The sequence below is a fragment of the Cottoperca gobio genome, chromosome 11 (assembly GCF_900634415.1).
Source record: "Cottoperca gobio chromosome 11, fCotGob3.1, whole genome shotgun sequence".
In the NCBI taxonomy this organism is placed as follows: Eukaryota; Metazoa; Chordata; class Actinopteri; order Perciformes; family Bovichtidae; genus Cottoperca; species Cottoperca gobio.
The window spans coordinates 14,874,168-14,925,685 of NC_041365.1; the positions used below are offsets into that span (position 1 = coordinate 14,874,168).

Here is a 51,518-nt window from a genome sequence, read left to right on the forward strand (position 1 = left end):
CTTTACATGTATTTAATGAATGTTGTATGGATAATACCAGTATATAATTGTATGATGTTTTCTATAACTTTATTTGGCAATACATATGTACCAGGGTCATAAAAAGTATTATTCATAGTAACAAATGGGAAAATAAAGATTATCTCTAGGAGCCAGTGGCTAAAATGAAGAAATAAATTCTTCGTCTGAATAAAATTCAGGAACTTGGACAGCGTCAGCTCCACAAACAGAGAAGAACATGTACACAATCAGGACCTTAGACAGCAGCACCATAAAAGGCAGGGAAAGATTAGGACAGAGGTAATAACATTAGTTTACTGCGGCTGATATTGCCAACACACTCGCAACACTGCAAATTCAATGTAATGGTCCCAAAGGTAAACTCCAACTCTCAAATCCAGTGATGATGATATGACTTTGGGATTACTGATGACGTCCAAGTGAGCCAGTCTAGAGGAGGGTTCCTTCTTCACATCACGGCCTGTTTGACCAGACGAGTGAACCTCACATTGCAGAATGCGTGCATGTGTAATGGTCGCCTGAGTTTAAACTGCAGAGCGGCTGCTTGTGGCTCCGAACCAGAATTGACGATCCTAACCGGAGTTTCCCGAGCGCCGCCGATCTTTAATGGTCCACATACCCGACATTATCCGAAACACCACCTCTACTCCCGATCCGGTCCCATAGAAGTCTGTTGTTGCCGGGTTGGGGGGGACGAAATTAAAAAAGAAAGAAAAAAGATTTCCAGAAAACCATCACTCCTGAGCCCCTCCCAGTCCAGTGATTTTCGGATTCGAGGCTTGACAAAGGTAATTACCATCATCCAATTATAATTGTATATTACAACACTTATTCTTTTTCTCTCCAATATTTGGTTCAGACGGGGAGGTAGTGGGTTAAATTCTGCAGTTTTTCCTTCGCTATTTTGACTGTTTGATGTGTTGAGCTCTCCTGTACGACAGTAACGGTTCATTTAGGGCGTGTAACCAACAGCAACGCGGCGAAGCTGTGCAGGATGACAGCAATCACACAATAATTAAACAATTAGCGGTTTCCTGACATAAAACCGAGTTAAAACTCCGGCAAAAACGACAAGAGGCACAGTATTGAGACAGGAATCCCAGCACTGCTCAGACGAGACAGTGTTTCATAAGGTATTTAATGCACCGGATGACCTCGTCCCTTCTCCTAATCTTGTGTTAATTCTGTGCATTCACTCACACTTTCTCCTGCTATCTATGAGAGATTAACACCGTAGTGACACTCGGATGCTGATAATCGGATCATAAAGTAGTTTTAAGCCACGATATAGAAATAATTTCATGTCTGGTGCCCAGGCTGTGGTGCATTATCGTGCCCTGTGTGTGGGATATACCCCTCTGAATTGAGGGGTATTTTCTGGTCCATCCCCATGGATATGGTTACGCAATGTTCTTTGGCACTACGGTACACATTAGAGCCGCTGACTAAGTGTTTGTCACAGAGAAGAGTCATTAGATAGTGTTGAATGAGCGCAATGATATATTTCAAATGAATTTACCAAGTAATCTTCGAGGGAAAGATAGTCTAGGTTAAAATGCGATGCCATTTGTTTTGCAACAAATCTCGTCCACCGATTTTCTTGGCTCACTGATAGTGCCTCAACCGTCACAACTGATGTCTGTGAAGGACAGGGAAAGAGAGTATGCATGCTTTATTCCTAGACATAAAAAACGAATTATATTATGCTCAGACTGGCATTTGAGTGTCTGATAAATCCAACCTCAACTTCTCATTCATTCATTTCCTTTCCTCCGTCTTCGATCCGGACATCCCATTCATGCCAGTCGTGACACACCCTTAGCTGCACCAGCAGCTGCTCCTGGCTTTATGGGCTGCGTAAAGAGTGAGGAGGGGTGTTGGGGTGGAGGAGCAGAAAAGGAAACTGCAGGTCTAGAGAGGGGACGAATAATAGTGTTGGAATAAGTCCCTTTGGCTATTTTCACGTTAAAGAAAAAAGATAAATAGACACATGAGAGACCCTGGCCATTAGCATTTTGAACTTAAGGAGACTAAGGCTCTAATGAATGTAACAGTAAGCAGGAATGGTTGAGAGAGCTCATGAAAAAATAATAGGGCAGCATATCAGCAAACCAGTGTATCAGTCTAAGAGGAATCAATTAGAAGGATAATCAAGGAGAGAAAAAAGAAGACAACAAAGGGAAGACAAGGCAGCACAAGACATAAGTGTTTCAGAGGAGAGGCAGGAGAGCAGAGACAGAGAGAAGCCGAAAGACGAGAGAGACAATACTGTAACCAGAGGAGGATGGAGGCATGATGCTACCGCCCTCCTGGCTCGTGTGGGAGAGGAGAGATGAGGGGGGAAAGGCTCTTTAGTCCATCAGTCAGGATGGATGTCAGACTGATGAGATCAGCCTGAAAGATGTAACCTCCACGCCTCTCACCACGGGGAGGCTGCTGGATGTGTCACACGCACTTCAGTAAATGATGAGCCATCTACAGTTCGATTGATTAACTGGTCATAACAGGAAACAGGAGAGCAGTGACCCCATTTAGAGTCAGATTCTTGAAGTGGACATCTCACCCTTAGCCAAAGGACAAAGGTTACATCCTTATCTCTCAGGTGACGTTTTGACCCTGGACACCCAGTGGTGAAACTGTAGTGTTTCAGAATGTTCTCCTTTCAATACAGCACCCCCCTCTGAGGAAGCCTAATATTGATGAATTAAAAAACACAGGCACATTCACCATCATCCCTCCAGTTTTGATCAAATTCAAACCAGTGTGCCATGTCTTAATCCACTGGTTCCCAAAGTTTTTCTGTAGATAAAAACCTTTTCAAGCCCCCAACCTAAATGCACCACGCACTCTCAGACACGTCTTAAATAACTTATTTGAAACATTGTCTGTAATTAATACATCATGCAACTTCAGTGTGGGACATCTTACTGAAAAAAACTAAATTAGAAACGGGTCACTTTTAGAGTGGAAGCTTCAAATGTTCTTCTAAATGTTGTAGTGTGTAACAGAACTTTCTTTTTTTGTGTTTTTTAACCTTTCTCCTTGGGTTGTAAGGGAGGAACGTTTGACATGGATAGGCCCCTACTTGGCTCTCTTTAAATGCATGACCTCTACTCTGACTGCACTTTACTGAATACATTTTTTCACATGTCAGTTTTTGAATGTATGTGCGTGCGTCTTGTCAATGACATGCTGTCTCTTCTTCTCAGATGTACAGTTCACCATCGATGAATCAAACCTGTAATTTACGTCTTTGTAGCACGCCAGCACTCACACATACAATATGCTAATGGCTCAGTAGAAAGCAATGCAACTTCGCAGAGCAGAGAATAGAACATATGCTATGATTACTGTATTCTGCTAAGGGACTGAAAGCCTCTTGAGCACTTTTTCTGCCCACTTTAATGCTAGGGCGTCATTTAGAAGTGACTTTGCATCTGTTGATGTGCACAGTGAGATGGGCTTTTTTCGTTTCTTTAAATAGCACTCTAATCTCTCATTTGAAGAAGCCGGCAGAAATGGCTTTTTATTGTTCTCTCTGTCAGAGTCTAAAGATGCAGTGATTCACTCTATTCCATAATGCTGCAGTGGATACAAACAGGGAAATCATTCAATTGCGACAGAACTCTGAAACCTGTTTTACATTTAATAACGTTTTTGCAGGAAGGCATCTCATGTACGCTGAAAGAGTTAATGGTTGTTGAAATCATTCTTCCTCCACATACTGGCCCTGAAATCACTCCTTTCTGACTTCCACTGTAAAGGAAAAATGCTAAAACGCAGAAGCCAATATGAGACTTCAACAGTTGGATTTAGCCAAATCAAGTGGGTGTCTTTGTCCTGGCCGTCATGTGTATGTTGCTTTGTTTCTTTTTTTCTTTGTTTACCTGTTGAACATAGAAAAAACAATACAATATACAGTATAGTTTGCAAGGGAATATGAGGAATAGATGCCTTAAAGCACTCCAGGGGCTTGAAAAGTGGCATACTCCAGGCTGCATATTACAGTTAATAATTACAGAAATGTAAAATAAATTAAATAATTTTAGACATAGGAAAAAAACAGAGGCATTGTTTAGCAAAGTACCTGACATCAACGCATCCTGTGAAACCTCCATCTGTCACACAAGAAAGAATTGTACCCGTTTTTCTTTTGGCAACAAACTTACACGTTTCTTCCAGGTTGTGTTCCTCCACTGTGGTTTGGTAAGGGAAAAAATGACGAGTGAAACTCATACTAGAATGATTTGAACTTTAGAAGATACAGTACATGTGAGTATTATATGAAGACGTACATGAAAACAAGGCAGAGAAAGTCATATCTACGAGATAGAATAGTGAAAATGTACATAGGAATATCATTCTTGAGGCAGCTTTCTGTAGTTTCCACTCTTTCAGAACTAGGCGTGGCGTGGATCAGAGTGCTTAAAGAGGAGTTGTTAGTAATGCTTTTAATTCAACTTTTTCCAACAGTGACTCTCTGTCTCTCCGTCTAATTATTCCACCATAATAACTCTGTGCTACCACTGCTTAGTCTAATCCAGTGCAGTAGTCGTGAAAGGTCAGAGTCCCCTCATGCCAGCTGGCTGCTGTCCAGCTCACCCTCCCAATGGGATGACCATGTACTCTTGCACCTCTCCTACTCTCTCTCTCTTCCTTCACCGTTTCTCTTTTTTTCCTTCTTGTCTCTCTCTGGTTTGTGGTCATGTGTCGTGAGAGGAGAGCTGCTGTTCAGCTCACCACACAGCGCCATATCTTTGACTCACACATGGCTCTTTCTGCTTTGAAGACGCTTTATCTATAGAACTTGGCTTAATAGTGTATTCTACTTTACAGCAGTTCTATGGATGTTCTTTTCAAACAGTGTTGGCAGTGCTCTCATTTAGGTATTTAAAAAGCCAATTTGTGAAGTGCTATTTAGTGTAGCAGGGTGCTGCAGAGCGGGACTTCTCTTCAACTTGAAGATACAGATTGAAATCTGCAAGCTTCTCCACTGCAGAGGTGTTTTTCAATCAAACACCCAAATTAGCAAGATGTTTTTACCTTAAGTTGACTTAAACGCATGGCAAATAAACATGATGATGATTATGGCAGGTTGTTGTTTTTAGAAAGTTGCTATAAAAAGTTTTTTAAAGATTGGATATGTATTGTGTGGTTTCTTTTTCCCAGAGACCGACCATTCAAGATGAAAGTAATCAGCGCTGCAATGCTTAGCGCCCTGTTCTGCACCGGTAAGCACAAACAGAATGAGTCACTTGGGAGTGGGTTTGGATAAATGAATGGTTAAAACAGACTTCCTGCAAAGCTGATTCTGTTTCAACTGAATGATAAATGTAAATTATGTGAAAACCACACTAAAGAAGGCTGTTTCTTGTGTGTGATCTATTTAATCTATTTTTAGCTGTCATTAATTGAGGCATTTACATTTCAAACACTTTCATACTTTGGGGAAAGTGGTTTTTCAATAAGAACAAAGGAACTCTTCCTTATTTAGAGATCGTACAAATCAGCAGACCATTAAAAAAAAGATGTATTTTAAAAATAAACTTCTCTCTATCTTTTCTTTCACAGCTGTGTCAGCATCTTTGAAAGGTAAGATCAATGCTTGTTTTTGTAGGGCAGGGCAATATATTGATATTATATTGATATCGTGATATGAGACTAGATAGTCTTAGACTTTAGCAGAATGTTCTAGCTGTTCTTTTATTTGTCAAAAACTTATTCTGTAAATATTTTGTAAAAGCACCAACCCTAAAATATCATCTCAATATTTATATTGAGGTATTGGGTAGAAAATAACGCAATGTGTGATTTTCTCCATGTCACCCAGCCCTAATGTATAATGCATGTCGAGTAAGGCTTTCTAAGAATCAATAGATTATATGCATGAGGAAATATATAGTGATGATGTGATCAGGTTCTGGGCAGAGAAAGTAAATAAGAAATATCTATCTATCATATCTAATAAAACATTTGTACCAGTTAAAGAGGAACACAGGACAGCCTTCTTTGGGGAGGACATTCACATCGATGTCCCGCCTGGGAACCTTGGTGAGGTTGTGTTCCAACCCAGGACCAATCACTCCTTCGAGGTGGTTCTGCTGCAAGCAGGGCTGGTGATGAATCCTCGGGGCCGCTTCAACTCTCTGGGCCACTTGGTGCTGGAGGACGTGCAGGAAGAAGACGAGGGGGTGTACATCATCAAGAACACCCACAGCCCCAACACAGCCAAGCACCTCATTCTCATTGTCAGGGGTAAGCTGTCCGTGCAATCCAGAGGTGGGGAGAACTTGTAATTTGTACAAAGTCTTTGATGTCTTTTCTGGAGAAATACAGAAAATAAACATATACAGAACTGTGGAAGGAATTACAAACCTATATTGTCAACAATGTTTGTTTATTTTATGTATCAGACAGTGGCTCTAATCTTAGCTATGGAAAATACAGTAACATGCTATACAGTAAACTACCTTAAATCTGTGTCAACAGCACAATTACTAACCTAAGCCAGCAACTGAATACTTAGCAAGCATGTATCATGAAATATTTAGGACACACTTAGGACTACAAGAATGCTAAATATATATATTTAAAATACATGAATAATACTTATTAATTGGTTTCTCTGTCACAAATATTCTGCTTTGACCTTCATTTCCTCTTTTTGACTTTTCAGACTGTGCTTTGGAGCAAGTGGTGAAGTACGGAGATCCTTACTCCATCCATCTCAACCACGTGGAGGGCCCCATCACCCTGGAGTTCAGGTACAGTATGTGAAAGCAAAATAGAAAAAACAAGATTCAGTAATAGAGTCATGTTTATTACAGATTATTTAGCTGTTTTGAGCTAAATTTAACAGCCAAGCCGCCTTATATACATTAAATATGTTGCTCTGCTGACTCATGACCACACCCCAATCAGTGACGCCGCAACAGGTGTTTTCAATCAGGTAAACACCTGCTGCGATTGTGTTGACCAGGATTTAAACTTGCTCACGTGTAACTGTAGGTAACGTTCATTCTCTTCTCTTGGTTTCTAAGGCCTGCTCTGGTTCAGCCCAATCACACTGAGTTACATCATACAACAGAGCCACCAGCCCTGGTGCTGTACAACCAGATGGCGGTGCTGGCAGAAGAATATGTGGGCCGTCTCAGCGTGTCGGAGAAACAGGTGACGCTGCACTCGGTCAGGATGACGGACGAGGGGAGCTTTACAGTGCTGGACCGTGAGGGCAAAGTCAGGAGGAGGAACTGTCTGAATGTCAGAGGTGAGGAGAGATTTGTGCTTTGTTGCATCCTCTGCTTTAATTGACTGATCTAGCAACTCTGTGTGCATGTTATTCTGTACATACTGGTGTTATGAGCATGTGAGCAGTGTTGATGTTTTTGTCTACATATGTTTGACTTTAAGTGCTAGTTGTTTTCATCTTGGCCGAGGGTCTCTATCTGCGGTATGTAATTGAGTGTATTACCTTTTTAAAAAATCCCTTTTTATCTCAGTGAAGGTATAATTGAAACCTGCCTGAAGGGATATTTGGCAGCTGCAGCAATAAAGTATAGGATGTACAGTAGATAACAATATATCAAGAACACATTTACTTTAATGGAGGTTAAGGAACAAAATATTAGAACTGACGAGATACAATAGCTTGTCTTTAAAGGAACAGCACATCCCAAATCTAAAATACATATTTTTCCTCTTACCTGCCGTGTTATTTATCAATCTAGATTGTTTTGGTGTGAGTTATTGAGCGTTGGCGATATCGGCCGTAGAGATGTCTGCTTTCTCTCGAATATGATGGAACTAGATGGCGCTTTGCTTGTGGTGCTTAAAGCGCCAAAAATTACATTTGAGAAAAATCACAGTAATGTCTCTTTCTAGAAATCACGACCCAGTTACTCAAGATAATCCACAGACCTCGTTGTGAGCAGTTTCATGAAATAACTTTTTTCTTTTGACCAAACTACACCCACAAACCATATGACTGTGCTGAAGGAAGCTAACCGATACTGCCAGTTCCCCTAGCACCACTGAGCTAGTAACATTATAGCTGAGCCGAAGAGGACGCCATTTATGTTTACATCTCGTGCTGTCACAAGCCTCTCTTCCACACGAGTAGATGCACGCTTGCTGACACAGTTGGCAGGTGTAGTTCGATAGAAAGAAAAGAGTTACAATGGTTCACAACAAGGTCTGTGGATTATCTTGAGTAACTGGGTGATGAGAGAGGTTGCTGTTGGGTATCAAATAAAATGTTTTGCTAACATTGAATAGCTAGCATCTATAGCTAATAGCTGTTCACTCTAACATGAAGAATAAGTGCCACACTCAAAAAAGATTTAAAGGAAACCCTATAAATGTTTCAACATTAGCATGTGCACATTCTTAAGCTAGCTATTCTATACTATATAATATTAACATCTGTTTTGTATTTCTCTCCACAGAGCACCAGGACTTCATGCACATCTCCCATGGAGGAAACCTGAAGATGAAACTTCACTTGCACCATTCCAATGTTAACATTGTCTACAGGCCCAAATCCGACAATCAGGACCGGCTCATCCTGGAACAGGGGGTTCTGGTGACGCCGCTGGACCCTGCGCTGGAGGGCAGGCTGACTGTGGAGGGGTCAGTGCTCAACATGAAGAAGGTCACCGTGGCCGACACGGGTATCTTCAAAGTGACAGACCTGGATGGGTTTACCGTGGCTCATGTCTACATAGAGATAGCTGGTGAGAGAAAAGAACGCACATGTATATGATCAACACAATGTAATCTAGCTTTGTTATGAACGAACATGCACTATGTGTTCTATATTTTCTCATACCTTTAACCTAGCAACCATTCAACAACTGCTAGGCTACACAAACTAACCTGCATCAGGTTTCTACTGAACAGAAATAAGTAGGGATTTATTAAGTAAACAGCTTTTAATCAGCTATAGATTGTGTTTATTTAAAAAAAAGTTTACAACATAGGCATGATGTTGTGCTATGGGAGAAATGCAACTATAATAAAGTGTTTATATACAAGAACTCTGGCACATCCTGTTAAGCTTTGAATTCACAGCCTTTCTGAAGCCAATGAGATCACGAGTGTCGGTGAACAAAGATCAAAAACATCTCTTAAAATAGTACTCCACCGATTTTAGCTTTGCACTCATAACATTGTTGGACGATAGACAGTATCAAAATCAATGCAGCAGAACCACAGAGATCGTCTTTTAACTCCACACCCCAGTTTATTTCTTTATGCTACGTCTGTTGTTATAGAGCAAATTATTACATTTTTGCAGTTGAACTTGGTACTAGGCAAGTCAAAAATGTAAAACATGAGGCTGTCTCATGATGGCAATAACACACTGAAGGAGGAGATGTTGACACGTTGTGTCAAAGATCTGTTAAATTCTTTTCTTTTTAACTGCTGTGTAACACAAAAGACAAATACAAGAGTTTAAACCCCTGAAATATGAAATATATTTAAATACCTGACCTTAAAAAATACACACAAGAACTATAGTTATGTTATATAGCTGTAGTTCTGCAAAACCTTTTGCATTTTCCGCATCAGGCTGCCAATACACATGTATCAGGGATTTATAAGACAACATTGACTTAGACAATGGAAACTGTCAAATATGAGATTGCCATGCTTTAGATATCATGTACAGGGGAATTTCTTTTTTTCTTTTACCAGATAACAACCAACATTTTGATGCAAGTTAACATGCTAATTAAAAATCAGATTTAGTTTGAACAAGAAGCAGAGATGAAAGCTTTATAACAAAGACGGTTTGAAGCACCATTTCTGCATGAAGTCACTGAAGGCTTAATATTTTTCTGTGTTTGTTGTTGTCTCCCTCTTAGCCTATAAGCTGCCTCCCCTCACTGTAGCCATCCTCTCCCTGCTGAGCGTGATCGCCTTCATGCTGCTGCTGTGCCTGCTGTCCTGTGTCTATAGAGTGCACAAGAGAAACGAGAAGGACAAGAGGCTGATTCTCCTCGCTCAGCAGGCCGGCAAGGGAGAAGGCGAGGCTTTCAGACAGGTAACATCCACCTAGTGCATTGCCATCATTCTTCATGTTTCTGCGATGTGGCAATATTCTAGGGTCCCTGAGATAGAAATCAGGAAAGGCACTGGTGGAACTGTGGACCTGTAAACTAAATAAGTAGTTGTGGTGAGGTTTGTGTGTGTGTGTTGACTTGGAAAGGATTAGAAGGTAGAGCAGGATGTTCCTGCTGTGGGAGTCAGGATGATCAGCTGGTACAATTCCTCCCCTACAGAGCTGGACCACGTGGGTACACGCAAAACAAAGACATCAACATTGCGGTGGACAACTCGCAGACAAAAAGGCTGCGGTCAAATAGTCTTTTTAGCTTTAGGAGACTTCCTAACAGAGTGAAATGACCCATAAGTATCTACGTGGCAGCCATGACGAGGCTGGTTTAATTCTTTAAATGCTAAGGAAAGGGACTTCAGTGCTTCCTTGCTTATCTTCTTTGGCATAGGGTACACTGGACCACAATTCCTTGTGACAGCAACATTTAAAGCGAAGCACCATTCGGCCGTCAGTAACATCTGTCGTCGCTGTTTAATTGTACACTATGGATAAATAGAAAACATCTTTCTTAGGAGGTGTGGAATCCTTTCTTAAATTGTGCCACTGTACTCAATTTCTATTTTAGGTTAGGAAAAGACATGGGAGGTCTCTTTTCTCCTCACACTTGATGCCTATAAAGTAAAACAATGAACAGAAGGCATTTATGTATGTGATGTTAAAACAAACCACGACAACTCTGGCACTCATTGCTTAGAAATTAACTACATGTTGGAGACTTAAGCCTGAAACATACTCCATCCAAGTGTGGAAGCTTTAAGCTAAAGGAAGCACTTTTCACACATTTTGACATTTTATACTTCATTAAAAATGTAAAATGTGCCAAGTTACAGTCTCCGGCATCGAGGGGTGCTATCACAAACAATACCAACATTTTTGCACTGGATATATTTTTGTAACTAAAATTGCAAATTGTGTCTTTGCACATGAAACTCATGAGTAGTTGACAAATGAAAATGCTTCTTATTAATGTTTTTGTTATACAAATGGCTGAAAGTTTCTATAAAATAGAGCACACTGTGTTGTCACACAGACTCAGTTTAGCACTGTTCATGATAAATTGTTATTTTGAGCGAATATGTTTTTAGAGTGAGTCTTTATTTAAATGATTGCTTTACTACAAAAAGCCTTTAGTGGTGCAGTCGTTCTCTTTCTTAAAATGTACATTTTTAACAAAACTCTTCAATTAAGAATTAATTGCGAGGGCCATCAAAGATTGAGCATAAGAACAAATTAAATTTGCCATTTAAAGTCTTTGCCTCTATTCACCTGCTTAATACTGGCTGATTAACTGAGCGATTGATGATTCAGAGGAGTTGACAGTTGACCACAGCGCTCCACAGTTGGAGATTTGTTAGCCAACTGAATTTATGGATCAATTAAAAACCCATTACAAACAGTTGACTCCGCAATACAAAACAGATAAACATCAGGCTCAGATATTGATTTCTCCACTGAGGGATAGTAGTTCAATACGGTCACCAATTGTTAGAAATATGTCCAGATCAATTGCATAAGAGTTTATTAAAACACTGAATACCTCAGGTGTTGCATTTAAAAACAAATCTGCCTGTCTTATCTCATTAGATCATTTAGATGTAATTGAAAATACAAAGATACGACAGATTTTTAAGGTTATTTTAAACAAACTAAGTCAATAATCAGAGCACTGTTTTGCCAGATGAATGATTGACTAAATTATTGGATAGTTTGAAATAGCTGACAAATAACCCCTCTCTCACCAGCATCCACAGTAACTCTTCTTTGAAGCAGATTATATTTATGATTCAATTGAAAACCTGCTGCAGACTGATGACTCACTCGTTGAAAACAACCCAGAGACTGATTGCATTGCAGAGACTAGATGATACAGAGTGTTTGGATCGGATGTTTTCAAAGTGTGAGGTGAGCTTCCCCAGGCTGTTTCCTGGGAGGTTCAGTGAATGGAAGCGAACAAATATTACATTATTTATCAAATAATATATAATATATATATATGTATGTGTATATATATATACATGTATGTGTATATATATGTGTATATATATATATATATATACATATATATATACATGTATGTGTGTATATATATATATATGTATATATATATATACATATATACATGTATGTGTGTATATATATGCATATATATATACATGTATGTATATATATGTATATGTGTGTATATATATATATATATATATATATACATATACATATACATATATATATATATATATATATATATATATATATATATATATATATATATATATATATATATATATATATATATATGTATATAAATATATATATATATATATATATATATATATATATATATATGTATATGTATATAAATATATGATATATATATGTATATATGTATATATATATATATATATATATATATATATGTATATAAATATATGTATATATGTGTGTATATATATATATATATATATATATATATGTATATGTATATGTATATACATATATATATATGTATATATATATATATATATATATATATATATATATATATATATATATATATGTATATATATATATATATATATGTATATGTATATGTAGTATATATATATGTATATATATATATATGTATATGTAGTATATATATATATATCTGTTCTGTCGTCTCTCTCTTGTATCTCTCTCTTCTCTCTGTCTGTTTTCCTCTATGTCTCTCTATCTTTGTATCCCCCCCCGTATATATATATGTATATACACACATATATATATATATATATGTGTAATATATATATATGTGTATATATATATACATATATATATATATACTACATATACATATATATATATATATATATATATATATATATGTATATATGTGTGTGTGTGTGTGTATATATATATAAAATAATGTTAACTTAGGTTATTAACAGTATCCTACATAAATGTTTTTTCATAATATTTATTTTTACTATATAAACCTGAAGCTTATGTACTGCTGCAGGACACAGTTAGCTGTAAGCTAATGTTGCGCCAAAAATAATAATTTGAATAATTTTTTGCTCTGCTGTCTGTGCTGGATGTGGTGTTGGCAGGTCATCGCACCTCCTCATAGACGCGTGTTCCCGGCTTTGAGAAATGTAAATGTTGTTTGAACCGATCAGGGCCGAGACCTTTAGACTTGAGTTTGTCAATAGCGCACCTGAAATCTGAAATTGAACAAAGAAAAAGCTGGGCAGATGCATCAGGTCAATACTGATCAGTTATTTTAAGGTTTTAAACAAGTGCATATTTGTGTGATGCCTCATTAATATTACTTATGTTTGTCTTTTTTGCCCCCCGTCACTGTATGTGCGTTGCAGTGTATTTGTAATGTCGCACATTGAGGTATTTGCAGAATACAGCTCACACTCTTGTGATGCTGTTTTTTTAATTGTATCTTTCATTCTATATACCTCATCTAGGGTTGTGTATTAATGTATGTTTGTATTTGTTTTTAATATTATATGTTATGATGTTTTTCTGATGTGCATCTTGGTTCAGTTTAAGTGAATACAGCTGTTGAAACGAGGCCGTTATGCTTACAGCTGGATGTCTGTGATTGGTGGCCCAGCTAACGCTGTTGCCTGTGCGTTGCATTTCTCCCTCTTACTTTAAGGAGCCTCAAACGGAGCCCCTTCTTGGTGAGAGAATTGTGTTCTCGCCTCTTTTTTCTGCTCTTCCTTTGGTGTCGATAGAAATGTACTTTCATTTTTTGGCAAACAAGTTCCTTGATCAACTTGCTGTTGTGTGAGATTATTGTTGGTGACAGTTTCAGAAGTGTGTTCAGTATTTTGTAAATGATGGCGCTTTTGAGATAATACAAATCCATTAAAGAAATTGCCGACCAGCACACTAAATAAATCCTGGACACTGAAGAGGAACTGCTATCAGTCTTAATGAACAGGCAGAAGTTGATCGAAGAGTTACTTTGACAAAAGTCAATGAATTACCTTAAGTGGAGCTGGCACCATAACTTGGGACAAGCTGTCTCTGGATCCTTACAGACTTTTCAATATTCAAATAACTGACCTGTGTTCAAGTATCCCTTACCTAGACTGTAAGTACATATTGGTATAGTTTTGTGAATGTGAAGCTCCAAATTCTTTCATGAAGTAGATGCCATGTTAAGCCGTGTCGGAATATAAACCAATAGCTGGCAGGAACTTCAATCCTTCAAAAAGTATATGGTCAAAATGATTGGCAGTCGTGTGTGTTTTGTAGTTAATGCAAGAACACCAGCATTGTCCTTCAAGAAAAAATTAACATTTCTAAATTCCGGAAAATACTTATGCTCTTAATGGGGGTTAAGTAAAGATCAATAATAATAATAATAATAATAATAATAATAATAATAAAGAGCATTGGAGGCCAGTTATACGTCAGTGCCTAATGCTGCAAACTGCTTTGAAAAGCTCGGTCAAGAGTGCGATCTGTCTTCCAGGACTTCAGATACGGTTTTGAACCAGGTTGGGGTGCACACTACAAAAATGTCCATGTAACAAGTAATTCAATCCAATATTTACTCTTAAAATCTTATGTTTCTTAAAACAAGTGAAACCTTGCTTGGCTCCAAGAGAATGGACACCAGAGCTTTTCACTTGTTTATATATAAGATTTTAAACTTAAGTATAGAGACTAAATGACCTGTTGAGATGGTTTAGCTCTCCTCTATATTGGTGTGTGTAACTGCAGCTGAGCAATGATATTAGAGGACGTCACACTAATGTCATGTGTGCCACCCATGCCTCTGCTTTGCCTTTCTTGCTTTCCTTCCTTGTTTCTCTTTCATTTTTTCTTTTTCTCAGCTCAGACGTAGACCTGCAGTTACTCATAAACAATCTAGTCCTAAGTGCCGACATGTAGCGTCACTGCTGTATCTTCACATGCAGTATGTGGTGATTCAGCTAGCGACGCACACACACACATGCACATACTTCAGTGCTGTCTTATTGTGTGGGGTGAATTACAAGGTGAATATCCAATGTGTATGTGTGGGTATCTGTGCTGGTTTTACGTGTGGTGTATGTGTTAAGGGCAGTAGTGATTAACCTGTATGAGTATTAAACCTTCCATGATGTACAGTAGATGTATTCTTCTGGAGAATTGTTACTGCGTAATCAACTACTTGCCCAGTAAGTGTGTTGGTGTGCTGTATGTCTGTGTTTGTCTACTTTCTGTGCATTAGATGTTATGTGTTTATATTCTTGTTTTCAAGACATAGACATGACATTAAGACTCTTCCCCTGTGGCGTGCCATTTTTATATTTATTTCCAAATATCACTACTCACCAAAGACACCATTACTCACATTTATCACTATTCTTCACATTATAAGTTGCCTATTTTATATTTGTTTAGTCTTTTTAACTATTTACTTTACTAGTTCTTATGTTTCCAATCGCTGGACAAAGAGACCACAGCCACATTAGCGGCACGGTGAGTCTGCACACGCTGGACAATGCTGATGTTTAGCAGGTATACTGTTTACCATGTTCACTGTTAGGGGTGTGATTCTTTCGGTATCTCACGATTAAATTTAAAACCGATACTCGATTTTAAAAACAATTCGCGATTCAAAATGTATTCTGTATTCAGTACATAGTGGTGCTAATTTATGTTTTCTAAAGGCAGTGTGGAAAATGATGGCATGAAAACAGCGTGTGTAGGATTATGGCCTTTTTATATTTGAAAATGTAAGCGCAACTGATTGCAATCATGTAAACACACAAAGGCAAACCGAAGACAAAAGGACAAAACATTTATTCATGCTAAACTTTCACAAATAGTGTTTTCAGAAACTTCTCAAAAATAAACTGTACACAAAATAACCCTGTAAAACTGCTATTTGTGGGATTTTTCAACCTATCACACAATCATGCTTAACACAGCATTGACTCGGCTGTAGGACTACAGCAGCTCTATCTTCTTTTGTTGAAAAATATGTTTTTAAAAATTGATTTTTGGACACTATTCATGTTAGTTTGGCATGTTAGTATGTGCAAAGATTTGCACTTTAGCACTAAACACAAAGCACAGCTGAGGCTGGTGGGAATGTCATTAGTTTTGTAATTTGGTTTTAAATAAGAATATTAAACTAGTTAAAATGTTAACCTGATGTTAGAACTAAATGAAAAGTTAAGGAATCATCAAAGGTGTTTGACTGAGGGGAATATGAATGACACTGGTGGCGCTATTCAGGAAAAGTCAGGGGCTCACTAAAGTCAGAGTTCATCCTTAGAGCAAGGCTATTATTATTATTATTATTATTATATTATCATGACATGGCTGAAAATGTACATGTTTTACTATTACATGATAATAGGCCAAAGCTTTTATTGCTATAATCTTTTCAGTACTTACTAGCAGCTGTTATTTGCTCCCTCATTTAACACATTAAGATCCATCTCTAAAGATGTCACTATTTCACTATTACTAGGAGCTAATAAATAGTGACGGGTAGTATTTTAATAAAATCCAATTATATGCCAAGATAAGTAGTACTTTTGATTTGACACTATTTTAAAATGAAGATTCAATTGCATTAGCATCAGTGCTTCTTAAAAAGTTTTAAATGCAGTATGAACAGTAGAAGTTAAATAGCTACTACTATTTTATTTACTTGGCAAAAGCACAGGAGGAACAGTCACTATAAATGTACAAGTAAACAGTATAATAAATGTCAAACCTGCAGGTCACACTCTCCCGTATATCTCTCACTCACTGTGTGTGTACATGTTTTGTTTGGGTGTGTGTTTGTGTTTCCTGTGTGTACGTGAACTTCTAATGTGTGTTTGTGTCGACAGTGGAGGTTGAGATGACGGCAGCTGCCCTTGATCTTGTTCACTCTGACATGTTATGGATGTCCTCATAGATGTGAGAGGATGTCAGCGACCTTTCTGCACCTAACCCAAGGGACCGACCTGAAACTCAAATCAATCCTACCTCATACACCTGTCTCTCTGTCTGTCTGTCTCTCTGTCTGTCTCTCTGTCTCTCTGTCTGTCTGTCTCTCTGTCTGTCTCTCTGTCTCTCTGTCTCTCTGTCTGTCTGTCTGTCTCTCTGTCTGTCTGTCTGTCTGTCTCTCTGTCTGTCTGTCTGTCTGTCTCTCTGTCTGTCTCTCTGTCTTTCTGTCTGTCTGTCTCTCTCTGTCTCTCTCTCTGTCTGTCTGTCTGTCTGTCTCTCTGTCTGTCTCTCTGTCTCTCTGTCTGTCTCTCTCTCTGTCTGTCTGTCTGTCTCTCTGTCTCTCTGTCTTTCTGTCTGTCTGTCTCTCTCTGTCTCTCTCTCTGTCTGTCTCTATTCTGTCTGTTTGTCTGTCTGTCTCTCTCTCTGTCTCTCTGTCTCTCTCTCTGTCTCTCTCTCTGTCTCTCTCTCTGTCTCTCTGTCTCTGTCTCTCTCTCTGTCTCTCTGCCTCTCTGTCTCTCTCTCTGTCTCTCTCTCTGTCTGTCTCTCTGTCCTCTCTCTCTCTGTCTCTCCGTCTCTCTGTCTCTCTCTCTGTCTCTCTCTCTCTTCTCTCTCTCTGTCTGTCTCTCTGTCTCTCTCTCTCTGTCTCTCTGTCTCTCTGTCTCTCTCTGTCTCTCTGCTCTCTGTCTCTCTCTGTCTCTCTGCTCTCTCTCTCTCTGTCTCTCTCTCTGCGGTCCTCTCTCTGTCTCTCTCTCTGTCTCTCTCCTCTTCTGTCTCTCTCTATGTCTCTCTATCTTCTCTCTCTGTATGTCTCTCGTCTCTCTCTCCTCTGTCTCTATCTTCTCGTCTCTCTACTCTCTCTCTCTGTTGTCCTCTCTCTCTCTCTCTGTCTTGTCTCTCTTGTCTCTCTCTCTCGTCTCTCCGTCTCTCTGCTCTCTCTCTGTCTCTCTTCTCTGTCTCTCGTCTCTTGTCTCTATATCTATGTCTCTCTCTCTCTATCTCTGTCTGTCTCTCTGTCTTCTTCTCTGTCTGTCTCTCTGTCTCTTCTCTCTGTCTCTCCGTCTCTCTGTCTCTCTCTCTGTCTCTCTCTCTCTCTCTCTCTCTTCTCTCTCTCTCTCTCTCTGTCTCTCTCCTCTGTCCTCTCTCTCTCTCTCTCTGTCTGTCTCTCTGTCTTCTCCTGTCTCTCTGTCTCTCTCGTCTGTCTCTCTCTCTCTCATTTAAAAAAAAGAATTGCCATAGAATTGGCTTTAGCATTATTTTATGAATCAAACATGTTGCCAAAGAGTCACAAATAAACAATAGAATATAGATCGTGAAGAATAACTTGAAATAAAATTAAAAAAGCTCTCTCTTAATTCCTTTTTCAATTTGCTTTAATTGCACAACAAATCCATACATCTATATTGCCAAAGCAAAAGAAACAAACACTGGGGTTCACATTCAACCTTTGCTGCTTGTCATCCCCCCATCTCCCTCTTTACAAGTCCCTCAATATACATGGATACATATTGCACATATTATACTAAATATATTCATGAGATACATTTTACATATATATGATGTCATACATGAAGTGTTTTTTGCCTCCTATAATCCCCCATCAGAAAAGGCTTTTTGTCCTCAGGGTAGACAGTAAAACCTGATATAGATTATTTAATTCTTTCTGTCTTTCTCCACGTCTCTCTACCTCACTGCTTTTTCATCCTGCTTATTTTTTCCATCTATCTTACTTCCATCCCCCTCTGTTCCCTGTATATCTTCTCCTGTCTTGCTCCCTTTCTTTCTTACTTTTCTGCTTTCTTACTCTTATTATTAATCGCCATGCTTCCAAGGCTACAGCACTTTATCTGTTACCCTCATTCTCTCAAGCCGTCTCCATTCACTCCCATTTGTCCTCGGACTTGCTATTCCTTTTTTTTTTTAACATATCCATCTCGGTCTTCCCTCTCCTCCTCTTCTCCTCTTCTCCTCTCCCACTTTTACTCTTCAAACTGAGCCATCTATCCTCCATTTATCTATCCCCTCATGCCGCCTTTGGTGCAGCTCAATGGAGCTGACATTTTTGAAAGATTACAGCCCCTTTGGCTCTGTTTCATCTCAACCTCAAGCCCCCACCATGATAACAAATACATCAGCTTGTTTCTCAGTCCTGTCACACAAGCTTCCTCTTCAATATTTTATATAGAGCTGTGTGTGTGTGTGTGTGTGTGTGTGTGTGTTTATGTCCTCTCTTGGCTATGTATTTTTGATGACCTTTACAAAGGTTTAGCTGCTGGGGCATTACATTGTTGTGGACACATTTTGAAATGTGTGTGTCTGTCTGTGTGTGGTTCTGCAGGTGGTCCAAGATGCTTACACCAGGTTCACTGAGGAATCTCTGATGCAGTCTGTGTGTGAGAAGCCCTCGGAGAGCACAGAGGTCACCATAAAGGTCAGTGGTGGAACCAAGAAGACTGGTTGACCAACTCCAATTACATTTGAATGCATTATCAGGCTAAGAAAACAAGCAGGGCTTTTAGGTTGCATGACTATTTTGATAACCTACAGCAGGGGTCTTCAACATTTTTCAGGCCAAGGACCTCCAAACTGGTGTAGTATGGAGCAGGGACCCCCTACTGCAGCGGTATTCAAACGAGGGGGGGGGGGGGGGGTGCTGTCGGAGTTGTGTGCGAGGGGGGAGAGGGTGTCCGAGTTGTGTATGACGGGGGGATGTGAATATAAATAAATATATATTTTTGTTTTATAAAAAAAGATTTGCTTTATCTACAAAACAAATTGCGACCCCCCCCCCCCCCCCCCCCCCCTGCAGTACCTCCGTGGACCTCCTGGGGGTCGCGGACCCCCTGTTGATTAACATCATGTTTTTTAGATTGCTTGGCAGAAACGACCTACTTTATAAAGTGACATCAATGCCAAGTGTAATTAAAAGGCAATCAACCTTAGACTCTACACTCGGTAGAGGAACAGATTAGATTAAAGTTTATAGGAAGAACCTGTTGTGAAAGTAAGTGGTCAAGGTTCAGTGGGGGAGCTATTGTCATTTTACAATACACGTTAGTGTAATGAAATGCAGTTTCCCTACCCTTGCTACACACAGAAAATATGTATTATTCAATATTTAAATGAGTATAGAATAAAACAATAAGATAACCAACGAAGTAGAACAAAGTGTACATATAAGTAGCACTAAAGGAAGAAATAAAAAGAAAAGCTAGAATGATATTTACAAGGATGATATACAGTCACGTATATACACACAAATAATATGTGCAATGTAATATGCAAGTTAAAGTGCAGAAAAGACTAGGTGGTAGTGGGAATGAGTGTAGTGCAAAGGTAATGGTATGGTAATGTGCAACAGAGTAGTGCCATGAGAAATGCACAGATGCTCTGTATCTTGTTTCCATGTAAGAAGGAACATAAGTAGTGTTGGTTACTGGGAGAGGAAGGTAAATCTATAAATATGGTCCTAGAAACATGTGCATAAATTATTCACGTTGCTTTCCTTGACCTCAATTTTTTACCACCTTTCCCTTCCTCCATTCTACACCACCTCCTCCATCTCTTCCACTCTGTTGGGGGAATCTGTTGGCTTCTCTTTCTTTCTACCCCCTGTTGTTTTATTATCGTCTCCTCTATACCTCCCCTACTCGCTCCTCTTTTCCTTCTTTGTCTTTTCCTTGCCTGTGGTTAACTCGTATTCCCTGTGCCTTTCATCCACTTTGACCCCCGCCCATTCTTCTGTCCTTTCACCTTTCACCACTCCTCTCCTGTGCTTCCTCCTTCCCTCTTTCTCCCGTAGGGCCTCGAGGTGTCCAAACAGGGCCGCTACCACACCCTCTTCTCAGACAATTTTCTGGAGATGAGCGACTCTGGGGTGGAGTTTACCTCCTCTGGCCTCCCACTGGACAGTGACACGGATGCTGCGATGACCTACGCCTCCCACAAGCCCCTCCTGAATGCTGTCTCCCCTACAGCAATGACTGAAGAAGTTCCCTTCGACAGCCCTGAGGCCACCCTGGCCCTCCACGGAGACCTCAGTGCCAGCCGGACCCCTGATTCCGCCATGAGTGCCAGCCCCTCCTCCAATCCTCGCTCACTTGCAGCTGCCACCCCCGATGGCAGCCTGCACAGTGCTGCGTCGCCGGGAACAGCCTCCAGGGGCACCGCTGGGTTAGATTTAGCCAAGACAGAGGGAGGGGCCGAGAGCGAAGACGTTGGGCAGAAGGAGGAATCAGCCCAGAGCACCTGAGAGGATGCACCAGGGTGTGTATTTTGTAGCTCATGGTCCTTTATACAGTAATGACATCCACAACAATCTGGCTCTGTCCATCATATCCAAACACCACGAGTCCTTGATCACTGCATTTGAAACAACATCACAGACAAAATATTCATGCTTGGATTCAGATGTCATATTAGCCTAAAAGAAAATGATAATAAAAAAAGGCAGTTGCACAAAATGCACAATACATGTAATGCACTGAGCACTGAACAATTTGATGCAAAAGACTAACCCCAAGCTCTCAAACTAAAAAAGAACAACAAAGCATTCTGTGCATATGGAAATTGTATGCATTTAAAATAAACATTAAAGTACATCATGGTTCAGAGCTACAGGGAAATGCTGAGGTTAGAGTAGGCTCACTGCATGCGAGCTTCAACGGGCCGAAGTCGCACAGGCTCTAAAAGAAGCTATGATGATGTGAAAAGGGGAAAACCCTCACAGCACTTTCAGGAAAACTCCTTAAAGGGATCAAATGATTTCACCTCCTGACGAAAGGTCGTGTGATAGTTTTGACAATTGGAGTCAGCACGCTCCGAGGAATGAGACATTATTAACTAAGACCAAGGCGACTAACAACAACAGCGAAGAGCATCTCCTGTATTGAGCTGAATCTCAGTGTGTTACAACTGACAGCACTTTTGTCTGCTCTCATGAAATCAGACAAACACCGCGTTGATTGCATTTCAGCCCTCCCACACACAGACTCTATTATTAACAATGTGAGTATGTCAGAAAGCCTCTCAGACAGAAGTGCTTGTGTCAGCTCTCGTTCACCGATATCCATGAGAAAAACGTTTATTTTCTCCTAAAGAAACCTGCACACAAACGAGCTCTGTAGATTGAAAAGCACCTCTGCTATGCGAGTGTTGGTGGTTGTTTTCCTTTCTCTCATATCTCTGGTGTCAAATAGCCACTCAATCATCTAAAGAAACCTGTCTAAAACATCCTCCTCATCTCACTCACGCTAATGATGAATCCCAGAGGAAACACCCACAAGAAGGACGCCTAACTATAGAAACTATCCTCATCGCTTTTATTTCTTCTGGATTTGTCACAAGTCACAAGCCCTGTCAAAGCAAAAATAAAATTAAGAGAAGACTGCGCAACACTTCTGAGACTTTTTGAACAGCTCCCTAGAACATAATTACACCATAGAGTGAGGAGCGGCGATAAGAGAGACGACAGAGATGGAACAGGGTACTATTCAGGGAGCAGATAAATGACTAGCGTGATTTAAAGCGTCCTATTTTCATCTGGGCTCCCATCAATCGGACGGAGCTCTTATTATTGTAGCCCAGTTGTTTGTCAAAATGAAGTGACTGGAAAGCAGTCAGATCAATGTGAGATAACAATGCAGCATTACAACCCCAAAGGAATAAGACTGAATAACAGTGGTTGTGAGAGGGGTGTGTGGGAGTGTGTGAGAGTGGTGTGTGTGTGTTACAAAGCAACCAACAATATTAGACACTCAGTGCTCTGCATGGAGACATGATCCATTTCAACTCGTGATACATAGGAAATGAAAAAGAGGAGGGCATCCTATAAAAATCCTGACTCAACAGTTAATATCAATAACTCAATAAAATGGTGAGTCCTTACATTTGCTGCTCTATGAATCCAAACCCACCAACTGAGCAACATACTATTGAGTGATGATATTGTACTATACCAGTAATAGCGTGTATGTATAGTATAGGAAGGTCAAATGTTTACAACCACTCCAGTTTAAATGTATAGAGATATTCTTTACGCCTTTTTATCAAGCCAGCGGCTTTGAGGTCTTGAAATAAATTCAATTTATTATTATTAAATCCCAATAAGTCACTTTAGATGTGTTTACTGTACAGACCTGTGAAGCATGTGTTTGAATAAGGACATGCTGCTACAGATGTACCACAGGTAGCTGGTCATTAACATCCTTGGATAAGGTTGTCCTTTTTGTTTAACTTTTGGATGGCTCATTTAATTAGACACTCATTAATTATTTAATTAAACACATTTATAGGATAATCAAGAAATATCACAAGTAAAGGACCAGCGAGATAGAGACGAGAGAGTGGAATCAGTGGCATAAGTTCAAGCATGAATAGAGTCAATTAGATGAACAAACTGCTTCAGACTAATTAGTTCCCTGTCCTTGCTGTGGAAGAAGCCTGTGGGCTAATTCAGGTCACAGGAAACTGATTTACATCAAAGACATGTCGCACTGCTGAGGAAACTCTGTCCAAACATGTCCTCCCCTCCACAGGGCCACACTGTCTGTGTGCTACTAACAAAGAGCTCCTGCACCTTTAGGGAGTCAAAGCAGTATCCATGACAACTTCAATCACATACCGGTACTTCCCCTACTGAAACACACCAAAACATAGGGATCTTCATCATGACGGGCTCCACCGTCCCATTTACATGTCCCTGTTACTGTCCGCAGTATGGGTAGCCATTCATGCCGTAACAGAATTGATGTCTACCTAGAAAGTCTGTCAGATCTACGACCTCACACCTTTTAAGGGATACTAAAAGCAGCCAGATGGTCACCAATGTTTGGTGTCTGGACAAGAAAAGCACAAAATGTATCATGTGATCGTTTGGAAACAAGAAAACGGTTCACATTGTAATTAAAAAGGGTTAAAAAAAAAAAAGTAGCAGCTATTGCAAATGCAGTAAATGGATCTGCAAAAAAACAACTAACTACAGTAGTTCCCTTCTTATTCAGAAAAAGGCTGTTTGTATTGAGTCTTGCATACCCTACTGGTCATTGATGTTGTATGACTGTTTTACAGGGAAGAGTGTTTGGTCGTGTCTGATAAATATATTAACACAGAGGCAACAGTAAGACACCACAACCTGCCTTTGTGTTTGATGTAAATACCAGGTTGATTCAAATGAGATTTGCTAACAATGGTAGGTGGACTAATAACAAATTGATGGTCAAAGGACTTATTTTCAATACACTCTAAAGCAATATTCATTATAATGGCACTGAGACATCACTAACACCCACAGGGCACAAAGGAATCTGACACAGCATCTCAACTTCACTCTCACTCTTAATTGTCCTTTTTTTTCTCCACTGTTGTAAATATAAAGATGTGTGATCTGCATGTGTAGAGTGTGACAATACTAATATGTTTCTTACTGCAAGGCTTATGCAAGATTTTATACTATCCAAAGCGCTGCGTTGATCCTTTAACTACGCGTTCACAGCAGGTAGAAAACAAACACGTAGTGCTGGAGACGCCTTCAGCTGGGAAGACTCTCCGTTCTATCTCATGTCATGTTTACATGTTTGGCTCACAGTGACGCTGTGTGAAATCCTTTCATCGACATTTGCTTCAGAAGTGTTGGAGTATCTGCAGTCGCCTCAGGGGTGCACTATTTGACACAGTAACACCGATGTTGTACTTAATACGGTTGCACTATTTAGACTCCAAGACAGACAACAGTGCAGGAACACGTTTTTATTTAATTTACTTATGTGGTGAAGAAAAACACCTGATTTAAAGAAATACTCCAACATTTTGAGAAAATACTTGTGTTTGTCGAGTTGGAATAACTTTCCTATTCTTCCCATTCTGCCAACATCACTTGGATCCAGATTGTCTCAGTTTTTTTCTTTAATGATGTTCGGGGTAAAAAGATTTAGAGCCCCATTTCACTGCAGTAGGTTAAATCCATTCAGGTACATGGAGCAACTAGGACATTTAAGAAATGCCTTTGTAGAGCACTATATCACCGATAGGATTCAGATTCATTCAGATGGGAGAAAAAAAATGGACATTTATCTTTCTCACTGGCATTCAAGACAACACACTCCAAGATGGCAACAGAGCATACATTCATTCATCAGTTTTCACCTTTAAACACACTGATACTGTATTTTAGAGGCAGGCGAGGCTGCTTTTATCGGATCTTTTGTGAATATATCGAGCTGTTCTGAGCGCAGATGAAATGTTTCATTCTTAACATGCATTGCAAAGTCTCTGCTGGAGGACACTTTAAGTATTTTTGCAGAGTGAAGGGCAAAGAGCATTTTCAGCATGTGCCTGATGGAATAATAATATAAAATTGAGGCAATCGCAGCTGAAGAAAGCTTTATGAAAGGATTTCACTCTCCGTCATTCAACCTTGTCTAACTTTTTCTGTTTCATTACACAACAAAAAGCCAGAACAGAAGTGCTGATCCGTGTGTGTTGAGGGATTTAATAAGATGTTCTTTCAATTCTGGTAGATTCGATCTTCTGTTAATCTACTATTCTCTGTAATTCCAAAGAATGTAATGAAAACCCATGAAATGATGTCAACTGCTGTTTCTCACAAAGAGATCAATTACTTTTAATTCACTCCAGTGCAAGGCAGTGGATCTTACTGTCTTATATTTGATTCATGAGACATAATTGGAGAAAATAACTGAAAACCACTGGTCTTCATCACTCTAAGCTCACCCTATAACACACACTTGGACAAACTGATCCCAGTTCAGCAGCACTCCTCCTCTGGGCTACATTGAGAATTATTCAGAAATGCATTGTACTCTGTCTGCTTGGAAATAGTTTTTTAGTCACACGTAAGTCCCCACCGTGATACTTCCAGCACCTGAGAATGTTTTTTTTATACAAGGAAAAAACAAAACGGAAATGATATTCCTAAAAATAACTTTCATATAACCAGTGTGTTTACTTTGGGACAAACGTACCTCATCCCAAACTCGTGCGTTTACTGAAAAATAAATGGATGATTGCACCTCTTTTGAATGAATGAACATGCTTGAATACATGTCATTGTCGACACTTTTTGTAGCATCACATTTAGCACCAAAAAGATTACTCTCGCTACTGATGTGCTCATTACTGCATACTCTATAATAGCCTATATCTGCTGTCCCAGTGTATACCTAAGAGTTAGTGTAACTGCAGCATGCTGACCTGTAGATTGCTTGGGGGACAGCAGCCGTGATGCTGATTGCTAATAATAATAGTAATCATATGAATTGCACTTTTCTGTATAGCTGGCCTCCTGAGTCCATCCTGAACTTGGCCTTGGTTTCCCATGATCCTCCTGGCTCTCAATATCACCTCTTACAGCTGGCATTCAGCTGAGCGGGATAGTTAAAGGAGAGAACAGTTTTAGTTTTTTTTTAACAGGTTGCTGCCAATCATTAAAGGTGTATTTATGTCTTGTCAGCCCAAAATAAAAAAAAGCTTGTTTTAGTAGAAGCTATTTTCTGCCTTTCATTATTTTACAATTAAAAAGAAATATGATGAATACATAAACAAATATGAAAACTTGGAAGCAACCAAGTCAAACTTGTGTTTATTTATTTCATGGTATCAGAGTTGAGCTTTTATTTTGAGCTTTTTCTGTTTTTCTGTACAAAATAATAATCTCTTAACATTTTGGCTCCCTAACTTAGCCATGTCATTCATTCTTTTACCACATTAGGCACCATAACAATATTTTTTACTCTCCTTTAACATCACTTCTGAGTTGGAGCTGATGTTTCAATTCATCATTCTAAGGGGCATTAAAGTGTGTATTCTCTCTGCAGAACATACTCTCCTTGTTGTAAAATAGTTTTGGTTTTGGGAAACCGCAGAGTCAGGATGGCTCTTGAGGCAAAACGATATCCTAGTAGTTGTTTTAGCACATGGCAGGAGAAGTATTGTCCCTGTTAATATTACTGCTGCTGCTTCTGCAAAAAAAACAATGCAACTAAATGTTTACATGATAACAATCACGCTTCCCTTTTCATTTGATCTAAAGGTCATCGCTCTGAGAGGCAAACTCTTCATGTCTTTGTGAAAGAAATGTGGGATAAAATCAAGAAACGTTTATTAAATCTGTATGAATTCTGAAGTATGAAGCCTTTAAAAAACTGACACAAACATTCATGCATTGTTTTTGTGGTTTATTTTCAGCCCATATTAAAGTGTGTTTTCCCTCAGGATAGTGCAAGTTTAGGTTATAAGTGAAAAAAGAAAAGTTGCAAGAAGACACTATGTTATACCCGTAGGTTTTTGATACTAGAAAGTCTGGTCCGGCCTCTGGTTCGTCTGCATGTTGTCACTTGTTGTTGCTTTCATTTTGAAAGAAATCACTTGAATGCTTCATATCTAAGAGTTCACATCTTATTTGACGCTTTTCCAAAGCTGGGTAATCATTGACTGTAACGATACTTCACTGCACTGCCATGAACAAGCGTTGCCACACACTCTTGTTTGCTTGAAGAATAAATCAATGATTATTTATATACCAGTATTATATAAGACCTTTTATAAAGCTTCTCTTTTTTCTGTAATGAATGAATAGTTCCAATTAAATGAATTTTCAACAGAGAGTGAATCCAATGGTTTATTTTGTGTGTGTCTCTGCTTTAGATGCTCTTTCCATTTCATTCATACAAACTCAAGTGTTTACCATTTGAATTTCAGTGATGCATTAGTAAGCATGCCAGGAAGGCCTTGTTTAAATAAATAGTCTAGAGAAGAACTTTGAATATAACCCTCACCCAGAGGTAGAAGCACCTGGAAGTTGTGATAAGTAGAGAATATATTTGTACATGATAAAGTCCCCTTGCTTGTGGGCAGAGCAGAAGCTATAGGGCTGCAGCTTACTCGCATAACATATAACATCTTAGTGCTTTTACTTCCGTGTATAAGACGGTTGGTGGTAGTGAGGAGGTAAAAAATATAAAGAACAAAGAAAGAAATTAGAAGTAATTATTAAGTAAAGCGTATAAAATAAAATACATACAATAGCATATAAAGATTTGTTGAATTCTGTTTTTAATGTTAGCATGAACCTGCATGCTGCTGCTCTGCTCCCATTGTTTGTTTTTTCAAGTATTTTTAAGGGATCCAAATATGAAAATCTCCTCCTTTCAAACATTTTTTTGCTTCACCTGGATATTTGAGCTTCACTGTGCAGAATAATGAGTGACAGAATGCTGTTTCTATGTGCTCACCTTAAATAAGAGTCTAAGCATGACCGTGTGCCATCACAACTAGTTTGGAGGTGACTCACGGTCCAGTGTGCAACTCACCTTCAGTTCTACACTGAGAATGGACATGTCGGTGTAGTAGGAGACATCCTGTATCCTTTAGGAGTTACATTTTAAATTATTTAAGTTTAAATTATTTTTGATGATTATTATTCCAAATCAAAGATTTTTTATGTCTTAAAACACATTTAAACTTTGATAACTTTTGATAATTATTTATACCTTATAAATATATATGTATATACAGTATATATAGTTCCTGCTATAAACTTTATTCTGCTAATGAAAGGATTCCGAGACTGAGAAACTCTCTGTACCTAGTGGTGGAGGAAGTATTTAAAAGTACTAATACCACATTGTGAAAATACTCCACTACAAGTAAAAGTGCAGCATTTAAAACCTTACTGAAGTATTATCAGCAAATTCAACTTAAAGTATCAAAAGTAAAAGTATTCATTAGCACAGTTAAAACTGTAACTACTTTAAATACTGTTGGGTAGTTTAATCTACAGCATTGCATCATATACTATACGATCATCATATGTTTGTAGCTTTGTCTCTAAAAGAGTCAACTTTAATACATTTTCTATCTGATCTAAATAGTTTATTTAGTTTAAGAAGTAGGATTTTTCTCAACACTTTTGACTCCAATACATTTATTTGACAGTTGCTCATTACTTTACAGATTCACTACCAGCTGCAATAGTGATGCTTAAACATTATTGCAGCAAAAGTTATAATCCAGTGATATAAATATGATCCTGAAATAAGCCATTCTGCATAATGGTTACTTTTACGTCTGTTTAAGTATATTTGGAAAATAGTACTGAACAGAATCAGAATCAGAATCAAATAAGAGTGTTCAGACACAAGGAATCTGACTCCGTTATTTTGTTGTTAGAAAAAAGAAAGAAAGTAATAATATAGAATTTAAAACAGTAGCCAGTAAGTCAGTAAACAGTAAGACAATAGTGCAATGGTGCAGAGTGCAAAGAGTGCTGAAATAATTAAGGGTTGATTATTGTAACAGGTTTATACTAGCTTTTTAAATACAGTACATGATGTAGGTGGATAAGACAGTTTATACAGCAATGCTTTTATTTGTATTGATAGTGATGATATGAAAAGTGAATAATTAAACTATGAAATATATGATTGGATGTTTGGTTTTACAGGGTTATCAGAATCACAATCAGAAATACTTTATTTAACCCAGGGAGAAATTAGATTTAGTCACAGTTGCTCCATTTTAGAATACAATAAAATATTTATATGAACATAGAGAAGTCAAAGTAAAAATGTGCACTGCAATATATATCAACAATAAATATGTATAGTGTAATAATATTAATAATGCTATTAATGCTGAAAACAGGATTATTGCTTGAAATGTGCAGTGTAATACAGTAATAATGGCAAGTGATTGCACAGATGAATAAGTGCACAGGTAATGTAATATAGGTTATTGACACTATGACTGCTGTTAACTGTTTACAGGAGTGTATAATATAATATATAAAGGGAATTACTACAGTAAGATGTTCAATGCAGGACTTTTACTTGTAGTATTTGTACACTAACTAACTATATACTTGAGTAAATGTGCTTAGTCCACCATTGAGCTGTGTACAGGAACTCTCTGACACTTTCCCTCCCACAGGCTGCTCCCGCTGAAGGCGCCCTGGCCCTCAGCCAATCGGGGCGGAGCAGGACATGACGCGAGTTCTCGCGCAAGGAAGCCCCGGGACTGGCGCGCCAAATTTCAAAGGACTTCCTCCTGGGAGGACAGAAGGCGAAAAGCCGCACCGAAGTCTGGCGAACAACGGCGATAAAATCCTGCAGAAACAATACTTTTATTCAAAGTTCATGAGCTGAATCCGCTGGTTGAGCAGTCGACGGGGTTTCATCGGCGGCGGGTTGAGGAATAATTCACATAAAGTCGGAATGTCATTGTTGTAAGTGGCAGCTTTGACTTTCAGTCTGTCCTACAAGGAACTAACGTCAGCTAGCTTAATCCCGTTTCTGATTGACAAGCTAAAAACCAGCACTACGATATCTCCCTGCTCTTTCTTGTAAACTGAATTCAACGTTAATCAATGTATGTTTAAGCGTGTGTGCAGATTACACGAGGATAGATGCAGTTATTGTTGCTAAAACAAGGTTTAACTTGGCAAGCCGTTGATTTCTGTCGGTTATTGTTTCTCGCTTTGTGCGCTGATCCCATGATTTGTCTACATGCAGCTGATGCACGGCATGCGGTGCAGTTAGCTGAAGTTCATGAAGTGAAGCTGACAGTTTACACGATTCTGTTGTAAATGTAGTATCTGTATGTTTCTGCTTCAGTGTGACATTAGTTTAATTTAACGCCAGCCTGTAACGACACGTGTTTGTGTGCCCTTTTATGACGTCTGAAGTGTCAAGTGAATTATATCTATAAAGCTGTTTTTCAGACACAGAATAGAACAATTAGGTAAAAGCCATTTCTTTTATTTCAAGGATTTTTTTCTTTTTGTTTTCTTTCAGATCAGACAGTCCTCAGCCGTTACCCCCTGCCAGGTTTCCCACCTGTGAGACAGCTGATGTCAGGAGCCTGGGATTTTAATCACACACACACACACACACACACACACACAGGCTCAGATGACAGCTGTTCCAACCTGAAAATATTAAACGTCAGAACTCAAGCCTAAAGTCACGGCTGTCAAGTTTCCTTGGCAGGTTTGCTTTTCACGATTTTAATGTTTACTGCACCTTTCAATTTAGCAGCACGGTAACACGCAGGCTGTCCACATTACTGAAGGTCCATCCTCTTACAGCCTCCACTCCACGGGGGATTTAATCTGTTTGAGGTTGAGCTCATGACAGAGTGCAGAAGCTCATTTCCACACTTCACCAGTTTATACAGGGCTCCATATCCTCATTATTTATTCATGTATTCACAGCAGGGCACAACAAGTCATCAGATTTCCATACTAATGCAAACACCTGTTGCTCAAAGCAGCTGCCCCTGGCTGTAACCAGGCCTGTGCATAGAATATTTGATCTTGCAGTATATATTTATTGTTAGCCGTCAGCACTCATTGGTCAAATGCCTTCAAGTTAACCATTAGTAAAGAGTTGTATTCTACAATGGATCGCAGCCTCCTGTAACTCAGGCCCTGTCACAGATAGGGTGGGGGCAGGTGGGGGCTCAGCGGTGGCAGACAATCAAACCCTTCAGTCATGCTGTCCGGGGTGCAGCCCTGCTTCCAGTTGCTTCGGATCGGTTCGTCGGCCGGCGACTCGGTGCGGGACCTGTACACATTCAGGCCGGCGCTGAGCCACTCTGTGTTCCGGCTGGGCCGGGCGGCGGAGCTGTGTGACGTCACACTGGACTCGACGTCGGTGTCACGAATCCACGCCGAGCTGCACGCTGAGAGGGAGGCGGGCGAAGGTGATACGGCGCCGCAGGAGGAGGGCTGGGGGGTCCACATCAAGGACAGGAGCAGTCATGGTGAGAGGAGGACACACACACACACACACACACACACACACACACACACACACACTCCTACAGTCATTGTGGAAGAGAGAAAGAGGCAAAGTGACACAAGAAACATACAAGAAATATCAATACTTCTGCGGGGAAACAAAAACGCAGATTTAAAGCAAAACTGCACCCACACATTTGGATTAAAAAATGCAGTTTTCTAAGAAGGGACAATGTCCATTAATTAAATTAATACAAGCACTTGAGTCCATCATGTAAATGTTCCAGATTCAGCCTCACAGGCTCATTTGTATCTGTCGCTGTCATCGGGACATCTTCTGCTGAATCACTAACACGTGCAGCCTGACAGCAGCTGAGCCCCACAAACCAACACATACACAGCTAGTAACTGCCCAAACACAGCTGTAGACTTACAGACCAGGCAAAGCCTCAGATGCACACAAACGCACATTGGGAGCTAAAGTCATCTCTGAAACCTCAAATGTAAAACCTTTGCGATGATCTCTCCCACCAGGACTTTTATTTTATCCATCTTATTTTACATTCTGTGGGAATTGGAAGATGAACCACGACATTATGAAATTATAATGTGTTTAAACCTACAGATGGGTAAAAAATAAACGGGGAAAAACCTACATGTGTAATGGGAGGTGTTGGGCCACAACGTCCTCAGCATAGATTCCCCAAGTCTGTGAACAATGAACTGCATTCTGTCAAAACATATTCCATCATTTGGTGTGTAAATGAGGACTGTTAGGGAGAACTGTCGAGCACATCTGTCCAAAATGTCCCATAGGTGCTCTGTTGGGTTGAAGTCAGGTGATCGTTTTCATAGCTATCCAACCATTCAGTGAGATCTTCTGTCCTGTATGATCCATCTGCATTGGTTCACAGGGGTATCGATTATTACCAGGATGTCTGTGATCAAAATGATTACATTTGTTATTCAAATGTAAAAATGTATAAATATATTATAAATATCAGTCTAGGCCAGGGGTCGGCAACCTTTGCTATCTAAAGAGCCATTTGGCCCCTCTTCCACCAAATAAGATTTGTCTGGAGCCGCAAAACATATTTGATAACACAGCTTATAGATTTAATATATAGTTATACTATATGTTTTGCATTTCTGAAATTACAGAATGACAATAAAAGAAACTGTTGCCATGTTTACCTGTTTTAACAAAAGGAAAACACCAAACTCTTGTGAAGAGAAGGAAACAATACAGTGGCATGTTGAGGCCTACTTTGAAATAAAGAAAACACAGAACTATGCAGCCTATTTGAGTCCTCAACATATTTGTTGAATAAAATAAAAATGCACTAAATAATACAATATAAAAATGAAATGAATAAAAACAGTATCCCACTTTGAAATAAAACAAAACGTATAGCTGCAGCCTAATATCTTAAAAAGAGTAAACATAAGAAAATAGGCCAGTTTGTACTTAATTATGTCCGGTTCAGTGTGTTTTCATCCACATGGAGGTGGTGATCATTTCTTTGGCTTTTAAACAATTCACAACAGCCTCACAAATGTCCCACAAAATGTCTTTCAACTTTCTGCAACTCAAGATAAGCCACCTGCAGGGAAAGGCACCGCGCATTTTTTAGTTGATGAACTATTTCAAAAATATTTTATTCAGTGTCACAATATCACCTGGAACTCCAAGATAAGAGGTGTTCCCTTTGAAAGATTGTCCACTGTGCAACATCAAATACATGTTTTATTTGTCAAAGCTACAGAGGGGTTAAAGAGCCGCATGTGGCTCCTGACGAGCATTTTCGCATAGACTGTTGGTCCTACAAAACAAACAATTTGAACATAAAAGGTCTTGTAAACTAACTACTGTAATAAATGAATGAAGAAAGTAATCAGCAGATCACTCAAAAAGAAAGAACTCATGAGTTGCAGCCTCACTTGAAGGATGACACGATGGAGTAAAATGTGGAAGAAAGACACAGGTTTTGTGATATCGTTTATTATTTTAGACAAGACATCGTTACGCATAATGTATTGTAAGTTTGAAGTGTAGGTATTAAAGAAGATCAGCAACGTCTGTTTGTTCAGTCTCGAGTGGTCGTCCACAACCGAGAGCACAAAGTAGATCAGGAGTAATAAATGTTAAAGCGAAGTGAAGACTTAGTAGCACTAACAGTGGACCAGAGGAGAACAGCCTTGCACAGTATGTATGTACAGATTGCTGACTGTCGTTAGTGAAACCTGCACAACGTGAGGAAGGAGGAGATTGAAGTGAAAGTTGGGTCTGTGCTTCGGGCCGATTGACTGTGTCTGACCGGCTCTTACCGCCTAATTTTCCCAAGTAATTTCACAGTCTGCTTCACATCTTTTTTCATTTCTGCTATTAAAGTTACATTTTAGTATTCACTGTGCATTTCTCATTTCGTGCTGTGCTGTCGTGGTTATTTGTAGCCTTCCAGCTCCTCAATTCTACTCCATCCCACAGACTGTTTTACATTTCCCCTCAACTCTGCCGGCTGTAAACGCAGCGAGTCAACCGATGACTTTATTTTGAGGCTCGGCTCGCTGTCTTGTTTGTCAGACGGCCATACATTAAAGGTTCTGTGATTATCTGGCCCCAGGTAACTCCACACTCAACTCTAGAACTATTGCTTGTTTGTTGGGCTGATCACGTGACCTCCCATCACTTACATGTCAGTGTTGCCGAGCAAAACTCGGTGCCAGCTGATTTCATTAAAGAACCAAATCTCCTACTCTTGCTTTGCCAGGCACCTGGGTCAACGAGGTCCGCCTCCAGCGTGGCGTCCAGTGGGAGCTCTCAGACGGCGACACGCTGACCTTCGGTGGCCAGTCGGCTCCAGGGAACCCCGAGTTCTACTTCCTCTTCCAGAAGGTCAAAGTTCGCCCGCTAGACTTTGATGCCATCACAATTCCAAAGGTACATTCTTGTTGTTGTTCTTAAGGTCAGATTCAGCAGTCGGCTCTTTACTGCCCGATTCTGTGCAGTTTCAGTTCAGTACACATTTATAATGATGCTTCATATACTGCAACAAACGCAGATTAAATCATGGGTTCAACTTTTTCACTAACTAAATGAACATTCAATATGTCGGGGACAAAATTGTTCAGGAATAAAAAGTCATCTTTCTGTTCCATTTTAAAGATAGAAAAAAGGCGCTCTTATATTTTCTACTTTAATTAAAAACTTGCTTTACATGCTTCATACATGAAAATCAGCCACACAAACAATAGAAGCACCTGATGGATATTTAAATATTATATACTTATACGTTGTCTCCTAGGCGGGCACCTTCTCCTCCGACCTACAGAACCGGATCAGAACTAACCAGGACCGCAAGGTGGCGGCCAACCTGGACCTGTCCAAGCTGTCCATCAACCGGTCCACCGTCATCCTCAACTCCATCGGCAGTCTGAGTAAGATGAAGGGCAGCGCCTGGACCTTTAAGAGGAGCCACAGCAACGAGGGAACCGCCTCGGACCCTGGCTCCTCCTACTCGCCTCCTCTGGCCGAGGGCTTAACCTCTCTGCTCCCGCCCTCCACCCCTCCATCCTTCTCCTCGGCAGCGTCGGTGCCTTCGTCAAAGTCCCTCCAGCCGACCTCCAGGAGCCGGAGGAAGTCGGCTCACACGGTGCTCCTCGAGGACGACAGCTCAGACGAGCCCAGAAGTCGAGGAGGTAAGGCTCACCGTAACGCTTGAATAAATACGCACTGAGCGTTCTGCAAACATTGGAGGCTGCACATTTGAGAACAAAATGTGTTTTTGGCAGCTTTGAAACAGTTTTTATTCAAACTGAACTCAGTAAGTTTCTGAAGGTGTATAGAGGATGTTAGTTTTGCAATCATGCAAACATTTTCTTAATTAGTTTTCACTGAAGCAAAGTCTACCGGGGTTATAAGAGCAGAAGAAGAGCAAACGTGCAAATAAGTTGACGAGCATCAAAGTTAGTCAAAGCTGTTCAGACCCATACAGGCTGGAAACATTAATGTAACTGGGGAAAGGTTTGCTGCTGCTGCTGCTCCTACTACAATCGTCTCATCTTGATGTTGTCCAGCTCTGGCAGGAGTTGTGGAGGACGGACAGAGATCGAGGGGGAAGAAGAGGCGGCGGCTCTACAAGTCTGAGTCGGAGAGTTTCAGCTCCCCTCCTCCGCTGCAGCCCAAGAGCCACGACGACATCCGACGGCCGCTGGAGGCCAAGCCCTTCCCCGTCGGCATCAGGACCATCGGCAGTTTCCACGGCGCCATGACCAACAGCAGACTCAACCACCACCTCCTCCAGGCATCATTCACCCACCCCGCTGTTCACAAAGAAGAAGTGCAGACGATGCACCGGGTCCAGACGGTGATGCACAGCAACATCGCAGCGTTCCGCCAGCAGAAACCTGCCCACTGTTCTCCGGCGGCGCAGAGAAGCAGGCGGAGGGCTCTCAGCTCTCCGGTTTTCTCCCCTCTGGTGGTCGGAGGGGAGAAGTACAGCCTGGCCTCGCCCTCAGTGAGGATCCGCACAGAGCAGAGAGGCAGGGTGCAGTTCAACAGATTTCACCATCCAGCAAGGTAAGAGGTCCCTGGAGGTTCATGTTGAGTTATGTCAAATCTATCTATTAATAATCATGTGAACGAATGACTGATATAGCAGAATGTCACAGTGAGCCTTTGATTTTTACTTTTTGTGTTTACATTTTATAATCCAACTAAAAGAGTTGTATAAAAAAGATTAAAGGCTCTTTGTTAATCTGTGTGTTGAAATGTAAACCTGCTAAAGCATCCCTAAGCATTGGCCCGACCTCACCGCCCGACCTCCTTCTCTTCTTCTCTCACAGTAAGCGACGAGGCCGCCCCAGAAAATACCCGCTCCCTCCCCGGCCTTCCCTGCCCTCTCCATCCTCCTCGTCCTCCTCTTCCACCTCCTCTGCCTCCTCCTCCTCGGGCTCCTCCTCTTCCTCCTCCGATGAGGACGATGATGACGAGGAGGAAGACGAGGAGGCGACGAGCGGGGCGGTGGAGCCGTGCGCGGCGCCGCAGTGTCGGCTGCCCCAGCAGGACACGGTGCAGTGGATCCAGTGCGACGTGTGCGACGCCTGGTACCACATAGACTGTCTGCACGTCGACCGCAAGAAGCTCCTGAAGGACCCCAACGCCGACTTCCACTGCGGATGTCGCTGATAGAAGAGAAGTTTGTGGTGATAAAATAAAAAGCTCCAGTTTAGACTTTCAAGTTACCACATTTCCCCCCCCCCCTTTTTTAAATGTTTACTTCCTTCAGCCACACGTGACTTTTCATCGAAGATGTTTCTTCTTCTAATGGCAGCAGCTGGCGACGGCGGGGAAATAATTTCCTTCGATATTTTTTTTTTTTTTTTTTACATCCTGATGTTCCCAAGTTTGAGGATTTGTGGCCTCACAGTCACACGGCTGCTTCATAAACCTCATGTCTGCTCAGTTTCAGGGCTCAGGCTTTGGAGAATAAACTGTCTCCGGTTGGATTTCATTATGGCGTTGACTGCCTGGAGAGGTGCGGTCAGGGTGGGAGAACATGATGAAATGTTTCCGAGTACTCTCACTGTGGCTGTCGTTGAACCGGGGGCTACGAAGAGTAATGAAATGTTTCAGATCAGGCTGCCACAGTAGGAGTCTATACACATTCAACTTTCTTGGATGCCTGCCACCTTCACTATTTTAGCGACTAGGCCAATTGTTCAGGGCAGAATAGGACCTTCAGTGAACATTTCCGTACTTTGGATGGCCAAAGAAACTTCAACACCCTTCCTCCCTGTAAAAGGTATCCCCGCTGGGCTGTTTTCCCCACCTCAGTGATAATAAAACTCAATGAAATGTTTTGAGTGCAGCTTTCCCGGGTGGCAGCAGCTGTCTGGGAGTCGGCGTGGGATGTTTTGAGACAATTCAACGCCGGGAAATGTGTCGGCAGACTTCCATGGTGTCTGCTGATGAGAGGTGCTTGAGGGATGATAATCAAGTGTTTCAAGGCAGAAGCAGCCGCTGGAGTTTGTGTGCAGTGGGACTGTTGTTATAGGACGTCTGAGTGCAGGCTGGCAGTGTGGCTGCTGCTTCGGGAGGACTCATTACCAGTGAAATGTCACAAAATATCGTCCGTCAATGTAACGGGGATAAACAGATTCAGGAAATCATCGGCTCTGACTGGTTGTGTCTCGATGTCGCAGATGAATTGAAAAAGAGTGTACTCGCACTGCTGCACCCCTGGGCCAAAGTGGACACTTTCCTCCTGACTGATCAGTAGATGTACACGTATCTTTGCTCAGGTGCTGCTTGAGTTGGAATAAAATCAACAGTGTAGAATACCAATTCTCACCCGGTAAAAACGGTATTTTTCAGCAGTTTCCGACTCGTACTCCGTGTATAATAGTTCTGACTCAGAGCTATGCAGATAACGGTGGTGTTGAAAAATATAGTTTGTCTGGGCTGGTGTCTTTGATCATACCACTATGGTTTCTTCAAGTGGGAGAACATGTAGAAAATGTAATTCTTAAGCAATATAATAATAAGAAAAAAATCTTTTAAAAGATGTATTTTTTAACTTGTAATGGTAGAAATGAGACGCACAGCGAGCAGAACGTTGAGAAGAAAACGTCTGATAACCTTTAATTCAGTAGATCATTTTAAAATCCAACAAAGGTTTTTTTTTAATGGACTTATGTGTATGATAAATGTAGTGATGCTTGTCAAAAACCTCCAGGCTCACTTGAAATAATTGAATTGACATTAGTTAACACAGCATATTAATATGAATATAACCCACATTGATTTTTTTATAATGTGAGGTTACATCCCCCACTGCAGTAATACAATCTCACTTCTATAGGACTTACCAAACACCATCACAGATCTGAAGGGCCTGTTTGTTCCTGTTGATCAGCGCTTACTCAAATGTAAAATGTCAACTCTGTTGATCTTCAGTCCGTTCTATTTTGGTTTTGTGTTTCATCAAGTGTTGCATATTCTTTTTGTCTCTCGGATTTTCAGCTGTAAAGATATTTAAATGTTTGTTTTTTGTCTTCCTTCACTTCACTCAACCGTCTTCCCCACATTGTCGTCGGTGTCACGTTGCCGTGTTCCTCATTGTGCACCTGCTTTCATGCGGCGCGGCAAACTGTTGTAAAGGTCTTTTTAAAAGAAGGATGTTTTCCCAAACTACACTTAGAAATGTGCTGAAACCGTGAAATGCCGCTGAGAGAGGGATACTTTTTAATTGGAGAGAAGGGAGAAGTGACAGTGTGACAAACTAAGAACCAAGAGAGAGTAGGAAACCTGTGTGATATGAATGAAGAAAAGGCAATATTCAGTGTAAATCACTCGCATCGCTGTCATTCAAAATGCAACTACAAAGGAGCTCAGTCAACGTGTCTCTGCCGTTTCTATTTAAACACTGTCAACATTTCGAGGCACTGCAGATGGACGGCTTTCCATTAAAACCAACCTAAGCCAATCCACAGAAAATAATCACCAGCTGCAGGTTACAGCTTCTTAAAAAGGGAGAATTTGCTGCTCTTGTTTTATATCATTGTAAATGAAATGTGTTTGGCTTTTGTCAATTAAAAAGCAGCGATTTGAAGATGGCACCACTGGCTGCGAATGGGCATTTCTCACGACCTTCTGACATGTAACAGACGAGTCATGAGTTACCCACATTTGTCTGATATTTGATAAATCGTAACGATCACTTGCAGATCTGCAGTTCCTTTCATTTGCATTGCCTCAAAGACGATCAACTTTCTTGTATCATCTTTCAAGGCTTTGACGGAGAAAATCCAGTTAGTGGTGAACACCTTTGATCATCACACTGTTGTGGTTGTTTCAGTATTTCATGTGTGCCGTCTGCTAAACGTACAGCTCTCGAGCGGTGACATTTCTACAGTTAATTATTCTGTTTACTGTTTAAATCTCTAAATACAGGACTTTAAGGTGAAAGCAGAGTTCAGAAATGTAGTTCAATCAAAAGGGATTGTTTTGTTCTGAGCCCGTTTCATCTGTCAGTTTCTCAGCATAATACTTACATTTCACAAGACCCTTCTCTTCTTCAGGCTGCCTTCACTTTAACCATCACATTGAAATGCAGAAACACTTTGTTGGTTTTACGGGGTTGTACAGAATTAAACTAATTGTCTTTATTCTCTGAGATGCCGTCAGCATCAAAGTTATCAGGGAGGAAATAAAGAATATTCAGAAAATGGAACTTTGCGTTGTCCGTTTGTTTTATCTTCACATCGCTGCTTTCCCTCCCCCCCCCCGGTTTGTATCCAAAGAGGCTGTGATCCACAAACACTTTTCATTCATCATAGATTCTTCTTGCGCATCAAGTCGTGATTGATTAGAAATTTACATTTTGTTTTCCTCTGGGCTTTTGTGTCGTGATGAATAAAACTAAACTTGTGATCCCACACAGAGATGTGATCTATATCTGCTCATTAACTGTTTTGTGGTTTTCTTTGAAATGATCAGAGCAGAACGAGAGTCAACAAGCGACGAGAACGACCTCCTCTAATTGTAGCAAATGATTTATTTTTATGAACTTTGTCTTATCTGGGATAAGTCTCATTTCTTCACAGTTACTGAGGTTTGCACATAAAGTGATCGATATGTATGTAATCAACCTGAGCTCAGTTTCACCAAACAGTTGACAGATTTAACTTTAACCGTTTCATTACTGTTAATCTAAATTCTACTTGTATATAATGTTGAAGGCAGTTATTCACATGAAATATGACCTATTATCACCGGGTTATCCTAAAGGTACAATACATCCTTATTTGAAGCTAATAAGAGTCACTGAGGCCGCTAAAGGGAAGAAGTTAATGTTGAAGACATGTTAAGGGGGTCTTGAGTGTATTTTGGATTGAGCTGGTGTAAGTAAAATAAAGAGGTTCATTACAAAACTAGGAAAAATAAAGATATGCTGTTGTAAAGGTGCAGTTTCTCATTTGGTGGCACAATAAGCTGTGAGCTTAATACACACAGGTTATAATCAGCAGTACATGTGAAGCTCACGACTCCAGGAAACCCATTCTACACTCACACGCCAACGGGTAGATGTACAGGAGACGCAGAGATTAAGGAGCTGAATTGCCCACTGCCTTGACCTGCAAAGGTGGAGGGAAACAATTACGTTTGTCCGAACTGTTGCCATAGCAACATTCCTTACTCTCCGCTCTGTCTATTTTGTATTTAGGAGAGAGAGAGAGAGAGAGAGAGAGAGAGAGAGAGAGAGAGAGAGAGAGAGAGAGAGAGAGAGAGAGAGAGAGAGAGAGAGAGAGAGAGAGAGATGAAAGCAGAGGGCTGAAAAACTAACTGCCTATACTCTTCATCAAGCAGCTCTCTGGCCTGACACACACACACACACACACTCATAGAGGTCATTTTTCTCTATCATCTCTGTCATCAGAGCTCTGCAGCAACAAGCCTGCAGTCAAGTCCCACACACACGTGGCTCAGAATTTATTTCAATATGATATACTGAGACAATACACAAGTTCCTAGATATCAATGATCCGCTTCTAGTTAAGTTGATGAAAGCATACCTTTTCTCTAGAAATCCATCAAAAGTGAATTTTACAACAATTTTCACAAAAAAACGTCTTCAGAAATGTCAAATATTCTTTTCGTAATTATGTGAAGACACTTTCAAATGAGACGCAGCTTTTTGGGTACTGATGTGTTAAATCCAGACATATCTGTAATTGAATTAGTTCAGCACTTCCATAAATCTGGTGGACTCGCAAGAGACAGATTTTTAAGAAGAATCGTCAAAATGAACGCAGCCGTGGTCAAAATATCTTGACTTTTAGTCTCATGTATTGTCAAAGCTCCAAAAAGGCTGGATCCTACAATGCAACTCAGTTGCATCTTCCATTCGATCTTCCCTGCCTCCTAAATTCCCACTTCTTTTAAGACCTCACACCCGAGGTTGCAGCTCCGCATCAGTTCGCATGTGTCAATCAGAGGATTTACGCACAAAGTAGAGCTAAAAATGGTGAAAGAGAGCCTCCAGAAAAATAGCAAACCAGATGCAAAACATATCAAACAGACCCCAGACACCAGCTAACAAGTGCCAAACTGGACTTGAAAGCAGCAGTTGCCTCGTGGCCCAGCAGGGGGCAGTGCCGGCCTGGCACAGTCCAGCAGACCCCCACAGAGGACAGTAAGCAGGCAGCAGAGGATGGACATGGAGAGCCACTCCCTGCACATTACACCCAGAGTGGAAATCATACACTTCCATTATTTCTCTCAGCGAACACAGCCGATGTAATTTTGAATTGTGAGTATGAGTAGAGTCAGCGGTGGGTGATGTATCTGAATGGTTTTAATGGATCACATAGAGCTCAACTTACTTCTAGTTCACCTGTATGTTTTCATCTTGTTCATACCTGTGTTGTGTTTGTGTCTCCCTGCTTGCCCCTGTCTTCTTCTGTGCTTCATAAAGATGTAGTGTCTCCTTTTGCTCAAAGCTGAATCTTTTTACACATGATATAAATGTGTGTATGCATAGCTGCGTCTTTCTCTGTACGTGTGTATACGTGTGAATAAATTAATGTGTGTGTGCGTGCGTGTGTGAGTTGCCTGTTTATGCAGGCCTATGTTTGCACACCACTTAAGATCAATGAGGTGTGTGTGTGTGTGTGCGTGTGGGTGCGTGTGCGTGTGTGTTACAGCCCTAATAGGATCTCAGGAACAGCTGTCGATCCGTCCGATCTTCTCTCTTTCACATTTTGCTCTCTTCTCCTCTGTTTTCGTTTCCTTACATAGTCTCCCCTCTACCATCCTTTTGTCACCTCCCCTCTCTATTTGTTTTATATTTGTTTCCTCTTCTCTCCTCTTTTTATCTCATCACCTCCCCTCTCTTTGTCTCCTCTCCTTTCATCTCCTTTCCTTGTTCCTCTCTCTTTACATTTCGTCCTCGTCTTTTCTTTTCTCTCATCATCTCTTCCCATGTTCTCTCCTTTCATCTCATCTCCTCTCCCTGTTTCCTCTCTCCTCCTCTCCTCTCCTCTCCTTTCCTGTCCTCTGTTCTCTTCTGTTCTCCTCTCCTCTCTGTTCTCTCCTCTCCTCTCTGTTCTCTCCTCTCCTCTCTGTTCTCCTCTCCTCTCCTCTCCGTTCTCCTCTCTGTTCTCTCCTCTCCTCTCTGTTCTCCTCTCCTCTCCGTTCTCTCCTCTCCTCTCTGTTCACCTCTCCTCTCCTCTCCTCTCATCTCCTCTCTGTTCTCCTCTCCTCTCTGTTCTCTCCTCTCCTCTCTGTTCACCTCTCCTCTCCTCTCCTCTCCTCTCCTCTCTGTTCACCTCTCTGTTCACCTCTCCTCTCCTTTCCTGTCCTCTGTTCTCTTCTGTTCTCCTCTCCTCTCTGTTCACCTCTCCTCTCTGTTCTCCTCTCCTCTCTGTTCTCCTCTCCTCTCCTCTGTTCTCCTCTCCTCTGTTCTCCCCTCCTCTCCTCTCTGATCTCCTCTCCTCTCTGTTCTCCTCTCCTCTCCTCTCCTCTCCTCTCTGTTCTCCTCTTCTCCATGTTCTCCTCTCCTCTCCTCTCTCCTCTCCTCTCCTCTCCTCTCTGTTCTCCTCTCCTCTCTGTTCTCCTCTCCTCTCCTCTCTGTTCTCCTCTTCTCCCTGTTCTCCTCTCCTCTCCTCTCTGTTCTCTCCTCTCCTCTCCTCTCCTCTCCTCTCCTCTCCTCTCCTCTCTGTTCTCTCCTCTCCTCTCCTCTCCCCTCTCCTCTCCTCTCCTCTCTGTTCTCCTCTCCTCCCTGTTCTCCTCTCCTCTCCTTTCCTCTCCTCTCTGTTCTCCTCTCCTCTCTGTCTCCTCTCTCCTCTCCTCTCTGTTCTCCTCTCCTCCCTGTTCTCCTCTCCTCTCCTCTCCTCTCCTCTCCCCTCTCCTCTCCTCTCCTCTCCTCTCCTCTCCTCTCCTCTCTGTTCTCCTCTCCTCCCTGTTCTCCTCTCCTCTCCTTTCCTCTCCTCTCTGTTCTCCTCTCCTCTCTGTTCTCCTCTCCTCTCCTCTCTGTTCTCCTCTCCTCCCTGTTCTCCTCTCCTCTCCTCTCCTCTCTGTTCTCCTCTCCTCCCTGTTCTCCTCTCCTCCTCTCCTCTCCTCTCCTCTCCTCTCTGTTCTCTCCTCTCTGTTCTCCTCTCCTCTCTGTTCTCCTCTCCTCCATGTTCTTCTCTCCTCTCCTCTCCTTTTCCTCTCCTCCCTGTTCTCCTCTCCTCTCTCCTTCCATTCCATTTAGACATTTTCTCTCTTTCATTCACCGTGCCTTTTTGTTCACCTTTTCTATTCTCCTTCTTCCTTCCTCCAAATTTCAATCAATGACATTCCTCTTTCTCTATTTTACTCCCCCTCCCTCTTGTTCTATCCATCTCTCACTCTTTCTCCCCTTCAGTTCACAGGAAATGAGATTCTGGCTTATTGGCTTATTTCCACCTGTCCCCAGTTTGACCTATGGTTCTCTCTCTCTCTCTCTGTCTCTCTCTCTCTCTCTCTCTCTCTCTCTCTCTCTCTCTCTCTCTCTCTCTCTCTCTCTCTCTCTCTCTCTCTCTCTCTCTCACACACACACACACACACACACACACACACACACCTAGCCACCCGCTAAGACACACAAACAGTCATACATACACTAAATACATAATTTTCACATCATCCCCCAACACACACTCTATTGATTACATACTCACTGCTACACACAATGCAACAGCCACACCACACACACTTAGACACTCCACTTTTCTACACACACACACAAACACGCTGCACTTCATTCGACTACATTGTTTCACCTCACAAATCACTCTAAATTGGCTCCAGCTAGAAGAACACACAACCTCTCTAAACTCTTTAATAACGTCATTAATCATTTTGCTTTGACTTCGCGTTGGCACTGCAGGCTCTATAAGTGGCCTGAAAGTGGGTTACGATTTAAGGGGACCCCAAACTATGACAGGGGCCCCCAAAAGCTCTGAATTAATTGCTCTTTCATCTTGTGCTACATGGTCTGCAATATGCTCGGCATACTCTGTTGGGAGAGGAGCAAGAACCTCATTCCAGATATTCTTTCATATTTTTCTTTTTCTTTCATTCCAGTTGTAAAATGTATTTTACAGACATGAAAAATGAAGTTCAGTCATGTGTTGTCAGTGTGAAGACAGAAAAAGATAAACAACAGAGGACGTTAAATAAAGATATCAACCATCTGACACGCAGCCTCACAGAAAATGATTAATGCTGTGGAATATAATTAAACAAACGATGTGTTTTAAAGAGAAAGTGGGTCACGTATCACATTTGCTGCTCTAACACCAATTACATTTATACAAGCCAACAGTGGCTTCTTTTACAGTTAGTTAATAAAATGTTTTACCTTTGTTGTTTTTGGCAGTGGTGTGTGATATTACTCAAACCACTGATACAGAGTTTAGCATCACATAAAAAAACTAGTTGTGGGCAACTTTAAGACTGCAATGACTGCAATGTTTGACAAAATAACCTCACCATAAAGTTTATTCAGTGCAGTTCATGTTGACTTTAGACTTTGATTACACTTTGAGCCAACAGGAATGAGAAGTCTGTTAATACTGTTCAGAAAAATGAACTGAACAAACTGTGTTGTTGATGATCATGTGGTCTGATCGAATGAAAGGGAACTGCTGACAAGACTGAACTTAAACCCTGTCAACTAGAAATGACGTTTATATACTACAAGTTAAAACAAATTAATAGGAAACAGACTCTAGCTGCTGTGGCTCCGATGACTCCAACTGTCCAAGCTGTCTTAAAATACAAAGTCACTAAGAATTGATGGTTTCAATACTTTCACTTCTAATGTGTGTCTGGTGGAGAATCTGGAAATAATAGTTCCATTGGGAAGATATTAAAGTTTAAACTAAAATGTTTTGGAGGGCTTTGCCTTGATTGACAGGTCTCTCAGGTTTCAACAGAGAACTGTGGTGGTTGTCCAATCTCGCCATACCTCAGCTTCAACCAGACTCCATTCCGTTCCTCAAATTTGAATTCTCAGTCTCCAAACAACTGACAAGACACAGTCTGAGGTAAAGCCCGAGCCAAGCTTCAAAATGTGGTTTCAGACACCTGTGGGAGACATCACGCAGCCCGCTGCAGATCCACATTGTGGAGCAACGCTGGGGGAAAACACGCTGTGGCACATGAAGTAATTAAATTTACATTTCTGACAGTACAAACCACACTTGGTTTCCAGTAAACACAGCAGCAGTGGTTGTTAGCATGATGGACTAAATACATCATAACAGATGAATAAGGCCCATCCCGACACAAAAGCTCACGAAATGAAGCCTTTTCTCCAAATTAGACGATGTAACTTGTGTATCTTTTTAAGTCCTCCTACAATGAATCCTATGATCCTTGTAGACTTGAACAATTGGGAAAACTCTTATGAACACAAGTGGTCATTAGTTTTCGGAGCAGCTTCATAAGGTTTGCTCTGTTGGCTTTTTGTTTGAGTTGCAGCCCTTGAATGGTCTAATTCCTGAATTGGGAGGTAGCAAGCCACACTTTCTCAACAGAAAAGATGTCATTCTGTTACACTGACGTAAACTCTGGTGCAGGTGCAGTGTGCAAACGCCACATTAATGAGCATTTACATAAAACAGAACTGATGGTGTGGATAAAATGAAGTTCAATAGATTACCACCTTAAGTCCTTGACTGACCGGTGGACGTCAGCTGTCATGAAAGACTTCAGTAAGTAATGACTTTCTGATTGGTTAATAAACTTTGCATGGCCACGGGGAGAAAGAAGACATGTAAAGGCAGCATCTTTGGATCTGGTCCGGGTGGGGATTATTGTTACTTATCGGCCCTCCTGTTTGTTTCCTGTCATCTCATCATTGTCACTATCAAACTTAAAATTCAAAAAGGGAATATCTGGCATTCCTGCATCAATGAACAACACCACAGAGTGTCTATATGAGTGAGATTTAGTTTGCGTCAGTATGTTGATCCACCAGGAAGCCCCAGCAGAAGCAGATCCTCGGGAGAGTTTGCCTCTCGGCTCGGAACATCCCTAGAGTGTCTTACTACAGGTTCTGATTTAGAAGAGCACTTCCCTGTGAGGCAGAAACATGGCTTTCTCAGTGTAGGGGGACATCAGAAAATTAACAAGACAAAGGAACCCAAGGCTAAATATGTTAAAAAGAATGAATAATGTAAAGGGAAATCCTTCTTCGGATACGCTCTTGTATCATAAATCTGTCGTGTTCAGTTCATATCTTAAGATATTTAGCAATAAAAATGTTAAAAATTGTCCATTTTGTTGAACCAACTTGCCAATAGATTGTTAAGTTGATTTTAAGTCATACAAAATATAAAACGTAAAGGTTTGACGAACAAAATTTGCATAGATAGATAGTTAGGATAGATAGATAGATAGATAGATAGATAGATAGATAGATAGAATCGGAAAAGGATCCCCTGGATTAGGGGTTTCAGTGCCGTCTGCATAGTCCCGCAGCATCTCCATTTCCTCAGTGTCTAGTCTCTCAATCCACTCATTCAGGATAGCTCTGGTGTGGCGCGCCGACCTCAGACCCAGGAGAGACGCCACTGCCTCGGTGTCGTGAAGTGTAGGACCTGCAGCGTCGACGATCCCCCTCAGCGTCACGACTCCAGCCTCTCGCAGTTCCTCAGTGAGTCCAGGTCTGCTGTCATCCTGCAGGTCCAGCCGGGCACCCCACACCAGAGGCTCCTCCAGAAGCCAGTACAGAGATGCTGCGGGTTCAAGGCGGTTCCATTTGAACATTGTCCATGCCCTGATTAGTCCTTGGTAAAAAGGAGGCAGCTCACACACACGAATAAAACAACAGTTCATTAAAAACAGAGATGCATCCATACCCAGGTTAGCGACTCCCTTAAAAATGGTGCTGGCTACCGGCCTCCAGACGACATCATCAGGCCCTGTCAGGTACCTCTGTAAAAACTGTAGCTTAAAAGCAGCAGTCCGGCTCTCAAGGTGTATTAAACCCTGGCCCCCTTCCTCTTTTGGCAGATACAGAACAGCTTGAGACACCCAATGTAGCTTGTCCCAAAAGAAGTTTAAAATCGCTGCCTGTAGGGTTTTTAAAAGACTACAAGGGGGTTCGACACATTTGAGTTTGTGCCAGAGTGTAGATGCCACTAAATTGTTGATGACTAACACTCTGCCTCTGTAGGACATCTGGGGAAGAAGCCACCGCCATTTTCCAAGTCTCCCTTCCACTTTCTCAATGACTCCTTCCCAATTCTTTTTAACATTTTCTTCGTTTCCTAAGTGGATGCCAAGGTACTTCAAACCCCCCCTCTTCCAAGTTAAACCACCTGGGAGTTGAGGAAGACCATTGCTCCAAGCCCCCACCGCTAAGGCCTCACTTTTCCCCCAGTTTACCTTAGCGGAGGAGATTTTCCCAGAAATGTTGACAATTTCTCCCAACTTTAAAATATCCTGTTGGTCCTTTATAAAAACGATGATGTCGTCTGCATAGGCCGATAAAACAAAAGGGTTAGTATACATTGGTAAAAGCAAGCCCTTTATACAACAACGGACATTGTGCAACATTGGTTCAATGGAGAAAGCATATAGCATGCCCGACATCGAGCAGCCCTGTCTAACCCCCCTCGTTGCCTTAAAGGGTCTACTCAGACAGCCATTGATTTTCAGCACACTCTCAATGTTCTCGTACATTACTTTTATCTTGGCGATGAAACCAGGGCTGAGGTCAAACCTCTCCAGGACTCTCCACAGGTAGCGGTGCTCAACCCGGTCAAACGCCTTTTCCTGGTCCAAGGAAATCAGACCAGTGTTAATGCCCAATGAACTCGAGACTTCCAAAAGGTCTCTAATCAGCGACACATTGTCTACTATGGACCTGCCAGGCACACAGTAGGACTGGGTCCGGTCGATGACCTGGTCCATCACCTTCTTCAGCCTGGAGGCCAGGACTTTGGAGAGCAGTTTATAGTCCGAGCAGAGCAGCGATACAGGCCTCCAGTTTTTAATGTCCTGCAGATCTCCTTTTTTGGGCAGGAGGGTTAAGACCGCTCTCCTGCAGCTTTGTGGGAGGATTGAGTCTTTAAAACTTTCGTTAAAAACATATAAAATATCTGTCTTTAAAACCGCCCAGAAAGTTCTGTAGAACTCTGGTGGTAGGCCGTCTATTCCAGGGGCCTTCCCCCCCTGCATGCTGTTCAGGGCCATCAGCACCTCCTCCTCCGTCAGAGGCCCCTCCAGCTCTTCATTAGAGTCCTCAGAGACTCTAGGCAGGTTACTGCAAAACAGATTAAAAGCCTCTGTATCCTCCCGGTACTCTGTTTTGTAGAGTTCTGAGTAGAACTCCACCGCTCTCCGACGAACCTCTGTGCTTCCTGTCAGCTGTTGTCCTCCTGACGACCGTAGAGAGTGGATCTGTCTGCCCTGCCCGTTCTTCTTCTCCAGGCCAAAGAAGTATTTAGACGGTAAGTCCATGAGGGTGGTGTTCTGGAAACGGGACCGGACCAGCGCCCCCTGTGCTCTGGAGTCTAGCAGGTCTGCCAAGATGGCTTTTTTAGATTTGAGGTCTTCAAAACAGCCTCTTTTTCCTGTGGAATCTGCAGAACTCTGTAACTCCACTATTTCTAACTCAAGATCTTTCATTGACTTAGTAATGTCTCGAGAAACGTTGAAAGTGTACTGTAGACAGAGCTGCTTTATGTCGGCTTTCCCACGATCCCACCACTGTCTCAATGAGTTAAAATCACCCTTTTCCTCTCTAAAACATTTCCAAAAATAAATAAAAACCTCTTTAAAATGTGAGTCTAAAAGCAGAGCAGTGTTAAAATGCCAATATGCAGATTTGCACCTTATGTTGGCAATAAAAACATCACAACAAACAACAGAATGATCAGTAAAAGCCACAGGTTGAATAGTGCACCCTTTAAAAACATTAAAATGGTGCTTAAAACAATAAAACCTGTCTAGCCTCGCCATTGACATCATACTATCTCGACATTGAACCCATGTGTACTCTTTCCGTCCTGAGTGATGCTCTCTCCAGACATCACTCAGACTGTGAGTTGAGATCATCTGCTTCAGGGCTCTCCCTGAAGCAGCATGAGGTTCACGGTGATTCCTGTCTACTGTACAGTCTGCAGTGCAATTAAAATCACCCCCTAAAAACAAGAACTCCTCTGGATCACACTCACTTAAAAACACACTGAGGTTTTTTAAAAACTCAACTCGTTCCGGTCCCGAGTTTGGAGCATAAATATTTATAAAAACCAGATTAAAAAGCTCATATTTAGCTTTTACTACTAAAAACCTGCCTTTTATCTTTTCCTCCACAGTGTAGGACTTTGGTAAAAAGTTTTTAGCAAAGAGGATTGCCACTCCTGCCCTGGTGTTGCTAAAATTACTTAAGACCATGTCCCCATCCCATTCTCTCCTCCAGTCAGTGCTGTTCACAGTGTCGCTGTGAGTCTCCTGGAGCATTGCGATGTCTATTTTTTTCAGTTTTAAAAACTCAAAAAGACATGCTCTTTTTTTCACATCTCTAGCTCCATTTACAGTATATCTCAAAAGTGAGTACACCCTTTAGATTTTTGCAAATATTCTGTTATATCCTTTCAGGGGATAACATTATCCTACTGAAACTTTGATATAACTTAAAGTAGTCAGTGTGCTGCTTGAATAACAGTATAGATTTATTGTCCTTTGAAAATTACTCAGTACACAGCTGTTAATGTCTAAACAGCTGGCAACAAAAGTGAGTACACCCCATAGTGAACATGTCTAAATTGTGCCCAAAGTGTCAATATTTTGTGTGACCACCATTGTTATCTAGCACTGCTTTAACCCTCCTGGGCATGGAATTCACCAGAGCTGCACAGGTTGCTTCTGGAATCTTCTTCCACTCCTCCACGACGACATCACGGAGCGCACGGATGTTGGACACCTTGCACTCCTCCACCTTCCTCTTGAGGATGCCCCACATGTGCTCAATTGGGTTTAGGTCTGGAGACATACTTGGCCAGTCCATCACCTTAACCTTCAGCTTCTTCAGCAAGGCTGTTGTCATCTTGGAGGTGTGTTTAGGGTCATTATCATGTTGGAAAACTGCCCTACGGCCCAGTTTCCGAAGAGAGGGGATCATGCTCTGCTGCAGGATGTCACAGTATATATTGGAATTCATGTGTCCCTCAATGAAATGCAGCTCCCCAGTGCCGGCAGCACTCATGCAGCCCCAGACCATGATGCTGCCACCACCATGCTTGACTGTAGGCAAAACACATTTGTCTTGGTACTCCTCACCAGGGTGCCGCCACACACGCCGGACACCATCTGACCCAAACAGGTTTATTTTGGTCTCATCAGACCACAGGACATGGTTCCAGTAACTCATGTTCTTGGATTCATTGTCTTCAGCAAACTGTTTGCGGGCTTTCTTATGCATCGGTTTCAGAAGGGGCTTCTGTCTGGGGCGACGGCCATACAAACCGATTTGATGCAGTGTGCGGCGTATGGTCTGGGCACTGACTAGGCTGACATCCCACTTCTGCAACCTCTGCAGCAATGCTGGAAGCACTCGCACGTCTATTTTTGGAAACCAACCTCTGGATATGACGCTGAGCACGTGGACTCAACTTCTTTGGTCGACCCTGGCGAGGCCTGTTCCGAGTGGA

The 51,518-nt window shown here is 41.2% G+C and overlaps 2 protein-coding genes across 2 annotated transcripts; both read left to right on the forward strand.

Annotated features, from left to right (window-relative positions):
* The first annotated feature begins 651 nt into the window (after window positions 1-651).
* LOC115015363 (uncharacterized) lies at window positions 652-23,244 on the forward strand. The gene is made up of 10 exons (XM_029442573.1): window positions 652-809; window positions 5,191-5,252; window positions 5,593-5,613; window positions 6,004-6,276; window positions 6,698-6,785; window positions 7,062-7,288; window positions 8,466-8,753; window positions 9,888-10,066; window positions 19,410-19,502; window positions 20,874-23,244. Exons 2-10 carry the CDS (start codon window positions 5,207-5,209, stop codon window positions 21,321-21,323), a joined length of 1,665 nt encoding a protein of 554 aa, XP_029298433.1. The 5' UTR covers window positions 652-809; window positions 5,191-5,206; the 3' UTR covers window positions 21,324-23,244.
* A 6,866-nt stretch (window positions 23,245-30,110) lies between these two features.
* Window positions 30,111-40,001, forward strand: tcf19l (transcription factor 19 (SC1), like). The gene is made up of 6 exons (XM_029443894.1): window positions 30,111-30,311; window positions 30,880-31,849; window positions 34,598-34,767; window positions 35,132-35,525; window positions 35,904-36,405; window positions 36,672-40,001. Exons 2-6 carry the CDS (start codon window positions 31,579-31,581, stop codon window positions 37,012-37,014), a joined length of 1,680 nt encoding a protein of 559 aa, XP_029299754.1. The 5' UTR covers window positions 30,111-30,311; window positions 30,880-31,578; the 3' UTR covers window positions 37,015-40,001.
* The last annotated feature ends 11,517 nt before the right edge of the window (window positions 40,002-51,518 follow it).

Coding starts and splice junctions, on each gene's coding strand:
- LOC115015363 (XM_029442573.1), top strand. CDS start 5,207: ATGAAAGTAATCAGCGCTGCAATGCTTAGCGCCCTGTTCTGCACCG. Junction 6,786..7,061: donor CCCATCACCCTGGAGTTCAG/GTACAGTATGTG, acceptor TTGGTTTCTAAG/GCCTGCTCTGGTTCAGCCCA. Junction 10,067..19,409: donor AAGGCGAGGCTTTCAGACAG/GTAACATCCACC, acceptor GTGGTTCTGCAG/GTGGTCCAAGATGCTTACAC.
- tcf19l (XM_029443894.1), top strand. CDS start 31,579: ATGCTGTCCGGGGTGCAGCCCTGCTTCCAGTTGCTTCGGATCGGTTCG. Junction 31,850..34,597: donor CAAGGACAGGAGCAGTCATG/GTGAGAGGAGGA, acceptor TTGCTTTGCCAG/GCACCTGGGTCAACGAGGTC. Junction 36,406..36,671: donor AGATTTCACCATCCAGCAAG/GTAAGAGGTCCC, acceptor CTTCTCTCACAG/TAAGCGACGAGGCCGCCCCA.